The sequence below is a fragment of the Beta vulgaris genome, chromosome 6, assembly GCF_026745355.1.
Source record: "Beta vulgaris subsp. vulgaris cultivar EL10 chromosome 6, EL10.2, whole genome shotgun sequence".
NCBI lineage: Eukaryota > Viridiplantae > Streptophyta > Magnoliopsida > Caryophyllales > Amaranthaceae > Beta > Beta vulgaris.
The window spans coordinates 20,734,052-20,806,140 of NC_079207.1; the positions used below are offsets into that span (position 1 = coordinate 20,734,052).

At 37.5% G+C, this 72,089-nt stretch overlaps 6 protein-coding genes and 1 long non-coding RNA gene across 9 annotated transcripts; 4 read left to right on the forward strand and 3 right to left on the reverse strand.

Moving 5' to 3' along the window:
* The first annotated feature begins 828 nt into the window (after nt 1-828).
* On the forward strand, nt 829-2,025 carry LOC125498829 (uncharacterized). The gene has a single exon (XM_048647122.1). The coding sequence runs from the start codon at nt 829-831 to the stop codon at nt 2,023-2,025; it is 1,197 nt and encodes a 398-aa protein (XP_048503079.1).
* A 21,611-nt stretch (nt 2,026-23,636) lies between these two features.
* Nucleotides 23,637-24,050, forward strand: LOC130591784 (uncharacterized). Its single transcript, XM_057395697.1, has one exon. It carries the CDS (start codon nt 23,637-23,639, stop codon nt 24,048-24,050), a length of 414 nt encoding a protein of 137 aa, XP_057251680.1.
* Nucleotides 24,051-27,331: 3,281 nt separating this feature from the next.
* LOC125498828 (secreted RxLR effector protein 161-like) lies at nt 27,332-27,811 on the forward strand. The gene has a single exon (XM_048647121.1). It carries the CDS (start codon nt 27,332-27,334, stop codon nt 27,809-27,811), a length of 480 nt encoding a protein of 159 aa, XP_048503078.1.
* A 1,164-nt stretch (nt 27,812-28,975) lies between these two features.
* Nucleotides 28,976-39,251, reverse strand: LOC104896127 (hypothetical protein). Of its 3 annotated transcripts, XM_019250256.3 has the most exons (6): nt 39,004-39,251; nt 38,379-38,699; nt 36,769-38,054; nt 29,871-29,984; nt 29,504-29,653; nt 28,976-29,340 (listed from the first exon to the last, which is right to left on the reverse strand). In XM_019250256.3, the coding sequence occupies exons 2-6, from the start codon at nt 38,395-38,397 to the stop codon at nt 29,203-29,205; spliced, it is 1,707 nt and encodes a 568-aa protein (XP_019105801.2). In that variant the 5' UTR covers nt 38,398-38,699; nt 39,004-39,251; the 3' UTR covers nt 28,976-29,202. The 3 variants fall into 3 exon arrangements, with proteins under 3 accessions (XP_019105801.2, XP_010681132.2, XP_010681131.2); XM_010682830.4 differs by lacking the exon at nt 38,379-38,699 and having other exon boundaries at nt 36,769-38,050; nt 39,004-39,250; XM_010682829.4 differs by lacking the exon at nt 38,379-38,699 and having other exon boundaries at nt 39,004-39,250.
* A 5,706-nt stretch (nt 39,252-44,957) lies between these two features.
* LOC104888618 (phenylacetaldehyde reductase) lies at nt 44,958-45,851 on the reverse strand. The gene is made up of 3 exons (XM_057395698.1): nt 45,804-45,851; nt 45,442-45,549; nt 44,958-45,137 (listed from the first exon to the last, which is right to left on the reverse strand). The coding sequence occupies exons 1-3, from the start codon at nt 45,849-45,851 to the stop codon at nt 44,958-44,960; spliced, it is 336 nt and encodes a 111-aa protein (XP_057251681.1).
* A 1,882-nt stretch (nt 45,852-47,733) lies between these two features.
* Nucleotides 47,734-48,828, reverse strand: LOC125498410 (uncharacterized). Its single transcript, XR_007275394.2, has 3 exons — nt 48,312-48,828; nt 48,167-48,230; nt 47,734-47,841 (listed from the first exon to the last, which is right to left on the reverse strand). It is a non-coding gene; the product is annotated as an uncharacterized LOC125498410 (long non-coding RNA).
* Nucleotides 48,829-51,092: 2,264 nt separating this feature from the next.
* Nucleotides 51,093-51,440, forward strand: LOC104896250 (uncharacterized). The gene has a single exon (XM_010682967.2). The coding sequence runs from the start codon at nt 51,093-51,095 to the stop codon at nt 51,438-51,440; it is 348 nt and encodes a 115-aa protein (XP_010681269.2).
* The last annotated feature ends 20,649 nt before the right edge of the window (nt 51,441-72,089 follow it).

Consider the following 72,089-nt stretch of genomic DNA (forward strand, 5'->3'; position numbering starts at 1 on the left):
CATATTATCCGGATTCGATTGCCAATGTGGTCATGGTCCCCAAGCCGAACGGCACCTGAAGGATGTGCGTTGACTATACCGATTCGAACAAGGCTTGTCCAAAGGACAGTTTCCCTTTGCCTAAAATTGATCGGTTGGTTGATTCAACAGCGGGGCATGCGCTACTTAGCTTTATGGACGCCTATTCAGTTTTTCACCAGATTCCTATGTGGCCTGAGGACCAGGACAAAACCTCGTTCATTACTGAGAAAGGACTTTATGGCTGGCTGAGGATGCCTTTCGGCCTCCGAAATGCCCCAGCCACCTTTCAGAGGCTCATAAACTCAGTCTTTCAGCCACAGTTAGGACGGAATTTGGAGGCCTATATTGACTATATGATCATCAAAAGCCAAAGGGAGTAGATCATCTGGAAGTGGAAGATTTGCGGGAAACATTCATGACTCTCAGAAAATACAAGTTAAAGCTTAATTTGTAGAAATGTGTATCTGGAGTTGTTGCCGCGAAGTTCTTTGGGTTCTTGGTGGATCAACGAGGAATTGAGGCCAATCCTGACAAGATACAAGCAATTTTGAGCATGACTTCTCCGCCCAAGATTAAAGAAGTGCAGCGTTTGACGATATTTCCTTGCTCCTAGTATCCTCGTCTATACTGATCAGCCTTTGAAGCAAGTTTTGCATAAGATGGATGCCTCTAGACGAATGCTAAAGTGGGTTGTGGGCTGCTAAAGCAATTAAAGGGCAAGCCTTAGCATATTTCATTGTAGAGCTTACTCGACCTACAATTGAGTACGTCCAAGACCCAGCGGAAGGAAAGCGGCATTGGATCCTTATGGTGAATGGGTCGTCCACTGCCAATGTTTGTGGAGCTATGATCATTTTTCAATCACCAGAGGGAGACAAGTTTGAATATGCCATGAAATTTCAGTTCCAGGCTTCGAACAATGAAGCAGAGTATGAAGCTCTGCTAGCCGGCATCAAAATGTGCAAAGCGGCCGGAGCCCTAGAAATTGAAGCAAAGACAGACTCTCTGCTGGTAGTCAGTCAAGTCAATGGAGACTTTGAATGCAAAGAAGCATCTATGAGTAAATACACGAATTTGATTAAGGAAGAAATAAAAACATTGAAACGATTTGTTCTCGACCATGTTCCAAGGTCGGAGAATCATCAAGCCGACGCTCTCTCAAAATTAGCAAGTTCGGCCGAAGGAGATAAGCCGAGGATTGTGTTTTGGGAGATCAAGCCGGTCAAGAATATTGATCGGAAGGAGGTTCTTTTCCTCAGCCGAGAAAACGTTTGGATGAACCCCATCATAGAATACAAGAAAACAGGACGACTGCCCACTGATCCTTTGGAAGCTAAGTATGTAAAGGCAAGGGACAAGTGGTTTGAGCTGTGGGATGGAACTCTCTACAAAAAGGCTTTTAACCGGCCACTCCTCAAGTGTATTTCTCGAGAAGACGACCTAGAAGTCCTAAAAGAGCTACATGAAGGAGCATGTGCTTCCCACATTGGAGGAAGGGAATTAGGAGAAAAGGCCTTAAGGACCGGTTACTATTGGCCTACATTAAAGGAGGACGTTTTGTTGTATGTAAGGAAGTGTGATAGTTGCCAAAGGCATGGTAACATTTATCAGAAGTCGTCCAACTATCTGACTCCAGTTCTCTTTCCCCTTCTCTTTGCCAAATGGGGAATGGATATTCTTGGGCCCTTCCCTGTAGCAGCCGGCCAGGAAAAATTTGTGATAATAGCAGTAGACTACTTTACAAAATGGGTGGAGGCTGAAGCAATGAGAGGACTCACCACTAATGATGTGAAAGGATTCGTCTGGAAGAACCTCATCACAAGGTTTGGGATGCCTCAGTCTATCGTCTTTGACAATGGAGCACAGTTTGAGACACCCAAGCTCCGTGAATGGTTGGCCGATCAGGGTATTAAAGCTCACTTGCTGCAGTTGATCATCCTCAGGCAAATGGACAAGTTGAAGCCTTCAACAAGATCTTATCAGCAGGAATTAAAAAGAATCTAGACAATGCAAAAGGTTCGTGGGTAGAAGAGTTACAGTTGGTTCTCTGGTCGATCAGAACAACGGCCAAGAATTCAACTGGAGAAACTCCGTTTATGCTCATCTATGGCTCAGAGGCCGTTCTCCCCATTGAGATTGAAGAACCAACCCTGCGAGTCATGCTGTATTCAGAGGATGCCAATTGGGCTGCTCTCAGGACGACCTTAGATCAGGTTCCTGAAGTAAGGGGCAATGCTCTATTGAGGATGCAACTCTATAAATTAAGAATGGCTCGAGAATTCAACAAGAGGGTGACAAGATGGCCACTGAAGAAGGGAGACCTCGTCCTAAGAAAAATGGAAGCAGTCGGCCGAGCCAAAGAAATAGGTAAGCTCACCCCCAATTGGGAAGAACCCTATAAGATTGTCCAAGAAGTTCATAATGGTACCTTCTGTCTAGAACATATGGACGGTCGTTCTGTTCCCAGGACGTAGAACTCTGATACTTTGAAGAAATACTTTGTTCAAAGATAGCACAAAGAAGTGTAATCTTTTGCTAGTATACATTAATAAAAAAGTAGAAATGTATACATGTATCTTGGCTCCCAGCCAAGAAAAATTCATATAATACAAATCTACTTGCCTCCTATGATTGTCTCTTTGTTTGATATGTTTGCCTTATATAGTTGTCTAAAGGTACATATCATCAGCCAAGCCAATATTCCAAGCAGAACGGCAAATAAAGCATCTTCTATTAGGAGACCGGCCAACATGTTTAGCGCATGACGAAGGCCTAAAATTAGTTAACTTAAAGAGTTAACATCTCCTAAACGAAGGCTGCTGGAATTAGGACGCTTTAATAAAAATGTCCTACTTTACGTCCAAAGGCCATACCCTGAGATAACAACCTTAGTAAAGGAACAAGTTATTTCAAATTATAAACAAGGATGGACGAGTTAAGTTATCTAGCATATTATGGTCATTCTCCTTCTTGAACCAAAGAAGGGTCACTGAGACCTCTTCGTCCAAGAAGGGGGGCTTATATGGAATAAACATACTGCAGATAACCAAGTCCTTGTACAAAAAAGTTGGTATAACAAGTTCTAACGAACGATACCCACGTTTCAGGCCGAACAGTTTTTTAACTTGGCATATCTGATAAATGAATTAAGCCTTCGGCCAATGAGCGCTGATCACATAGCCGAACCGTTTTCGTACTTAGCATTGTTGTTCAGAATAATTGGTTTAAATGATAGACGTCATAAGTACGTGATTCTGAGACAAAGATGTAAAAAAGAAACTCTTTTATAGATAATTAAAAGAGGATATTACAACTTAGTCTAAAAATACAATAAATAAAAATTCCTACAAGGCTAAGTACAAAAGGCCTACGGCCAAGACTAAGAGAAGGGAAAGCTAAGCCTCTGGAGGATCAGTGTTATCCTCGTCCTGAGCTTCAGGGTCGACTTCTTCTTCTCCTTCTTCGTCGTCCGAAGAGTCTTGAAAGGTTGGAAGTTCCTCCCCGGCCACAGTGGCCTTGTGAAGACTTTCTTGGAAGTTTAGCGTACGGACGAATCTTGGGATATCATCCTCCTCGGTCAGCATCTCGAAGGCCTTCACAGCCCTGGATTTGGAAGTGTCGATCACCTCGTTCAGAGCCTCCTTGGCCGCCTCAAAATATGACTTAGCCTCTTCTGCCAAGGCGTGGTTTTTACCTCGAAGATAACAATTTTCTCTTCAAAGCTCCGCCGCCGCCAACAGGGCTGAGTTTCTTTCATCTTTAAGAGAGCGCTCCAAAGCGGCCCTCTCGTCTAGGAGCTCCGTCAGCTGGAGTAGGTAAGTTTGATTCTGAGCCTCCATTTCGGCCGACCTCTTTTCCCAGGCCTCCCTAGACTAACGGTGCAGCACTTCTGGCTTAGCCATGGAAACTGAGCCAGGTCTGCTGCCTTGGTAACCTCCCGGACGAGCTGCTTGTTTTCCTTCCTAAGCAGTCTTGCCCAGTCCTTGGTAATCATGCTGCGAGCAAAGAGCTGAAATAGGAAGGACGAAGATAAGTTAGGACGGTTATAAAATTGAGAAGATGCAAGTACAAAAATCAGGCGGTAAAAGAATATGAGTATACCTCAGTAGCAAGTTGAGACATGTAGCCTACATGTCCTGACGAAGCTCCCCTCAAACCTTTTATGTAAGGTTTAGGGAAACATTTGAAAAGCTCCTGCCTGAGCTTCTCACGATCAGCCGAAGTCATCCTCACAAAGGCAGCTGAGGACTCGTCATCCGAAAGTGTGGGAGACGCATCAGGAGCTGCTTCAGCTGCCCTTTATCCTTTATCTGAAAGAGGAGACTCGTCAATATTTCGGAAGGGTATGACTACGGCTTGTTTGTTGGACGGACTCATCGCCCGCCCGCCAACGCGCAAAGTCCTAATAATGTTGGAATAATAAGACTCACCAGAAGATCGGGAAGCTGATCATATGCCGCTGGCATTTGGGACACCAGCTTGCCCACTGGCCCAGAGAAGGTCGTCCCATCTAAAGCCGCGTCCGGCTGAGCAGAAGTTTTCTTCGTCTCCTCGGTCTCATCCAAGGTGGCAACTGCGTCCGGATGCTCGGAAGTGAGGAGGAGAGAAGGATCAATAGGGCTGGCATAAGTAACCAAGGCCCTCTCCTCAGAGGAAGGAAGGACTTCCTCTGGCTTAGGAGGAATCTCGACCTTCGGCAGGGTCGGCCAAGAAGACTTCTTCTTTTTGGCTGTAAAGCCTTTGGATTTTTTTTGGGGGGGGGGGGGTTCCCCGGTTGTGGACGGCCTCTTCTTTGAAGCCGCCTTCTCCGCCAACGCCTTGGACGTTGGGGCATTTTTCTGAAAAAGAGAACAAGTAAAAGTGTTAGCGGCCAGGAAAAGAAGGAAATGGCCAAGAATATTTTAACTCTAGGTGACGAAACTCTGTTAAAAGAGGAGCCCGTCCTACAAAAGCTGAAAGTAAGATGAAGAGTATTCTCTACAGAAGGAAGCCGGCCAATAAAAGTTGGATGACTTCTCTTCTAGAAGAATACAGGTCTTGGCCGACTTCCTCTCTGGAGCAGAGTCCGTCTTAGCAACAACACCCGTCCAAGAGGACAGAATGTTCGCTCTTAGACGAACCTTGTGGGTTTAAGGAAGGCGGTCAAGTTACCCTAGGACGATCTACTTCTTAAAGAAAGAATCCGTCCAGCAAAAAAAAAATATAATAATATGCTAGGTATACCAGTGTATCCGTCCTCTTCTCAGAGCCGGTCTTGCTAAACTCCTTCCAAAGGGAGTCCGTGAATTTGGTCGAACTCATATCTCCTGTCCACGACTTTTTGAGCTTTGCTCTGGCCCAGTCTGTATAAGAAGAAAAAGCATGATTATGATGGTTATCATTGGACGAGAAGCTTTACTTGGGAAAAATTACAAATTATACCTCTATCCTCGCCCGCGGGAAGCCGGTAGCAACCAGGAAGTTATCACAGTAAAACATCTCTTTGAAGGGGATCCAATTAGATGGACACTTAAAGGAGGAGTTATTGATGGAATACTCCGATACTCTGAAGTACTCCATCATTTCTTCAGCTGAAGTACTCTCCAGTTCTAAATAGGACCCCATTCGTCCTGTATTGGTAGTAGATCGGCTGAAATACCAGAGCCGTCTGGCAACGACTTCATTAGGCGCCTGGACGAACAGAAATTCGGCCTTCCAGGCGTGCATCTTGGACATTTTGTCCCAAGACGTCAGGTAGCCCTGACGATTGCACACACGGAACCAGGCTCCGTCCACAATGCGGGGAACCTTGGATACATAAAGATTTTGGGAGAAGGCGGCCAGCGAAGGATCAGCTCCTTTTAGCTCACAAAAGGCTAAAAAGGTAAGGATGTTTTGCCAAGAATTTGGGGCAAGTTGGTTGTGGCCTATGTTATAGTAATGTAGAAGGCGGCTGATGAAGGTATGCAAGGAAAAGCGCAACCCGGCATCCAGGGCCAGCCGGTAAACAGCGAAATGGACAGGAGGAGCACTAAGTATAGTGTCCTCTCGGCCAGGAAGGACAAAACGGTAACCCGGCATGGGCATAGCCGTAGATAAGTGTTTGAGGTCAGAGCCTACCTGTCCTAGCCAACTGTTATCTGCCAGAATGAATCTAGGGTCGGATAAAGGGCCTAGCCGGCGCCTTATTTCTGAAGAAGTGGTGGACGGCTCATCAGAGTCACTAGCCGGACTAGAGGAGGCTTCCACCTCACTGACCTCGTCTGTGGCTGTCTCTTGCCTGGACGGGCTGGGTTCTGGAGACCCCCTAATAATAGCTTCCTCCTAGACGCTTCCAGGAGAAGGAATTTGGTGTGCTGGCCGGGCGCTTTGGACTTCACGCTCCCCGTCAGCGGGAATTCGTCCAGTCGATGCCTCCATCTCTGAGCTGGAGGCCGGAAGGTTTACCCCTCGTATGATGCGAGCCGCTTGCTTGACGCGCGCCAGATTACCCTACACAGGTAAAGACTGGGTCGTCTGACTTTGCCGTCCATGTCCAAAATAAAAGAATGCATGGCTGACCGAGGTAGGCCCACTCTTGAGTATGTCGAAGAAGAAAGGCTCTCTGTTCTAGGGTCAGTACCAACCCTTGAGCGGCCGGGGATATTCGTTGAAGAAGACGAGTCCATTTTTCTTAAAAAATGCGTGAAAATACAAGGGAAGTAAAACAAAGAAAAGAATACCTGTTGAAAATGCTTGGACGAACGTTAAGGATGAGCTAGATGAAACTTCAGCCGGATTGAAAAGCACTTAGCAAGAACTTGGACGGAGGAATTTTCTCTCTCTAAAAGCTCACTAAAAATATGTAGAGTCTCTCTCTCTAGAAAATCTCTCAAGAATGTTAAAATGATTCCAGAAACGACAAAGGGACATATTTATAGAGGGGTGAAAGTGACCCCCTCATCCGGTAAAAATAACCGTTGCCTGCCAAAATGCCTTTGAGGGTTGACCTGATAAGACCGGCTAAATTGCGCCTCTTTTTCGAAAAAGAAGGGCAGTTCTGGTCGGTTAAAAGAGGAAACCAACCGTCTTGGCGCCCAAATGTTAATTTCCTCTTTTAAGGGGCATATGTTGTAGCCTCAAAATCAACGACTATAAAGGTGACACGTGGCCTCATCGTAGCCTTACAAGTGGCACGTACCTGTACTAGCAAAGTACATGGGTTAAGAGTTTTGATGGGCTAAAGTACACTTTTCTGAGGAAAAAGGTGTACTAACAACCCTTTCTTGTGGCCCAAACTTGTACTTAGGCCCAGTGAAGGTAAAGCCTATTTCTGTAAAAGAGTGAGGTGCACTAACCAATCAGCACCTGCCATGTCTCACAACATTATTGCTTAGCCAATCAAGTGCTCCCAAATTAGGCTGACATCAAGGTACATCAGTCATTTAAAATAGTATAAATAGTCCTTGAAATCACGGGAAAGGTACATTTTTCAGAGCATAGTACTGTTATTCTACCATAAATTCTCTTTCTCTCACTCTAAAAGTTACTTCATATCCCTGATACCTGACTTAAGCTTCGGAGGGGGAAATACCACCCAAACCTCCAGGGTGGGTCCCTTTTTTGCAGGTTTCAAGGCAGAGCTCAGGTCCGGGATTCGTGTTTAGGCATTGTTGTACAAGTCTCCAAATTGAGAACCTACTATTGGGGATTGTAGTATTGATTTACTAGTTTTGCACTATGTAACAGAACTGAATTGAATTAAACTGAACTGAATTGAATTGACCTGAATTGAACTGAACTGAAAATAAGCTGGGGAGAACAAGCCCTATGTCTTTAATATAATTAATTTACAAACATATTTTCAAATAATATATCTAATAATCATGACATATTTCTACATAAAAATAAAAAGATGAGATGTGTTATCCCCACTGACAGATGCGACTATTACGATCGTTAAAATAAATTAATAAAATGATAAATTATCCTAATCGACACATACGACAATTATAAAAGCCAAAAAATAAAAAGATGAGACTATCCCCTTATTTTTCTTGGTATGTTCATGGATGGTTAATTTATGTACTTATTTGAAATTGTAATTGCAATTGAAACATTAGGTAGAAAGAAACTTTGTAATTGTTTGTAATTGCTTTAGTTATATCAGTTTAACCTTCAACTAAAAATTTCTCCTTTGAAGCATACTTATTGAGAAATGTTTTATATATGCAACATTACATCTTACTATAAGTTAGGAAATCTTAACTTTCCTTACTACACATAATTGTAGATTAAAAAGAAATTAAATATTTTAAAATAAGCGTTTTTAGATAAGTAAAGGTTAGAAAAATAATTTTACAAACACTATATACCTCCCCCTTGGCTTATATAATAGAGATAGATACTTTGTTTATTTCAAAGATTTTGTTGGAGTCTGATTAAGAAAAATTTATGGGGAAGAAAATATAACATGATCTCATTTCTTACATATATGTGGGAATTAAAAGATCCTGAATATATGTAGTGAATTGTTTTAGGAATTATTACACTCTATGAAGGCACGATTGATTATGACATTTTAAGGAAATTATTACATGAATAAAGTGTTTGTTTTGCTTGTCTATTGCTATTAAGGAAAGTAACTCTTAGAAATTAACGTGTATATTTCATTCTTTGTAAGTATCTGTATTATATATGGTAATATACGGGGACATCAAAAATTGTAATAAAAAATAGGAAAATAACTAACAGCCTGATTTAAATGAGATAAAAAAAGTAATATGAACCCGGTGCACACTAACTTAATGTGCACCTGATCCATCTCACATAAGTTGTAATGATTACAAGTACATTTCTCAGTTTTTGTCGTGTTCAGTCTTCCACTCTTTCTCTTCTTTCCTCTGATAACTTCTCTCTCCTTCTCTCTCCTCTAATAATATCTCTCTCCTCTGATAACTTTTTCTAACTTCATTCTCTTATAAGTTCTGCATTTATTCTCTCATAAATTAACTTTTTCATTTTCTCTCTCATAACTTCTTCATCTTCTCTTTGTTCAAGTTCGTACTATGTCTTTTACTTCCTCCGTTTCTAAATAAGTGCAACATTTCTTGTTTGTCAATGCATTATTTTAACCATTAATATCTTCAATTATCAATAAGTAAAAATTATAAAAAGTTGATATTAAAAAAATTCACATTCAGACGAATCTAACAAGATCCCACATGACTATGTTTTTCCTAAAATGTAAATCACCAAAACTAATTAAAGTTTAAACTGGGAATAGTAAATACTATGTAAATGTTGCACTTATTTAGAAACAGATGAAGTATTTTTTTCGTTCATTTCTGTTTAATCATAAAATAATATAGTGTATTTTGAAATAATATAGTGTGTTTTGACATGATAGTGTTTTGCTGAGTTTTTTGGCGTGCATTTTGCATGATATAGTGTATTTTGAAATGATTGTGTGTTTTGATATGATAGTATTTTGCTATTTTTTTGGCATGATAGTGTTTCATCATATAGTGTTTATGGACATGATATAGGATGCTTTGACATAATATAGTACATTTTAAAATGATGTAGTGTTTTGCTATGTTTTTTTTTTTTTTACATGATAGTGTTGCATGATATAGTGGACATATTATGTGGACATAGAGATACACAAATAATTATGAGACACTATATTAATGGTATACAACTTTTATTATTCATGTAAATAGAATATTGGATGGATACCCCCAGGTTAGTTATAATTATCAAATATATGTAACAAACAACAAATTCTCCTCATTAATTATTTTTTCTTATTACAGTGGGATCTTGTATAATTATTGATTATTTAAGCAACTGCATCATATAATGTAATATTGTTAATAGGATGACTTGTCACCAAATTGCATTTATTAGTTTATGGCCCGTTCGTTATCGTTTTTGTTTTTAGTTTTTAGTTTTTTTTTTTTTTTGAAAAATAAAAACAAAAACATGAAACCAGAAAAAATGGTTTTTACTTTTTAGTTGTCAGTTTTCAAAATCATCATGTTCCCAAAAAATTTGACTATTTTTTTTATTCATTATAGGACATATATCATATGACTTTGAAAATTAAAAAACCAAAAAGCAGAAAACCACAGTAATACCAAACAGGCTCTTAGGGCCTGTTCTCTTCGGCATAAAACAGCTGAACTGAACTGAACTGAACTTATTAGAGCTGAACTGAACTGAACTGAACTTATTGGAGCTGAACTGAACATAACTGAACTGAACTGAACTGAACTGAATTGAATTGAACTGAATTAAATTGAATTGAATTGAATTAAATTAAATTGAATTAAACTGAATGTAATAAATATATAAATAATATTTTAAACAATAATAATATGAATATTAAATAATAATTATAATGATAAGTAATAATAATGAATAATAATAATAGTATTTTGGATATTTTTAAATGATAGTTATAAATAAATAATATTAAATCATAAATTAATAATAATAATAATAATAATAATAATAATAATTAATGATAATAATGATAATTAATAATTATCATTTTATATTATTTGTATTAATATATTAATACTTGATGATGATATATAATAACAATAATATTTAAGAAGTAAAGTAATATTACTATTTTAATAATTAGATTTAATAATATAAAAATATAATGATTGGGTTTGACCGCGAAAATTACATCATAAACGTCTTGACGCGATTTGATTGGTTTATGGGCTAAAAAAGTGGGTTTATTTGTGCTTTGACCTAAACCATGTTCTTCCTAATAATAATAGTAAGAAACAAAATAAATTATAATAAATTAAACAAAAAGTGAGTAAAGTTATGATAAACAAAATAATATATAGAAACAACAATAATAATAATAATAATAATAATACTTAATAGTAATGATATATATTTAAATAATAATAATAATAATAATCATAATAATAATGATAATAATAATAATAATAATAATAATAATAATAATAATAATAAGAGTAATTAGTAAAATAAATTATACCAACATAATAATAGTATTTAACAAAATGGTTAAAAAAGAATGGAGCTAAACTGAACTGAACTGATCTGAACTGAACTGAACTGAACTGAACTGAACTGATTGGAGCTGAACTGAACTGAACTGAACTGAACTTAACTTAACTTATTGGAGCTGAACTGAACTGGACTGAAAATAAGTTGGGGAGAACAGGCCCTTAGTTTAATTGCTTTCTTTAAAACAATATCATGTTAAAGAAAAAATAATAAAATCTATTATATAAGACAATATATGGGGACCCCAAAAAATAAGAAATAAAAAGTAAAAAAAAAAAAAAAGAGTAACTACCAAAAAAAACAAAAAAAAAAAACAAATTAAAATCCTTAATCTATCTCTAACTCCAAAAAACATGTTACATCACAATATCTTCTTCCTCAGTCATTATATTTTCTTCTTGATAATTTACAAACAAAAAGCACAACATTGACAACTACATTTTTCCTTTTTAGATTTTGTAAACATTTTTTGACAAAAATTATTACTAAAAAAAATTAAATAATACTCCCTTCGTTTTTTTTAGATGTAACATATTGACTTTGGGCACTATTCATCCAATACACTTTGACCACTAATTGTTATTTATACATAAGAAAAAATATAGTCATGTGAGATCTTGTTTGATTCGTCACGGTATACACTTTCTAAATATATATTTTTTATAATTTTCACTTTTATACAATTGGAGATATTATCGGTCAAAGTTGTGCCTCGACAAATGTAAAAAGTCCAATTTTACATCTAAAAAAACGGAGGGAGTATATGATTTTGTACACATAACGTACATATAACCAAATAAATTGAACTTCCTGCAAAGTGCAAACCGCCTCTTTTACCTACACAGTTGTTGCAAAGAAAAACAAAATATCATGTTTATCTCCTTGCAGACCATATAATAAAACAATACTTTCTCCAATTAATGCAAAAATCGATCAATATTCCACGTTTCACTCCCTGCAAAGTGCGAACCATCAACTCTATAATTCTTTGACAAGCTCCAATTAATGAAAACCCAATTATCAAAAAAAAAACTCACTTTTCAAAATTAAACACCAAAAGTGGTGGAAAAAAATAAGAGTCTAAAAATATCGAAAGTATAGAGTGCAGTATAAAAATAATCATCTCCCATTGTTAACTTTGAAACTCATCAAAGAATACCAAAAACACACAAAAGGAGTAATATTTCGCAAATTAAATGATAATATGCAATTATGAACTATAATACACCTAAATGTTACTAAAATGCAACTTAAATACACCTACAACTTATATAAAAATACGACACATCAATCGACTTAAGGTAGTGATAATATCACGACTTCTTAATTCTTAGATAAGTTATTACGACTTGCTTTACTAGTTCCAACAATCTAAATTAATATTTTGTTTGGTTCTAGTACTATTTTTTTTGCCATGACTCGTGAAAATGTTCATGTTGTTCAACCTAATAATACTCTTATTATTATGCCCCAAAAAATTATCCCTGATTTGTCCAAATCTGAACCTTTGAATGGAAAAAACTTCAAACGTTGGTCTGAAAAATATTCTTCTATTTCCAACAATATGATATTAATTATGTGTTACATGAGGAGATTATTCTTGATGATTCTATTACCATTTATGATGCTAAGAAAGCTAAGGATAATTGTACTAATAAAGGAATTATGTTGCATTACATGGACAATTCTTTGTTTGATATTTACTGTTAGGGGTGAAAATTTTCGGATAAAAATCGAAATCCAATCCAATCCAAACCAAATTAGTAAATCAGATTGGACTCAAATTATGTTCACATTGGATTCGGATTAAATTTTTGAAAAAATGAATTTTCGGATCGGATCGGACTAATGGTGATTAGATCAGAAAATCCAAAATAACTGAATAGTAGATAGTCCTTAAATTGTATAATAAAAATTGGCCTTAATAGATTCTTTTTTAGAAAAAACTCAATGGTCGGGAGACCTTACCCTTCCCCGAAAACTCTAATGACCTAACTTTCTAATCACTATTGAAAACTTTAATTCGATACTCGTGCTTACCGAGGTTTATTTTGATGCTCGTACCTAATTTTTTTTCCAGCAAAAATAATAGTTAAAAAAAAATGGATATTTCGAATTGGATCCAATCTATTGTCTAAATATACAGATTGGATTAGTTTGGAATCAAACTCTAATTGGATTGGATTTGATTTGGAAAATTGAAATCCAAATTTTGTTCAGATCGGATTAGACTAGGCCTAAGTCCAAACCATACACCGAACTTTCATGCCTATTTAGTGTAAATGCAATAGTGCTAAAGAAATATGGACTTGTCTTGATGCTAAGTATGGTTCTGATGATGCTGGTACTAAAAAATATGTTGTTGGTAAGTGGCTTAAGCTTGAGGTCGTTGATGACAAGCCTATTATGGACCAAATTCACGAATATGAGAATTTGGTTTCTTGCATCATTGATGAAGGCATATCAGTACGTGAACACTTTCAAGCTACTTTCAAGCGAATGCACTCATCAAGAAGATACCTTCTTCTTGGGGAAAGCACAACAAGAATTTAAGGTGCAAGAAAAAGGATATGATGCTGCAAGAATTGGTTGCTCATATCAAGATTGAGGATGCTAACAGGAGCCATGAACGTGTTAAGACTAATGCTTCTAATTCTATTGTTATTGCTGAACATAAGAATGCAGGTTCATACAAGAGTGGTGACCAGAACAACAAACACAATAGGTTTGATGTAGAATGCTTCTATTGCCACAGGAAAGGACACGTTCTGCCCATTGTCATGCTAGGATTGCAAGTGAGAAGAGTGGAAATGAGGGTAACAAAGGCAATCAGAAAAGTTACAACAAGAACTACAAGTCTCACAGAAACAATTCTGGTCAAGGAAAGCCTCAAGTCGATCTCTATGAGACTTGTGAGGATGTCGTTGTTCTCTCTGAAGTCAACTTGGCTGAAAATCAAGTTGAGTGGATCGTTGATATTGGAGGTATGCGTCATATTAGCGCCAACAAGGATCTTTTCAAGGAGCTCAAAAATTTTGTTCATGGTAGTGAGGACATATACATGGAAAACTCCAGTGAAGTTTGGGTCCACGACAAAGCAAATGTCTCTCTGAAACTCAATTCTGGAAAGACATTAGCTCTTGAAAATATGTTGTATGTCCTTGATGTGCGTAAAAACATTATTTCTGGGGCTTTGTCTAATAATGTTGGTGTTAAACTTTATTTTGATTCTACTAAATTAGTGTTGTTAAAAAAGTTTGGCCACTTTGTTGGCAAAGGCTTTTTTAATGGTGGTCTGTTTATTTTGAACGTTAAGATGAATGAATCATCCTCTTCTGCTTATATTATTGAATCTGTTGGCTCTTGGAATTCTAGACTTGGACATGTTAATATTAAGTCCATCAAGTGCATGTATAGCATGAACTTGATTCCAAAGTTGGCCATGTCGAAATGCAAAAATGTGAAGTGTGTGTTGAGGCTAAGTATCATCAGAAACCTTTTAAGGAAGTAATCAAGAGGCAAACTCAATTGTGAGAGTTGATCCATACTGATATTGCAGACTACAAGAATGTTGTGAGAAATCTAGCCATAAGTATTATATAACCTTTGTTAATGATTGTTCAAGTTTCACTAGAGTTTATTTAGCTCAAAAGCAAATATGATGCCGAGGACTTTTTTCAATTTATAATCCCAAGGTTGAAAACCAACTAGATAGGAAAATCAAGATATTTAGGTTTGAATTTGGTGGTGAATGTGATTCTGGCTTTCTTGTTGATCTTTTTGTCAAAAAATGGTATTACTCATGAGTTTTCTGCCCATTATACTCCTCAACAGAATGGGATAACTGAGAGGAAAAATAGAACTTGGAAAGATGTGATGAATGTGATGTTGATTTCCTCGGATTTATTTGACTTTATGTGGTGAAAAGTCATTTTATCTGCTTGTATGTTTTACATCAAGTACCTCACAAGAAAGTATAATAAACCCCTTATAAGTTGTGGAAAGGTTATTCTCCTTACCTGAATTTTGTGAAAGTGTGGGGGATCTTAGCTAAGGATCTTGTACATGAATTCAAGAGGGATAAGATTGGACCTAAAATTTTCTAGTTATGCCCCTAACAATGCAGCTTATAAGTTTATGGCTAAGGATGCCAAATCTAGTTTTTATGGTCATATTTTTGTGTCGAGAGAAGCTAAGTTTTTTAGGACATATTTCCTTAAAGTCTTATACACTTGTTGATGTTTCTTTGGAGTCTTTACCTTCTTCATCTTATTCGCCTAATGATGTGGTTGATGTTCTTGGAAATTCTGTTGAACCCTCTAATGAACTTAAGAGAAGCAAGAGACCTATAGTTGAGACTAGTTTTGGACCTGGTTTTATTACTATTTCTTTTTTAGAGTACGGGGATGATTTGATAAATATTTTATAGCTGCCTTTATTATTCAAGATGATCCTAAGATCTATGGTGATGCCCACGAGATCTGTTTATCCTGTGTTATGGAAGAAAGCCATTGATATTGAGATTACGTCCATTATGTCTAATCATACTTGGGAGGTTGTGGATTTACCTCATGGATGTAAATCCATAGGTTGTAAGTGGGTTTTCAGGAAGAACCTCAAGTTTGATGGGTCCATTGGTAAGTTTAAGGCTAGATTCAGTTCTAAGGGTTTTTCTACTTAGAAGTAAGATTTTGATTACTTTAATACCTATTCTCGAGTAACTAAGACTGCTTCTATTAGGGTGTTGTTAGTTTGATGGAGTTTGCACAATAAAAGCAATGTTTAAGGTTATAATGTTTGCTTCCTTCTATAATATAAATCAAAGATGTTTCTTATGTTAATATAATCAAATTACCTTAGTTTAGTTTGCTAGATTTGTTGAGATATTGTCGTATGGTTGAATGTTATGCTTATCTAGGACTTTAGACTATAATGGTATGAATGTGCACATGGGCGGATCTAGAGGGGGTACAAGGGGTACAGCTGTACCCCCATTATTTATGGAAAATAGTGAAAACAAATCAATAAGTTGAGGTTTGTCTTGTTGGTAGCAAAAGGGAAAAGAAAGATCCATGAATTTATGAGGAGGTCTCGAGTTCAAAACCCCACAAAGTTCTTTTTATGCTTTTAATTACTTACCCTTTGACTCATGTTTAATTTATCTTCAACACTTTAACTATATACTTCTCTCTATGGGTCTATGGCTATTAGTGTGAAACTAAAAATTTATAAGTAAGCTTACTTTGCAACTAAAAATTCATAAGCCCACAAAAATAAAAGCTCCGAAATAATAATTTTGTCTCTATTCTTTTTCCTTCAAAATTTCCGCATTTATATACTTAAACTACTGTTTTTAAATTGAACAACTTATTTTAAAGATCTGGTTATTTAAATTGAAACATTGAACACTTAAATAGTTAGCAATTATATCTAAGTTCTTACTTAAACTTAAGGAGAAAAAAATTTTCTCATTTATATACTTAAACAACTGTTTTTAAATTGAACAACTTATTTCTAAAGATCTGGTTATTTAAATTGAAACATTGAACACTTAAATAGTTAGCAATTATATCTAAGTTCTTACTTAAACTTAGGGAGAAAAAAATGTTAATAAAGCTTTATTTTGAAAAAAAAAAAATTAACGAGTCTAACTACTTACGTATTCGTACCCCCATGAGTAAATTCCTAGATACGCCACTGAATGTGCATCTCATATTCTCTTGAAAATCAGGTTACTAAATTCAAGATATATAACTTGATGAGCCCAGGATATAAGTTAGTCAACAGTTCAGTGCTGCTTTCTACTTCCTTTACAAACAAGAAAAAAAAAACAATGTACTGCTACTTGTACTCAAATTATTGGATATGGACTTTTAGTATTAGAGTCAACTGCATCCTTAGTATTTGACTATCCAAGTTTATTGCTCAAATTACTTCCATTGACCTTTAGTCTATGAGCTTTAGTTTGTGACTTCTTAGATTGAGACAAGTTGAGTTGTTTCTAGTTTAGTGAAAGTCTATTAACTAGCTTGTGCTATTTATAGATGAATTGTGTGAAGTACAGTCTAGTGACTTATAATAGAGTATTACTAGTCGTATATGCATGCGATGCGTGCGTCGACAATCTTGTGTACGAATAGGCATATATTTTTTACTCTAAAATTATCTTGGTAGTGATTCAAACTATTGAGGTTTTTTGTAGCTTATTATCTTTTTGAACTAAAGGTGACCGATTTTTAACTGTTAGAAAATTTTGGTCGAGATTTAATAATAATTCTTTGTCAGCAGCTTTAGTATAGTTCTTTAACGATTGTAAATATTAACAAATCATATTATTGGAACTTTGTAAATACAAAGTATTATGTTGTCAACATATATCACTAACTTTTTTCAAATTGAAGATTCTAATTAATTTCGTGAATTGATTGTGTAAATCAAGTCAAGTTATTAATGGTGATTGCATATTCCATTTTTGACTTATTCCATATGGCAAGTTGCATTTATTCTCATTTTCAAATCTATTATAAAAAAAGTTATTTTAATTTATTAAAGGGTATTCTAGTCATTTCAAATGGGGACACCACACCTCCTCCCTTGGCCTATATAATAGAGATATTGTAGATTTTGGGTTCGTCGAGGAACCTTTTTTACTTGAGATTCAGACTTATTGATTGTTGTTGCTGATAAAGTAAGATTTCTTACTATGCTTGTACATATGAGTTGATAAATTGTTTATATTGTTTGGAAATTTATTTTGAGATTGAGATAGTTTTATAATGTTATATATTGAAACTCATATTTTGATTCTCGATATTTACGGTGAAAGAGTTGAGATTGTTTATGAGATGTATATTTAAAAGGAGGAAGCTCTTCACTGTGACCAAGTTTAATTAAATTGTGGGGTTGCCGGTAAGTGGTATTTCTCGAGTATGGAAGTATGTTGAGTTAACAGTGTCACAACATTTAGTTTAGTAGTTGGGAGTATATCGATCAATACTATTGTCATCCGTCTTCCTTCTTGGTACGTTATCAAGTTAGGGATATGCATACTAGGGACTTTGGTGTTTACCTTATCTAGTGAGCCTAGCTAGCTCATTGAATTTTCGGTTTTTTCACCATATACCCCTGACAAATTTTTTTTTGTACCGTATACCCTTTCAACTTTCCAAATTCATCATATACCCCTCACATTTCGAAAAATACATCAACTTACCCTTTTGACTAACGGTGTTAGACTTCCGTTAGTCATTAACCTATAATCTCCCCTTAAATCCTAATTAACTAACCTAAATTAAACCCTAACCCTAACCCTAACCTTAACCTCTACTGCCACATCACCCCACCCCTTACCCCCGCTGCCACATCACCCCCTCACCTTACCCCCACTGCCACATCACCCCCCACCTTACCCATTGCCACATCACCCCCTCACCACCACCCCTCCCCACTCCCCTGCAACCCCGCCCCCCTCCACCTCCCCGCATCCCCCATCCCCTTTCCCCATTGTCGCGCATCCCCCCTCCCCTTTCCCCGTTGTCGCGCATCCCCCCTCCCCTTTCCCCGTTGTCGCGCATCCCCCCTCCCCTTTCCCCGTTGTCGCGCATCCCCCCTCCCCTTTCCCCGTCGTCGCGCATCCCCCCTCCCCTTTCCCCGTCGTCGCTCATCCCCCCCTCCCCCCTTCGCGCAGCATCGCAAAACCCGCAGCATCCTAATCCGACTGGGTTGGGGTGCGAATGCTGGCTGAAATCGGGATAAGGGGAGGGGGATATGCGCTGCGGGTGGCGGAAGGGGGAGGGGGAGATGCGCTATGGGTGGCGGAAGGGGGGAAGGGGAGGGGTGGGTGGGCTGTGGGCTGAGGCTGTGTGACAATCCGGTCAGGTGGTCAGTGGGTCAGGTGGTGGGTGCGAAAATCCGGTCAGGTTGTCAGTGGGTCAGGTGGTGGCTGGTGCTGATTAGGGTTAGGGTTAGGGTGGATTAGGGGGTGGGTGGGCTGTGGGCTGGGGCTGGGTAGTGGGCTGGGGATGGGAATGGGGAAGTGGGATGGGGGTGGGTAGGGGCTAATGGGCTTTTAGGGTTAGGATTTTTTATTAGTTATGTTTAGGTTAGTTAATTAGGATTTAAGGGGAAATTAGGGGTTAATGACTAACGGAAGTCTAACACCGTTAGTCAAAAGGGTAAGTTGATGTATTTTTCGAAATGTGAGGGGTATATGATGAATTTGGAAAGTTGAAAGGGTATACGGTGCAAAAAAAAATTTGTCTGGGGTATATGGTGAAAAAACCGTTGAATTTTTATTACTTCCTACTCACAGATTACGAAAGGTTATGTTTGAAAGTTTTATAGAATGGTTCAAAAAGAAAGAAAGATTGGATCTGACGTTGTTAGAAAGTTAATATATTATCTTCTATTCAACTTATAAATGAATTTGTAAGATATTCCTATATATCTAACCAATACATTGAATAGTTTTGTTTTGTTATAGTATGGAATCTTGCTCAGCCATTGGCTGATACTACAATGTTTGATGTGCAGGTACCTGAAGTTAGTTAACTTTGGGTTCACGAGTACGTTGGATCTCTATTAGTTTAATAAGACTTCTGCTATTATTTATTTGACTTTGAAATTTACATTCTAGTTTGTAATAATTAATTACTTTCTATCAAGTTGGTCTATAATAATTATTTAAAACTTATTGTTTAGTGTTTTATCTAGAAACATTAGCCTTGCGGTTATTATTATTAATTATTGCAATGTAGCACCTTTGAATTTTCGAGTTTATTTATTATAAGATGTTTTTATAAGTATTGGAATTTCAAGGTTGTTATAGAAGGTCAATAGTACAAAGGCAAAGTGATGCATACACATCTAAGAAGAGCTTAAAAATAAGCTTTTTATCTTTTGGTTCTGTTTAATATTGAGATTGGTTAAGAGTTTAAGAAGGTTAATCACCTCAATCTACCCTAAATGTGATGATTAAGCAAGCATAACAAATTCAAAAGCCCGTCAAGAACATAAACAAGCTCAATAGTAAAGCTAAGAATGTTTTGAGTTAGCTTTTCGTTTTTTTGTTAATCGTGATTAAGTTAATTAATCCTGATTAATTAGGCTATTTGTGATTAATTAACACTAACCCAGTTTAAGTGTTACTTAATCATGATTAAATGCTTAAGTAGTACTAATCATGGATTAACATACCTAACCATGCTTAATTACTAGTTAAATGGGCTTTATTTGCTTAATCATTTACATCCATTTTTTTTTTACCTATGGAGTACAAAAACAAGCAACTATCAACCCCGATTTTGCATCAAGAACCCTGATTGAAAGGGGTGACAAGACACAACCAATCAGAAGCTTGCTTAAGGGTTAAGAAAGCTTCCTATTAGAAGCCCTACACAACCGCAACTTATGGTGTGAATGTCACCTGGTTTTGTGATTCCTTGGACAACAAGTTAGCTACAATATTTTAATGATTTCTTGCATGTATTTGGATCAACTTGAAATGAAGAACAAGATTTCATTGGTTAGGATGACAAAGCTTGGCCAATAGGATGCAAACAGCTACAGGAAAACAAGTTGCTATACTTAGGTGGTTTTGTATTAAAATATTAGTTATTTTATGTATAAGTAATGTACTAATGATGTAAGCAATAACGTATTTGGCCTTAGAAACTACTATAAATAGGGAAAGCAGAGAGTAAGTCTTGGTCTTGTATTTCAAGAGTTGTAAACTCAAAGAAAGCAAAGAGTTTTTTTATGTTATAGTTATAAAATGAGTGTTCATCTCTATATAAAAGTGTTTTGGCTTGATCTATAATTGAAAGCTAATCTTGTGAGTAGAGTGTTGTTGATTGTGTTTAGCATAAACCTCCTCTTGTTTGGTGGTATTTGGGAGAGGATAAGCGGTAGTCGTTCGAACCTCGTTTGAACCGTTTTTTGTTTGTTTTCTTTGATTGTCATTGCTTGTTATTGTTGTCCTAAAGGCCTAGATCGATATACATCGCAAGGGTACCATATAAAAGTCTCTAAATTATTTTTAATTTTCAAAATTTCACTTTAGTACAAATAAGATAGAAGAAAAAGTTTCTAATATACTAAAATTACCCGAATTTCAAGTCATTCTACTCCTAAAAATAACAGGTTCTCGTGAGTTCAACCATACGAGACTTTGCTTTCTCTTAGCATACTTATTTCCGATTTTGTATTTCATAATTCCTAGTAACTGAGGTTACTTAGTAATTGAGCAACATCCCAGTTGCAATATTGCCATCAACCTTGGTTAATGCGTTCGAAATTGGATGTTATTGTAATATATTATGTAAATAGTGAACGGATAAAATGGCACCGTCCATGATTAGACACTTTACTGCAGTTATGTAGTGAAATGATGTATCATCGGGTGAATTATTCACCCGATACTATATATACTGCACTTCGCGGGAGAAAATGAAATACACAACAATAAGAGCATACTCTCCAATCTTGCTTAAAATCTCTCTATAATACAACACGTTATCAACACCAGTTCGCTCTACTATCAAAAGGTAGTTCTTCTCAATTGCTACTAATTTTTTTTTTCAAAAATAAAAAAATAAAAAAATGGATCACCAGTGTAATGGGATCAATACTATTTTAAACAATGTATCTCTTTGTAATATATATTTTATCATAGAACGTAATAGTGTACCTTGTACCACAAATCTGGCACGAGGAGTGTAGTACACCCCAACACCATAATACTCACGTTAATAGCCATGTCGATGAACGCCGACAAACCACCGTCCCTAACCTCAATGATAACCCTCCTCCGAAACCACCAACTTAAATCCGGCAAACTCCTAATAATAAAAGGAGTAGGGACGATGAGGGTCCTTCAGTCAGCAACAAGCGACGGCAAAGTAATTAACTGGCGGTATCGGCTCGGCCGCCGCCAAGCAAGTCGCGCCACCTTCATGGAGGGAAAAGACCTTGCATTTAAAGCCGCCTATATGGACAGGCTATTATGTCGCACTTGCCCATAAATGGACGGACTCCGCCGCCTGGATGGACGGCTTACACTACAAAGAGGATGAATTTTTTGCCGCAAAATAGCTATAATAGTGGAGCTACCTTCTACCTTTTTCTTGTTTGTTATTTATGTCTTGTATTTTTTTTTTAACTATGCAAAAAGGTGGGGGGGGAGAAAGCATTGAAAGAAAATGATGAAAGAAGTAGCTAGTTTTTCTTTGCACCGAAATGAAACAGCTTATAAGTAGCATCTACCTTCAGATTTTCTACAAGTTGCAAAACTACTAGTTCCAATGCAAATGTGATGACACATCAACCTGATGACTTGTGCCATGTTAATGTTTGTCAGCAACTTTCCCATGCTAACTTGAAACTTTGTCATCTAGCAACCAAGTGGGCTTTAAAGTTTATGTTTACTATTCTGAAGTTTGATGCAAGCTATATATAATAGTTCCAATGCATTATAAAGGTTGGAGCATCTTGTCAGTATGTTGTCATTGCTTAATATTTCGTATAATATGAATTGAAGCTCTATTGAATGTGAGCTAAGTTTTGAAGTACTGAACATACTTTAAAATTATAGCTTAGATAAAGCATTAAACAAAATATTATCTATGGTTACCGACCATAGAGGAACCTGAATTAATTTTGAGTGATGAGACCATTTAGGACCATAAGTCGCCTTCCACCTCATAAACCACATACTCAGTTCACAAAAAGTTTTGATGCTCACTGCTCAGTTTATATTTATGGACCATGTTTTTGTACTAATGTATAAATCAAAACAATGTCAAGTGGAGTCTTGTTAGATTTGTTTCCATGTGTATTATCTGTTAGAAATATGTATCGTAGGCGCTAACAAATCGAACAATAAAGTATAATATACGGAGTAATTTATGTATGATTGTTCCTTTTCTGTAAATTATTACATATACTCTATTTCTCTTTTGGTTTTTGTCAAAATTTACGTATAACTCACTAGTATATATTTTACCTGTTAAATGTGAATAGTGGTTTTACACCACGATAAAAGGGATTATAACCCTTCTCATTTTCTCGTCCGCCTCCCTCACTCACTTCTACCTCATAAAATTTTCTCTCTCATAAAACTTCACAAATTTCATCTCCACTATTTTCGGCCACCATGTACAATGCCGGAAACCGCCGTCTTCAAAACGACACACCAGATCTTCTAGAATCTTTCAGACAGTTGAAGGTCATGTTTTACTGGGGAATGATACTTATAACAGTTTTAGTAAGAATTATTGTAATTCTGTTTCTGCATATTGTAAAACGCAATTATAATGCTTAATTATGCAAATTTTCTGTTACTATGCTATTAGCACATGTGGTTTATTTTTGGACATGATAGTAACATTCTGGTTAAACAAAAAAAAATGCAGCCTTTTTATATATATTTATTGTTCACCTTTCATGTTATTATCATGTTTCGAGCCCTTAACCTCTTGAACGGTTAAGGATTCTCGGACCATTATGGCTTACATCCCAGTGTGATTTTCTTTAGGAACTCTATATATTTATGCATTAATTTTCTACTAATACTTTTAAAACATCACATAAACTCAGAAATGGCTAGACTTGCAAACCGAGACTTTGAGATCCTTGAAGCCTCGGGCCAAAGGTGTCTAGAATGGAGGGTGGATGCAAAAGCTTACCTAAAGTCACTTAGCCTCGACCACACCATTATCGAAGGTGGTGCCCCTACCCCTTTGGAGCAAGCGAAAGCATTGGTGTATCTCAAACACCATATACATGAAGAACTCAAATCTGAATACATCCTTGTGGAAGATCCTAAAGAGTTATGGGATAACCTAAAGGATAGATTTGAGCATTTGCAAAGAATTATCGCTCCAAGGGCCCAACATGAATGGTCAGTACTCAGGTTTCAGGACTTTGCATCAGTACGCGAGTACAATTCTGCAGTACTTTGCATCACCTCACAGCTAAAGTTGTGCAAGAACCTGTGTCTGAACGAGCCATGATTGAGAAAACCCTCTCTACTATGCATGCCAATAATGTTGTTCAGCAAGAACAATATCGTGAAAGGCATTGCCAAAAGTTCTGCGACCTTACTGCCATCCTTTTGGTTGCAGAACATAACAATCAAATCCTGCTCTCAATTCATAATCAAAGGCCAGCAGGTACCAGCGCAGCAGCAGTTGACACAAATGCCACTAGAGGTGGTAAGCGCTGGAATAAGCGGGGAGGTAACTCAAACTGGAATGGCCAGTTCAAAAATAGGGGTAATGGGGAAAGAAATGACAATGGAAGTGGTAGATGAAGAGGAAGAGGACGAGGACGCCAAAACTGGCGCCCATATAGAGGACGCGGAGGAAGAAACTCCCAACAAAGAGCACAAGAAAAATGTTTCCAATGTGGCATTCAAGGGCATTGGGCAAATGAATGCCGCAACCAAACATCTTGTGGATCTATATGTGGCCTCTACTAAGGGTAAAGGGAGACGTGGCGAAACAAATTTAGTCACTGAAACTACTCTGCTCTCAGACCTCGATGTAGCTGATTACCTCATGGAAGATATTTCTATTGTCTAGCCCTCTTATCCCCCCTAGATCAACCTATGATGTTTTTTTATCACTTTACTTCATGTACACTTGTCTTACTTGATGTCTCTTGTATCTTGCATTCCTTTTATCATTTCATGTAATGTACCTCTTTCTATGAATAAATTTTTGCATTAAATTTTGACAAATTTATGTTTTAATGAAGATAATGACAAACAAAGGCGCCCAACAATGCCTGATTGATAGTGCCACTACACATACCATCCTGAGTAACAAGTCATACTTCACTCAGCTCAAGCCAAGAAAAGGCGACCTCAACACCATTGCAGGCACTGCAAATATGGTTGAGGGCTCAGGAAAGGCATGCATAGTGTTACCAAAAGGAACACACGTCACTATAAACAACGCATTGTATTCAGGTAAAACTCAAAGAAATCTATTGAGTTTCAAAGATCTGCGCACAAATGGTTACCATGTGGAAACCATTAACGAAAACGGAAAGGAGTACATGTATCTCACTAAATGTGACGATGGCAAGAAAATAATCCTTGAAAGGATGCCATCATACTCCGGACTGTATTTTACTTATATCAGTCCAGTCGAAACAAATTTGGTGTCCCACCATAAGGTAGACAACCAAGCAATATTTACTCTGTGGCATGATCGCTTGGGTCACCCAGGAACAAGCATGATGACGAAAATCGTCCGAAGCTCAAATGGGCATCCGTTGAAAAACATACGGCCCCACACTCAAATGAGCATAATTGTAAGGCTTGTTCCCTTGGCAAATTAATCATAAGACCTTCTAAAAATAAACTTGAAGGTGAAAATCTTGCATTCCTAGAAAGAATCCAAGGAGATATTTGCGGGCCAATACACCCATCATGTGGACCATTCAGATACTTTCTGGTGTTGATAGACGCATCAACACGTTGGTCTCACGTTAGTCTCCTATCAACAAGGAATGTTGCTTTTGCAAAACTGCTAGCGCAAATTACGCGTTTAAGGGCTCAATTCCCAGACTATCCCATAAAGAAAATCCGACTTGATAATGCCGGAGAATTCACATCCCGCACTTTTAATGACTATTGTATGTCAATTGGGATAGACGTGGAACATCCAGTAGCCCATGTTCACACACAAAACGGCCTAGCGAAGCATTCATAAAGCGACTACAATTAGTTGCGAGGCCATTACTCATGAAATCAAAACTCCCATCTTCTACATGGGGACATGCTATACTACATGTGCGGCTTTACTGAGACTAAGGCCGAGCCCAAGCATGATCTATCCCCACTACAGTTAGTGGTTGGAAAGGAACCAAGCCTTGCTCACCTACGAATTTTTGGGTGTGCAGTCTACGTTCCCATAGCACCACCACAACGTACTAAGATGGGCCCACAAAGAAGGTTGGGAATCTATGTTGGATTTGAATCACCGTCCATCATAAGATATCTAGAACCGTCAACTGGTGATCTTTTCACCGCTCGGTTGCGGATTGTCACTTTGATGAGACAATTTTCCCAACCTTAGGGGGAGATAAAGCAGGCCCATGTTGGAATGAAATATCATGGAATGCCAAAAATTTATCATATATTGATCAAAGATCAAATATGTGTGAGCAGGAAGTTCAAAAAATTATACACTTGCAAAACATTGCCAATCAATTGCCAGATGCATTCACTCATTCAAAAGGAGTGATAAAATCACATATACCTGCTGTGAATGCCCCTGCACGAGTTGAAATCCCAAGTGAAAAAACGGAAAATCCACTCGCAAATGAATCTATAACACGCAAAAGGCGTGGAAGACCACTCGGAGCCAAAGACTTGAAACCGAGGAAGTCTAGAAGAATAGAAACCAATAATGAGAAAACTGATGATTCTTCTAAAGTGGAACAATTTTCAAATGACGAAAACGTCATCAAACCCCAAAATGAACTCAAAGAATCAGATGCTACATCTGAGGGGGAGCATGAAAATGCTAGCGTCGACAATCACGAAATTTCAATAAATTTTGTCCATTCTAGAAAGAAGGAATAGGGTAAAAACCCCGATTGATGAAATATTTGCATATTCAATAGCCACAGAAATCACCACTGATATCGAGGACACCGAACCAAGATCGGTGGATGAATGTCGACGAAGGAGTGATTGGCCTAAATGGAAAGAGGTTATTCAGGTAGAATAAAACCCGTTGGATATAAATGAGTCTTCATGCGAAAGCGAAACGAGAAATATGAAATCGTATGATACAAGACCAAGCTTGTAGCCTAAGGTTTCTCCCAGAGACTTGGAATTGACTACGAGGAAACATACTCTCCAGTGGTAGATGTCACGACACTAAGATTCCTTATAAGTCTATCTGCATGCAAAGGACTACAAATGCGCCTTATGGATGTCGTGACAACTATCTCTATGGGTCACTTGACACTGATATCCATATGAGAGTCCCAGAAGGACTTGAACTACCTGAATCCTTGAGGTCAAAACCTCGGAAGCTACATTCCATAAAATTGAAAAAATCACTTTACGGTTTAAAACAATCTGGAAGGATGTGGTACAACCGTCTTAGTGAATACCTCATAAATCGAGGCTACAAGAACGACCAAATTTGTCCATGTGTCTTCACCAAACAAACCAAAAACGGGTTTGTTATAATTGCAATATATGTTGATTACTTAAATATCATCGGGACACCCGATGAGATTGAAGAAATCGCTAAATGCATGATGAAGGAAGATGAAAGATCTTGGAAAAACCAAATTTTGTCTTGGATTACAAATTGAACACCTAAAGGATGGAATCCTTGTTCACCAATCCAATTATGCCGAGAAAGTGCTAAAAAGGTTCTATATGGACAAATCACATCCGTTGAGTTCACCTATGGTTGTTCGTCGCTTAAAAATTGATGAAGATCCTTTCCGCCCTATGGAAGAAGGTGAGGATATACTCGGTCCCGAAGTACCATACTTAAGTGCCATTGGAGCCTTAATGTACTTAGCCATCAATACTAGACCAGACATTGCATTCTCGATCAATTTATTAGCTAGATACAGCTCCGAACCTACAAACAGGCACTGGAGTGGAGTGAAACACTTACTCCGCTATATACGCGGGACAACGGATATAGGATTATTCTATCCACGAGACGGAAATCCTACCCTTGTAGGATATGCTGACGCAGGTTACCTGTCAGATCCAGTCAAGGCCAAATCGTAAACAGGATATATTTTCAGCTATGGAAATACAGCAATCTCTTGGAAGTCAACAAAACAGACTCTAACAGCTACTTCATCAAATCAAGCTGAATTAATCGCAGTTTATGAAACTGGTAGAGAATGTGTATAGTTGAGATGTTTGACTCATCACATACTCAGGGAAAGTGGTATCCAAGAGACACAAGAAGGTCCAACTATAATCCATGAAGATAATACCGCTTGCATTACACAAATTAAAGAAGGCTATATCAAAGGTGACAGAACAAAGCATATCGATCCTAAATTCTTTTCCACCCACGATTTGGAGAAGGAAGGAACAATTAATGTCACACAAGTTCAATAATGCGACAATTTAGCCGACCTACTCACAAAGGCATTACCAGCAAAGCAATTCCAAGAGCTTGTACACCTAACTGGTCTGCGTCGCCTTCGAGATATACGTTAAATTGAGGGGGAGCGCATTTGTCCACTCTTCCCTAATTTATCCCATAGGTTTTTTCTTGGCAAGGTTTAACGAGGCAGAAAAGCATATAGGCATATTAAAGCCCAACTGTACTCTTTTTCCTTTATATTTGTTTTTATCCTATTAGGATTTTTCAAATGTAAAGTTTTTAATGAGGCAGTTGCCACCCCGTAATTTTTAAGATCCATTCAAGGGGAAGTGTTGTAATATTTTATGTAAACAGTGAACGGATAAAACAGCACCGTCCATGATTAGACACTTCACTGCAGTTATGCAATGAAATGATGTATCACCGGGTAAATTATTCACCCGGCACTATATATACCGCACTTCGCTGGAAAAAATAAAATACAAAACAATAAGAGCATACTCTCCAATCTTGCTTAAAATATCTCTATAATACAACAGATGCTTCAATACTAAAGTTTTAACTGATCCTTTTCTTCTTTTTTTTTCACATTCATATTCATTTATTTTCATGTCGGTAGTACGATAATATCTGTAGTGTTATTGGGTAAACCAAGTAAGTTCGCCAATTATTTTGGGCCAATAAGATGCTGAATTAGCATTTGTCATCCATAATTTGTAGCATCTAATTTGTCCAAGTCCTACAATTCAAGCCAATGCAAAAAGCTCGTCACCCAAATGAAGCATATCACAAAAAATTCCATGTTTCTTAGAGCAAGAAACGAATAATAGATCTGAAAAAAAAAAAGGCTTTCATTCCTTTTACTGAAGCACAAATATCAATCTACACGGGAAAAATTTACATGGCAATGCATAGGGGAAATTAATAGAAGAATGAATGATGCCAAGAAATTAGTACAAGACTACATTAATAAATCACAAATCAAAGAGCACATGTTACTGGAAAATAATTTTACTTCAATTCTACCTTTAACCTACAACTTGCCTAAGCTAATTGTCATCTACTTCAACAAAAATTTATCCTTCATGTTAGAAATCAGCTTGAACTTCTCCTCCGCTTCAACTTGCTGCCGCAAGTCAGTTGTTGACATCCTATCTGGATGGAACTTTAGACAAGCACGTTTGTATGCAGCTTGGACCTAAAAATACAAATGCGTTTTCCTCGTAAGAACAGCAGGGCACGAATTCCACAATAACAGAAGTTTTAAAGAGACTATGGAATCAGGATTCCAGATCCCAGACACTGCACCTTATAAACCATTGTGAAAGGTGCTATTAGATACAAGGCTGAAGAAACATTACCTCATTTGGAGAAGGGTACAGACCCCCACCAACATGGATACCTAGATATCGAAGAAGTGAGGCCATGTCTCTGCATTCAGCCTCAATTCTACGTACTTCTTGCCTTATCTCAACACGATGCCTCTCTTTCAGGTTTAAGTTCTCTTCATCCTGCGGTGATATTTTAAGAATAGTTTGTTAATTAAAATAAAAAAAGTCCATTATTTGGTATTTAGAAAACAAAAGACACATTTACCAACAAATGCAATGAACCACGCATCCGTTCATACACAAAGACCCTCAGTGCATGTCAATGCCAAAAGTACACACAACTTTCCAGCAATCACATTCATCATCCAATTTAAAATCCAGAGAAAACTAAACATACCTTTCTCTGTGTTTGCCGTATTTCCTCTACACGCTGCTTTTGTCTTCTTTCATTCATCATTACGCGCATACTTTCTGCTCTTTTTCTATTCCTTAGCCTCCGCGCTTCCTCAGCCTAAAGCAACAAGCACACATGTCAGCGACCATTTCTCTGCAAGACCAATCATAGCCTCACGTATACACTAAGCTAAAAACACAAACTGGCTTTCACTTAGCAGACTTTGCACAGTTTCACAGCATATTGATGATATAAATCTGCTGAAACATCAGAATCTGGAAGTCACAGCATGTCTATTCTCAATTAGCTGGGTTTAGAGAAAGGCTTAGAAATAAAAACTGTAATAAAAAGCCAAAAAACTTGATGGAATTATCGACTTTGTGCAGGATTTGTACTTAAGAAACAGGATGGCAAAAGGAGAGTTGCAATCTCTCATGCAGAAATTAAAGAACGTAAAAACAGTTATGAATCGGACAGTTAGCTAGATACTATTGAGTATATGTCACTATGTGCTCTCTGAGTGTCTGAAGGATATATATGTTGGGTATTTTAGGGAAGGAGAGCCACAAGTCTTTGTATACAAGATATACCGATATGCTTCCTCCATTTTTCCTAAAATGCAAGCAGGAGAATTCAAGCAATATAGTTGGTGAGTTTCTCTATTGTCCTGTGATTATAAAAAAGCAAGAGAGAAAATGGGGAAACCCGCAATAGTCTATAGCTACTACATGAATTAGCGAACAATAGCATCACCACATAGAAACATACTAATAACATACAACACTGGATTTCGTGCAGGTAACCCAGTAATAGTATCAGGGGTAACTAAAGCCCAACTTAATCACCACATCATCATAGTCGGGGACAAAATTTCGTAACAATTACCTAAATCCATCCAGCACATAATGTTTTCAAATTCAGAAAATCCATCACCGAATAATTTTGAGACTTGAGAAGTTACAACAGAATCCCCAAACAAATTGGGATTTTGTGAGATAGAAAAATTGACCCAGATTATCAAGGTTTTCTGTGCTCCAGGATGGAGGCATGTAAGATCTAGGGATGGAAAGAAGCCATCATTAAATATCTCCCACAAACTTTTGATCCAGGACTTGAAAATCAGACACTTAAGTTCTACCCATAATTACTATCCAGTGTGCACAGTTAACCCACTCGAGAGCCAGATCATTAAATCTTCAAAGATCAATTACGATACCTTCTCTGAGAAAAAAAAAATGTAGATTTAAAGGCTCGAAACAGAAGCCGGGGAAAAACAAAAGATTAAATCCCCTCTAGAATTGTTGAAGTGATAAGAAGAGAGAAAGGGACGGAGAGTGAGTGCTCATCCATAAGAGAGACAGAGAGTGGTGGAAACTCAGATGATACATGAACAACGAACTAAATGCAACTAACTGGGAAGGGAAATATGATGTTTCTAGATGGGGGGGGAGGGAGAAAAGGATTGCATGTTACTCATGTTGTGATTGCAGATGCTCTCTTATACTGTATTGATAGAGCTGATATCATCTCGGTTCACATAACCTTTTATGGTTTCCAAAAGTTCTCTAGTTCCTCTCATATGGAAGCTAATGTGGACAAGAGCTGCATACCTATAAGTGGTGTGGACATGTGTTTGCAAAGGGAAATCAAGAAAGCTGCAACTGGTGATTGAAGAACCGGTTTAGATGTATAGGAGTTCTACTCTCATATCTAAGAAGCTCTCCACCAGTCAATGCCAGCCTCTTGGGGAAAAAATATTTGCAAGAAGCACAACCTGAACAGCTTGACAGCTATAATATGCAGGTAGACTTCAGTTGAATAAAGTAATCTTATTCAGTGTTTAAAGATTATGGTGGCAATTCTTTATTATACTTAAGAATGTAATGAAAAAAAACTGAGTCAAACTGCATTCAGGAGGGGCCAGTCAATCCTTTTGAGCAAGCTTTAGTATCTTGAGAGGATACCTCGCTTCCAAGTGGGCTCAATGTTAAAAACCTAGTGATATGGAACACAGGAGCTGTAACTGAGTTACTCTAGGCCCTTGCCAACAAGCAAGACAAGCTGCGGGTTACATGGTTCCATAACTACAATTTCAAGGGTATGTTAGTTTAAACAGCTGGCCCTCCTCCAGCTATGGTTTGGATAATGAAAAAATGCTACGCAGTAGAGAGTTAGTGGACACAGTGATGGCAAGTCATTGAGAAACAAAGAGACTTTTCGCTACCCCTTACACAGTTCATGCAATAGTGAGCCTATAAATCTGTGCAGCCTTTGTTTTCCAAGTGTCTTTTTCCTCTAAAATCTAAGTTCAGATCCTGCTATACCTTCAGTGCTCCAAGCCTGGAGGATTATTTTATTATAATGTTCAGTAAGCTATTGGAAGTCAGCTGTAAAAGTATAACATTACACTGTTAATTACTGGAACAATTAATCCTGTATTGTTGCAACGAAATATTGAGATTTTGAGACGTCGTTGGTAAACTGCTACTCAGCTTGTAAGGGATGGCGTATTCAAAGTTGGACGCGGGTGCTCAAAAGATCTCAGAGATTTGACGTTAACCCTGTACTGACGAGGATATCTGCTATCATTTCTTTTATATTTGTTTGTAGCTTGGTGAAGATTGTCTTACTTCCTTGGATGAAAGTTGATCCTGGTTGTGGTTTCATAGCTATTAGAGTCAGAGTCTTTCTCTGATAGACTGTACTTGAAATTTCTGGTAAGCATAAGAAAAAGAGTGGCTCCTCCATACCCAATACCCATTAAGAGACTATCTATTCTCTCAACATCATGGCGTTAAAACAAGGCCGCATCGTATCGCCCGTGTAATAAAGGTTTTCAAATCTACCGAACTGATACTACCCGGGCATCGTAAAGGTGAAAAAACCACATTTTAGGCGGGTTCAACGGATATCTCATGGTCTGAGCCGATATTCGGCGGTACGAAAATTGCATCATCCTCTTTCCCGCATCACCATGACGATTACCGTGATCGTGACAAAAACCGCATTTTCGAACTAAACTCAACATGTAAAGAAGATTTTAGCACGCCACTCTAGGCAGGACTAGAGATTGACAAAGCTTTTCTATCCACCTTATTAACCCAAGAATCCTATTCATGTCATAAACGCCTCTTCAGTCGTAGCCTTGTAGGTAGCAAAACAAATGAAGGAGGTTTTAAACCAGGAAAAAAACAACCAAACCTCAATCCACTAAAGCCTTTTTTTTAAGAAGACAAAAAACAGGAGAAGAACAAAAAGAAAAGAAAGCTGCGCTAACTCACTGGGAGCTATTTGGTTCAGCAGCTGCAGGTACTGGCAGCACTAGGGAACAAACACAAGAAATGACACATACCTTCCAGTTCTTTGATTATAAGATTAAATCCACAAACCCCAAAATACTCATTCATTTTAATCTTCCCCCTCTTCACTGCAAATCTAAGTTTGGCTTGCTAAGAAGGCAAATATAAACAATAATATTAGGGTGAATCAATGCATTGACCAATAAATTACGGTTTTTTCGCCAAATACCCCTGACAAAAAAATTTATTCACCAAATACCCTAGCTTTTTTCAAAATTCACCAGATACCCCTAACTTTTGAAAAAATTCACCAGATACCCCAAATTTTTTAAAAAATGACAAATAATGCCCTTAATGACTAATGGCGGTTAACTCCGTTAGTCATTAGTATTAATTAACCCTAAAAAACCCTAAAAAACTCTAAAAAACCCTAAAAAAAACCTAACTAACCTAACCCCCTCTCTCTCCCCTAACCCACCATCCCCCAACAACCCAGCCCCACCACCCAGCCCCCCTCCCCTTCCCCGCCAAGTCGCGCCGCCCCCCTCCCCTCCCTTCGCCTCGTTCGCGCCTCCCCTCCCCCTCCTTCCTTCCTTCGCGCTCCTCTTTCCGGCAGCCCCCTCCCCCTCCCTCACTCTCGTCGCAGTAGAAACAACAGAAAGAACAACAGCAGCACAGGGCCGGCGAGAGGGAGGGAGGGGGAGGGGAGGGAGAGTTAATTAGGTTAATTAGGGCTAATTAGGGTTTGGGGGTTGGGTTAGGGAGAGTTAATTAGGTTAATTATGGCTAATTAGGTTGACTTAGGGCTAATTAGGTTGACTTAGGGCTAATTAGGTTGACTTAGGGCTAATTAGGTTGACTTAGGACTAATTAAGTTTACTTAGGGCTAATTAGGTTGACTTAGGCTAATTAAGTTTACTTATGGCAAACTTGTAAATAAAAGCTAATGGAGCACTAACGTCCGTTAATAGTAAGGGTATCTGGTGAATTTTTTTAAAAGTTAGGGGTATCTGGTGAATTTTGGAAAAAGCTGGGGAATTTGGTGAATAAATTTTTTTGTCAGGGCTATTTGGTGAAAAAACCGAATAAATTAAATTCCCACAACACATTGGCACACACATAACAGATCATCAAGAGACCTATGTTCACTGCTCACTTCTTTGGTCCTCCTCCGTTGGACTTTGTTTTCTTCTCTGTTCAATCTACTCTCCTACTCTCCTCTCTATCTCCTTTTGATATTAAAGGATAGGACCTTTTTCTCAAAAAACTCCAGATCTCGATAACGTCAAAAATCCCCCTCCCCCCTTTCCATTGATGTAGAGAGGGCCTCATTCCCGTTCCATTAGTTCTATGCTTTGTGCCGGTGTTCTTTATTTTCTTTATATTTTGGTTTAGTCCAACTTGTTCTAACTCTGCTCCATCAGGGTTCAATAAGTGAGTGGCCACTTCCCCTTCCCTTCATTATATGCTCTAACCCTGCTCCCTTTTTTTCTTTATATTTTGGTTAGCTCAACATTTATAAAGGGTAGGGATTTAGGAAATCAGAAGGATGCCAGTGGACTTGGTTGTGCTTCACCTGAAGGAATTTTTAGAAGGGGGATGCCAATGACAGTAGGTCGCTAATGGTGAGATCGCTGCTGTCGGTTGTATAGGAGGAAATGGTGCTGTTGAAGTAGGGGGTGCTTCAAAGGAGAGTTTCAGAAAATCTAGATAAAGAGGTGGACAGCATAGGAGAAGCTTGGCTGAGCCATTTGTTGGCTTCAAGAGGAAGCCAATTTCCAAAGCTATCAGTGACGGTAATTTGGTAAAAGACCACAAGGATGACACCAATGATGGATTAGCAGTGATATGCACATGCAAATAAAGAGGAAAAGCTGGATATCTCAATTAAGTTTGGTAATAAAACGTGAGTCAGCTCCTTTAAAGCCCACCGATTCTTTATGGAAGAATGTGAAGCCCATTTCACAACCCAAGCTTTAGAACCCAGTTCTTAAACAAGAAAACAGCAGAGAGACTCAGCCCACTTAATGAAAAGGAGACATGGTCTTGCTATCCTAAACCTAATCCCAATTCTTCCACCCAATTTTTCAACACCCATTTCTCCACCCTTATATTCACAAGCCTAGCATGTTCCCAGCCAAATTTGTCCCACCCACACCTCCAACCCACGAGACAACAACGGCAGCACCCATGCCTAACATTCTTTCTTCAAAACCCAACCCACTTTCTCACTCTATTTCTTAACACCCACTCAACCCAATACATTTTCCCCTCACCATATCAAATCTCTAAAACCACATACCTCATTTTTGTTTCCTTTACCAACTCCCAACTCTAAATAGAAACTCCAAATTGCATCATTCAACCACTCTCTTCCACAAGGTTTCCAACTTAATCTTTTTTGGAGATACTGGTAAACTGGCCATGCATCACCGCTTCCGAGTTCCGACGCCAAGAATTGATCGTGTTTTAAATCCATGACAGTGGCGATTGGCGAAGATGATCAAGAAAAGTATCCACCTTGAGTAGAAGGTGCAAGTTTGGACGGCAATAATGATACGCATTGAGTATAAGGAAGGCGTAACATTGTAAATACAAATATAATTCTTGTTTGGAGACAAAGCAAGTGACTTGGCTCTAAATATAGGAGTTTAGTGAAAGTATAAGGTATGAAGAAATTATTAAAGAGTTCATTTTAGTGGTTAGCTTGTGAATGTATCAAGTCACTTGAAAACTTGATAATTATCTTTAAGCTTTTCTGTAATTCCCAATTCTATCAATCAAAATAATCTTCATCTTCTTTAACTTTCATTGTAAAAATTCTCCATTATACTCCCGGAAATTAGGGATTAGCATCATGATAATAATAATATGGAACACTTGTATTATATTGAGCTATCTAACAAGCTTGAAAAGCCATGTTTGGTTTTTCTTTCTACCTAATTTTATTTTGATTGTCATGCTCTAAGTCTTTGACTTCAAATTGTTTGAACTTGTCTAAACTTATTCTGCCTGAAACAAGTCAAAATAAGTTAAAGTAAGTTGATGTGAGCAATACCTTAAAGCTATTGACTTTTAGTGGTATTCTAGTCATGAGCTATGCTTCCTTATGTCATTATATGCATCTATAATTATTATGTTGTTGAGTACAAGATATGTCCTAGAATAGTTAAAAGATTTTATGCACTAAAAAGTCCCTTGCCTACAGGATGCACACAGCTTCGCCTTATGCATTCGCCTAGGGCCCTAGGCTCCTAAGGACTCTATGTGCCTCGATGCAACATGTCTTTTATAGCTAAGTTGGTATCACAAAATTAGTCATTTCTGCATTAGATTTTTCCATCTTATAACTGCGCTAACTAATTTGTACATAAAAGCTTGTTCATTTTTTGACAACACTACCTCTTTTATGTGACCTTTGGTACATGTAAGGATATAAAATTCAATACCCAATACCCAATACCCACAATAAGGACACTTTGCAAAGACCTGGTAATTATAAGGAAGTAACAGTAATAGAACAGAAAGTATGTCGAATTTATAAATACTGACTGTATAATTAACTAGATGCACATAGTTTAGATTATTTGAGATGCGCAAACCTGAACCAACAACTGTTGATGCCTAGCTGCAAGTTCTTCTTCCATGGCATGCTTGTACTCCTCAGTCTCCTTGATCTTCTGTCTATCCGTAATTATACTATTCTGCTCATGAGAAGAACCTGCTTCATCTCCATGGCCAGAAATTGAATTGTGATCTGATGGCACAGAAGGTATTACCGCCCCTTGTTGTCTATAGATCAACGCATCATGATCACCTTCAACATCTTGCAAAGTTTCGTTGGTTACATCAGCAGAAGCATCTTTGTTAAACACTTCATTTGTCCTCTCAGCATCACAATCCTGTCGAGGTGACTTAAGTTGTTCAGCAAGCTTTCCAGCTGAATCACTAAAATCATCCACTGGCACTGAATTTTTAGCTGTGCATTGTTCAGCAATGTGGTGCACAGGACATTCAGGGGCCAACGTCCCACCTCTTTCTTTATCATCAAAACCACAACTGGTACTCACATCATGGGTCCTCGTAAATTGTTCATCCGTCTCCATAGGATCATGATCATGATCCTGCTCTGAATCATTAGTTTCCTGAGAGAACTTCTGGGGGGAACCAAAACCATTGTCTCTGTCATGATGGAGAGACCATTTTCTCAAATTAGTTTGCTGACCACAGCGCTCCGCGTCTTCGGCCATACCTTCTTTAGTATTATCATTACCAGGGTGATTGGGTGATGAAGTGCCAGCATTATTTTCAAAATTAGGAGGAATACAGCTAGCATCATGTCTTTTCCTGAAAGAGGCCTTCTCCCACTGTTCACGAAGCTTTCCCAAAGATCCTTCCACCAACTCGCAGTCAGAGCAGTCACTTTCAGATGAACAACCTTCAGCATTGGGACTTAAGCCAAACCGATTTCTAGAGATACTTTTTCCAGAGTAAGTTCGCTTGGACTTGGAGAGTTTTACTGGTGTGATTCCTTCATTGACATCTTCATCATCATAAGCACTCGTCGAAGGATTGGCTGCTTCTGTTGGGAAGTATCTATCGCTTGTGGATGAATCATGATTTGTGTGACAAACTCCATCTTGGCTTTCACCACCACTATTATCATCATCATCAATGCTAATTACATCCTTGGGTTTTTTCCTGAACTTTTTCTTGAAAGACTCGGGCACATCGAGGATGATAACGTCACCGAAATCATCAGAGTCAACTTCAATTAGAACAATATTGTCCCTGTTCCTACTTGTGCATCCTCTCAATGTTCTCTTACTGAAACTTTGCTTAGGCAAAAAATTATCACTAAATGCTTGAGCAGCACCCATTTGTCTTCCTAAGCAAAACAAGCAAAACATCATTAAACCACTGACAGCAATCTAATAATCTATCCTCAAGATAAAAATAAATGACAAGTGACTATCCGCTGCAGAATGCAAACGCAAATTACTTGGTCAGATGCATAATTTGACAATCACAGACAAACGATCATATGTACATTGCACGGTAAAGACATAATAGAAACAACATCCACAATGAATACCCAACAACCAGCAAGCACACAATTAACTCAGGCATCTTGAATAAACAGTTATTCACACGAGACAGCTTTGCAAGCTGATAGAATTGGTACCACTGTGATACCATTTTGGCCTCCTACCTCCACCTCTGTTAAGCATTTCTCCATCACGCTTCTGCCCATTGCAGAGAATTCGCCATTGCTGCCTCGAATATGAGTCTGGGCCATGTGTCTAATGCCACCATTACCAACTTTTCCTATTCATAAATAAAATCAAGTATCCCAACATTCACTTAAATGAACCAAATAAGGCAAAACCCTTCCCCTCTTCTTCCTCTCCTCAGTCCTCACACGGCCCCAAAACACCGCGCATGCACACAAATCACATTTTTAGTCATAACAAACCTAACCCCTTCGCATGTTATCAAATCATCACACTTAATCTCCAAACAACGTAAACCCCTGCCCAGGTACAAGCAAAACCCAGTCATTGGTTAACAAGAAAACACAACCACAAAGCTAATAAAATATAAGAAAACCCAGAAACACTCAAATCGTCAAACAAAATTTATTCCATACATAATTCGGCTTCAAACCCTAAAATACTCACGTACAACTTACAACTAATTCAAACCAACAACAACAGCAGCAAACATAGACGAATTAAAAGAAAAACTGAAATTTCACGCGTATATTCGAATCAAATATTAGCAAACGGAGTTATTATTTAATAAATCAATTGTAGAAACGAAATTGAAGAAATTACCAGTGAAGAAACACGAGATTTTTCGCCAAATATACGGAATCAATCAACAAAGCACGGAGAATGAAAAAAGAGAAAGAACTCAAAGATTAATAGTATGAAATATAAAGATAGGATGGAAAATTATGGATCATCATAGGTATAGGAGAGAGAAAGAGAGGGGGAGGGTGTCTCGTGTATGTGACGTCGATGGGAAGAAGTGAAGAGGAGCGGAGATTAATAAATTATACTAAAAGACGTTGAAGAGAGGTGAATAGTCGGAATATTTCCTTTCTTTTAATGGAAACTAGTGGTTTGGCCGCGCGCTACGCGCGCGCATGGCTAGTAGTAACCAAATTGATGTCAATGCAGGTCAAATGGTCAATAATTTCTTGTTATTATAAGAATTGTCAATTTTTGTCACGAGAAGCACATTATTTTTTCTTGTGGTAACTTCATTTTTTATCTAATACTCCCTCAAAATATGTAATGGTAACGGTTAAATGAAGTTTATGTATACAGTAGAGAGCAAATATATAATACTAAAATATACTTAGTAAATGAAAGGTATATTTAATAGAATTATACTATCTTTCTACATCATGATCGAGCAATAATTTTGGTTCATAATCATGCAAGTCATTTTAAATTGACTTCGCCTGCGTTCCCCCACGAGAGAAGCTTGTTCAAATGCCGAAAGCACTGGCCTAACGTCGGGGTCTGGGAAACCGCTCCTCCTTCAATGTCCTTTACAGTCCATTTACGGGGCGCATCGGCATACGCTCTACGAGCTAGAACCCGCTGTCCACTTTTGTCGGACAAAAGTGTCTCGCTCTTAGTGCTTTGGGTCGGATTTTATGATATTACATATATCTCAAAAAATAAAATAAAATTTCAACACTAAGAGCTTCTAAAATAACCAAACACGAGACCAATGATACAGGAGCAAGATCTGTGGTATTTCAGGTTAGTGAATCTAGTACGGTGTTACTACAAAGTTATTCGACGTCATGATGAGGTAATAATTTACGTTACATAAAAATTTCCAACAACAATTTTCATGATTGTTTGCATTGGACATGATGCTAGAATTTTAATAGACTTTTATGAGCATTTAAAATCAATCTTTAAGAAACATAATTTTTGTAAAATCATATATACTTGTGTTAGACAACATAAGAAACTAACGACAAGATACCATTTTTCAACCCAAAAAAAGCATAGTACAAAATAATCGATTACATTATTTGAGACAATTATACTTACTAATCGCAAAATAAAGTAACAAAGCCGACAAACACACTGCCCTTATTGCCGGTTAAGAGCAAGTAGTGGGCTCTTGAATGATATTGACAGCCTCAAGAGACCTTGAGTGGATGCTTCACCTTAATAGGAGAAAACACTAAATAGTGCACTCTTCACACTATGTCCTCCACCAAGTGGTACTCTTGGCCTGAATTCTGCAGATATCAATAAGGACGAACAACTTGAAACCGATGCTCTGGGACAAAATTAAGAGCATGTTAGTGATTAAATCTATTAACAGAAATATCGACAAAACAGAAATATCGACAAGAAAAAGGAAGCCGACATCCTGGAAAGCATTTATTTGGTCAAAGACTCAAAGCCTAGAATTGATGACCAAAGCCTTGTTAACTTTTATGATAATTAACAAAGATCAGTTTTCATCAGCAAAATCACTTTAACAGTAAGATTCAGTTCTAATCAGTAAATTATAATAAGAGACAGACAAAGAGGATCTTGTGTAATCACGTGGAAGGGAAAAGGCCAAGTTATTTTTATCTCAAGCTAAGGCCTATGGGAAGTTTAGTTTTGACACAATGTCCGCAATCATTTGAGCTTGACAAATATAGATACATTACAAAGCATGCAAGATAGAGGTCTGACTTAAATGAGCAGGTACAACTCACATTCGACACCTCAGGAAGGTACAGACCAACTATGAAGTATATCAGCGGAGGTGTGTCAATGTACATGCTCTAATCCAAAAGTTAAAAGAAATTGAAAGTAAGAACTAAAAGCATTCAAACATGTGAAGATGCTTGCTCTCACATGTTAGATTAAAAAGCTTCTGCATAGCATTTTCGAAATTATTTTATATATGTATACGGGAACTTCAGCTAGGGCCTGATCAAGCAACCAAATTATTCTGAAGTCCACTAACACAACTTCAGCAATGCTTGCTCCAGAACAAATAGGAACCCATTGTGATCTACATAAGTTAACAATCGAATTGTAGAGAAGAAGGCAGAAATACACTCACCTACGACTTTCCAATTCTTTTTGTCATCATCAACTTCAGCAAAGTGGAAGCTTGGTAGCAGATGCACGCGAGTAAGACGAGCAGCAAATAACTTTTTCAAATGAAGCTAAAGATCTTTCTGTATGCTTCCAAATTTTCAGTACCTCTTCCTGTCTACTTAGATGTAGACTATCCATCAAAAAAAGTACTTAGATATAGCCCATCTCAGCTCAACTTGTATTTTTAGTTTGACGCTTTGACTTATCGCCACTCAGCGTTTGTTAGACACCTAAACAAACCAGAACTTGAGAATATTGCAAATAAAGTTTCTTCCTCAAATCTCTCTGGAATACCTCCTCCCAACTCTTTACAAGTCAACCAATCCTAAGACTCAGGTCACTCATATCCCCTGTCAATCCTACACTAAATTACAATAAACTTAACATCTACAAGAAATGTTAAGTACATCTCAAATTCCAGAGCATCAAATATATTACCACCCTGGCATATATGGGTTGGTCAACTTCTGCTTAATGCTGCTTCTTAACCCAAATAAATATGCTATAGATAACTATATAAGTATAAATTTGATAATATCTTGCAAGCTAAGATAGGTTTGTTTATAAATACCATGACATAGATCATGTTTTATGCATATGAACGCTGTTTTCTACTAATTATTTATGGACATTTGCTTTTCTCTATTGGTGGCTTTCTCCTTTAGACCTTGACGGCAGGTGGTTTTTCTTTATCTCGATTTTCTTTATTTATTTTCAGCGTAGTGACTATCTAGCTCAAAAGCAGTAATTTTACGGGGAAATTCAACATACTGCAATTCATTACAGGTTCCACACGTAAAAATGTGGATTTGTGTACAGAATTGAGGTAGACTACAGAAGAAACCATCCATGCAGGTTCAAAAAAAGACTTTAAGAGCATATAAGCAAAAATTGAAGGAAACTACCTGTGATGTAAAGCAAGATATCCACCTCGGAGGTCAGATTGCACGGTAAATCATTAGCACTGTAACAGAACACATCATTAAGGCCTTAATATCTTGAAGAGAGAATACATCACATGTAAAAGCAAAACAAAGTTCTTTTTTTTACTGGACCTTTTTCTAAATTATTGGCCTGCATTCGACCTATCTAATAATGATCCTATTCGTCAAAAACATGTCCAATATAATTCCTTTCATCTTGACCATCCCTTACGCCTCCCATTAATCATGCAAAACTATTAGGTGATTATTTTTCCCTGGTCTCCACCAATTATTACCATATGACAATTAAGTTATGTAATACCTCAATCCTTAACTTTTTCTAATTCTAGACCTCCAACTTCTTCATTCTCTTTCCTTCTACCATATCCTCCCTCCATACCTATCTTTTTCTCTAATTAGTTTTAGACATTTTACGAAAGCCAAACTATTCTTATTTTGTCATGTTTCCCCTTCCTTCCTAGCTCACTTTTCCTAGTTTTATCCTAACTTCTCTAATTTAGATATGAGTTTCTATCACGTCTTAATTTAGATACGAGCAAACATTACTAAAGTAGATAATCAAGAGATACATTCAAGGAGAGATGGGTAACTTACCCGAATTTGAAATTTTTTCGTCTGCAATCATATATTTCTAAGGAGCTGCACTAATGAGGAATGTAGAGAAAGTGGGAGGGGTGGTTTTGTGGTATTCGTAATTCCAAAATATTGTAACGGTAATTTAAGGTTTTGCATAACCATGTAAAATATGGATATCACATCCTAAATCAAGAGATATCCATTAGGGCATTGAAAGAGTTTCATGTGAACATGGCATGTAAAATTAGGATGTAAAAATTAGGCTTGTGTTTGGAAATCAATTAGGATGTTTGCAGGGGAAATAGCTTCACATTGGATTCAAAGTGAAGCTCACGACAAATGTTTTCAGGGATCTTAACTAAAAATTAGGCTTGTGTCTGAAAACCAATTAAATCTAGAGTATGGAAATCAATTAGGATATAGCCTGCAAAATTAGGCTTCACAAATTAGGCTATAATCAGCATATTCAGTTCACATGAAAGCCTAAATATATATGGAATTTCAGGTTCACGTAGAGGAGGGTGTGGGGGGCAGGGTTGTATGTGCACGGGGTGGGCAGGGTTGTGTTTGCACTATGCAGTGTGGTGCATTGTTGTGGTGTGAGCAGGGGTGTGGGCACTCATCTCACTCCCTTAGTGATCTAAAGGGACTGCCTCACTGCCCACTCATGTGCCATGTTTATGTCCTTGATTTTCTAGCCGCAAGCACATATATACAATAAAGCATCCATAATGTGATTGTGTATTTGCTTAAGTTTATATATTGTTCTAGTAGACTTGCTAATGCTCTAATAAGTGATAGCTGGTTAGATTCAGTTTGTGTGTTACTCTAATAAGCACTTTCAGCCAGGTTAGTTTTTTTTTTTTCTAAAATTGAGATTTTTTTTGTGTTACAGCCGTATTCTGGAAGCACTAATATGTTTAGTTATGGATTTTTTATAATAGAAAGAGGGAAGTACAATATATAATCCTTGCATTAATTTGTCAAGTGGTATGTTTTTAAATCTATCATTCATATGCAACCTTTGTAGTTTAGGAACATAGGAGGTAATTATCATTGTTCGGATGGCATGCTATGTTCTACCATAAATTATTTCCTATTATTCTTCAAGGTTAAAGATAACCAGTCTTGAAGGCATAGATATACCAAACATACTACGATTACTATCCATCCTTTTCATATCCAATAAAAGCTTTCTAAGCGAAGCTTGAATTTCATAGTTTACAATAATAGCAGAAAGCAAAGAACAGAACGAATGCAAACTAAAAATAATATATTTAAAAATTAAGTACATCTAAAACCGACCTCTTGGTGAGCACATCTGCGAAGTCTGTCAGTTTGTCGAGCAAGTCGAATCTACTTCATGACATACCTAAATAGAACATCACCATCAGCACAAGAAACCACATATGTATATAAGGTGTCATGATTCCCAAAATTAGTCAAAAAATGCTTCACCATCAGCCTTCCATCGCTACTACTACTAAACAAATCATTCATATATATTGCACCAAACTTTTCCAATAACAATCCAAGAAAACACACAAGTGAATGATCAATCAAGTATACGAACTACATAAACTAAAAAAGGAAGTTAGAATGCCACGAGTTAGGGAACTAAAACTCAAGGTAACTAAGCTTATCTTGAGGACAATTATGCCACGCACTTATCCAGTTTCAGCAATGAAAAACGAATTCAAGCACACAAAGACATGAACAAAACAATCATGCCTAGTAAACTCCGAATCCTTGGACTTTAAGTTCTAGGTATTGCTAGACACCTCTCATCCTTGAAACTTAGCATCCATCCGAAACGCAAGCAATCAATCAAATACTCCTTTATGCTATTCCTTAGGAAACAACAATAATCATAAAATTCATATTGAAGAATTCAAAAATCCAACACAAGTGCAACTAATGCAGGAAGTATATAATCATAACCTAGAATTGGCACGTGACCCACTATAGCTAAGGATGTAGTCTAGTATCAATTCACCCATTTCATTCCCTCCCTCAGCCCATCTCTTGACCAAGCCCAGCTACCCAGTGGCTGACTTTGGTGTCAAATGATCCTCATTGGAACAATTCTTGGAGCACACAACTCGAAAGTATTTAATGGAAGGAGACGAAGGAGTCTCAAATGCGAGGCATACCACTGAATAAGCTGGCTATTGTAGCTGCACTTGTGTTGAGTGTTGGCTGCAACAATGGTCCAATAACCATTCCAGGATTTATTGTCACCAAGTCAATACCCTTCTCTTTTGCAAGCTTCCAGGCAGCTTCCTCAGCCACAGTTTTGGAGAGAACATACCACATCTGTACAGATTCGTAAATACAATGTAAAATTGGGATAAGACAGAAAATTTGAGATACCAGAGCACACAGTATGATGCTGACTCTGATTAAAGACAATTATCTATGTATCATCATAAATATCATTATTTCTGTAATCTCATTTCCTGTGTTCCTGAAAGCAGTGAAGCTTACGTAAAGGTCAATCTTGAGTTTTGATTATAAGTTGAACCAAGTCACTCACCTTAAATTTCCTACAAAATTCGGGATTAGAAAACCAACTTTCATCAACCACCACTTCAGGTTATAGAGGCCTGCCATTGCATACGACTGCAGCCGTTGAAGATGTCAGAACCACTCTCTTTATAGATGGAACTTTTGCACAGGAGTTGAGAACATTAAGTGTTCCTTTCAATGCAGGAACAAGCAATTCTGCCTGACAAGAGGAATAAGGGAAATAAATTCAGATATTAGATGACATCTGCAAAAAATGAATGACAAACATCATGCCATTACGAGACATATACGACATACACTACCTGTGCCACTTCCTAGCTCTTCTACATTATTTTAGGGAAGGATTAGAAAACATTTTTTAAGAAATGGATGAAGAAGAATCTGATTTCTCACTCAAATTTGTGTGAAAGTGACAATTTAAAAGCTTGTATGAAGACTTACTTGTAAACATACCTTCGATTTTTGGGAAATTCGAGTTCCGATCTCGTCGACAGAGTTCATTCTCCCGTAAAACGTTTCTCTAAATATTCCTGAAATTGGGAGAAGGCAATTTGACCAACTACCGCGTTGATCTAAAAAGAATAGTGAGAGAAAAAACAGCTTCCGTAAACACTCAAATTTCAGAAAATATGACACACAAAAATGAAGAGAAAGAAAATTAAAAAAAGAAATGAAGACAGAAAGAAAGGAGAGAAACAAAAACCTTAGTACGTCGATCTTGTTGCATCTTGTTGTAGAAGAAGGAGCCTAACTCACAAATTGCAAAAAAAAAATGAATTAGAAACTGGAATTCGTCCAAATCGTGGTCAACTATTTCAATTCCTGAATCCTGAATATTAAGGCTCGAAATTGCTGCAAATGGAGTCCAGAATGTGCACCATGAACTTGAAATTCGGAAGGGAAAACCCTAGAAATTGGCTGTTTTTCTGGACACTTACTTTTCCCTGTTTTTGGTTGGTTTTTGATTTTTGAAAGAACAAAAATTGGAAGACTACTGAGTCATGTTGGTAAAAGTGGATTAGATGAAAATGTCGTTGGACTCCATAACCTTTCAAGCTAAACTTCTAAATTCTGATTTCTCACTCAAATTAGTGTGAAAAATACAAGTGTTCAATCTTAAAGCTTGTTATGAAGAATTACTCGTAAACATACCTTCGATTTTTCGGAAATTCGGAGTTCGATTTATGAAATCCATGAGAATTATGTGAGGTTTCTTTCAAAGCCCAATTACATCCTAGTAGAGAATTTGCTTCCTTCATGCCTGCCAAAACAAAACCCCAGGCATCTGCGATTGTCGATGAAATTGAAGTCTTCTTGAGAGATTAAGGTAAAATTCTCTACCAGATGAAACCCTAGAAATTGAATAAAGAAATTCAAAGACGAAGAGAAAGAGGAGAGAGAAATTGATGTTGGCGGTTGTGTGGAGGAAAAACCAAGACAGAGAAAGAAGGGTTAGAGAGGACACAAGAGGAGAGAGAATAATCGGGTGGTTGAAAGTGAAGGAACAATAGATGGCTCAGATTGGTTGGTGCTTATGAACAGTGAATTGCGGATGTTTGTGACTCAAAACACTGTAGAAATGAACAGTACTCAAGGAATTAATGATGTTTTATTCACATAGATACAATTTTTATGACAATTAGAGTTACTCTCTAACTCTAATCTATGGTTATCATTATATATATTCTAGCCCATGTAGGACTTGAACCTACATCCATGTACAATGGTACATTGCTCTACCATTTGAGCTAATAAGCTTTGAAACGCATTCATTTTTAAAAATTAGTATTATAGAAAAAGAATACAATAAAAAAAGTTAAACTAAAATCGGTGAATGTTTACTACTCCATACTAAAATTTTATCTCCATTAAAACCAAAAATGGAAAAGAAAAATATACTATCAATTAACTATGCATTCTAACGAACTAAATAGCTAATCTCTCTGAAAGGAACTCCTCACAACCCATTTTAGCAGGGACAAACCATACAATAACAACAACAATAACGACAAATGAACAAAAACAATAACTAAATGGTGGTATTATTCTCTCACGTGAACATGAATCTACTTCTAATACTATTACTTATCACTGGAAGAACAAATTATCACTCAAGATCAAGCACAATACTTATTAAGAAGGATACAGGAAAAACTACCTACCAAATTCCAATACTTTGAATGTCCTTCCCTATGTCAAGCCTCCTGAAACTCTCTCGCGCATAATCCCATAAGAATGAGCGCCAAACTATATAAATAAATGTAAAACCAGAAGATATTCATAGATAATTAAAAATAAGAAAAGCACTAATCATTGATAACATTTTTTCAGAGACACAAAGAAAGGAGAGAGAAAGAAGAACTTGTTCTTCCATAGCTAGACTTTGGCCATTTCATGAAGCTTGAAATGATACAAAAAAGGACTTTGGCACACAAGAAAACCCCAGCAATGCCAGAACTGATGATAGACCTGATCCATTATGGTCATAAACCTACCACTATACAAATTCAAATTACAAAAGAATTACGGTTAATAATTTGACAAATTTGATAAACCTAAAGTCTCAAATAAAAAGAATATAAAACAACCTAGATTAGGATCTTTTTGTGAAATTCAAGAATTGAAGCTACAGCCTTAGCACAACTGGTTCTCAATAAGTAAAAATGTAAAATAATGCTGATAAGTCAAGACCGCTATCAAAGCAAGAAATTTAGCCTCATTATCAAGCATGTAAATTTAAACTTTGATTGAGCAAAACATGACTTTTAAACAAACAAACCAACATTTCAAGTGTGCAAAAATGAAGAGCACATTACCTCATTAATGATGAAATTATGATATTTGTTCTTCATAACCTTTTTCCAACTTCTTCAAGAATTACTGAAAATTTAAAAATTAGAAAAGATCCTATTTTAAATTCAAAACAAAAATATAAGGGTGATTCAAAGGAGATGAACTAACCTAATTCTTGAAAAATGGCTGCAAAAACACTTTCTTCCCTCTCATAGATTCATCTAATTGCAAACAAAGAAGGCGCTCCATCTTTTAATCTTTTATTTAGTTTTTAAGATTCTCTTTCTCCATTCACACCATCTACTCTTGACTTCACCTTTTTCTCTCCACATGCCCACCAGCCTATCTCTTCATCATCACTCTCTCCTAGAGGAGCTATCAATTCAATTCCTTCTTTAATTCATTATTCCTGCCTTTCTAATGTTTCTCACCACGCCTAATCTCTATACACCGCTGTCACACAAATTGGATTTGGGTTCACCAATACCATATCTTCTTCATTTCAGATGGTGATGGTAGTGACAGTCTATGAAGCACGGGTACTTCCCCGGAGTGCCGTTTCCAGTACCGGGGACGGGGACGGTACGGGTACGGGACGGAAACGCCGGAAAAACGTCCCCGTGACGACTCTTGAGTGGTGGGGACGTCGGGTTCAGTAGGGGACGGCTAGGGTGGTTGATGGGGACGTTTTGGGGACGGATCTCGAACCTTTAAGACGTACCCTCTGCCATGACCGGATTTTTTTTGAAGCTTTTGGCCGAAAAGTCGTTTTTCAATAATCAATAGCCATGTGTTTGACAGTTTGAGTTCAAAAGAGGAGAGAGATGAGAGAGGAGAGAGTTCAAAAGAGGAGAGAGATGAGAAAGGAGAGAGAGGAGAAAAATAAATCACGTGATATCAGTATAAAAAAAAAGACTTTTTGGCTGCCAAGTGCCAACTATATTTTACCTTCTCTTTTTTCTTTTTTTTTTTTTTTACCGGTTCTTCTTTTCTTTTGGAATAAATAATAAATTGCTCTCCTTTGGAAGTTGGCACGTGGTATAATGAATTGCCCCTATCTTTTTTGACCGGTTCTTCTTTTCATATTTTTTTTTGTTTATACCAGCTTTTATTATCAACTACAAGGAAAAGATAAATTTTAAAAAGAATAGAGTAATATTTTTCTAGATATACTTTGACAATTCGACTCATTAAAAATAAACTATTTTTTTCTAGATTTATTTTTTATTTTATTTTTTGCCGAATCCATGCCGTACCCGTTTTTTGAAAATTTGATTTTGCCGTTTTCCGTCCCCGTACCCGTATCCGTCCCCGTCCCCGTGCTACCTAGGTGACAGTGGCAATAAGAACTCGCTTCAAACCATTAGTAGCAACTATAACAATGGAGAATATGACAAGACACAAACTTAGGTCTGTTTGTTTTAAATTCTTAGGAGTCTTAAGTAATCAGTTAGAGCACAGACAAGAAGCCTTGAAACAACGAAATTGACAACATCAAAGCAACATCAAGGCTAAATTTGTATTCCACAAATAAATTAGAGACGATCAAAGACTTTGCTAACATATAAATGTCAAACAAGGGAAAATTACCAGAAACCAATTAGGGGCAGTTTGATTCAGGCCTTTTGGGGGGGGGGGAGAGATTGGAGAATTAAAAAAAATGAAACAGAAAGAAAGTCCCTTAATTCCACCCAATTGTTTGCTGACAACAGTGAAAGAGATAGGATTTTTGAGTTCCATTTCCCCTGGTTGTTGCCAATTAACAAAGCCTTCTACGAAATCTTCTATGATTCACGCTCATTGTCACGCCTTATTTTTCCTAGTCATTGCTTCAACTATAACTCTAATGTCGAAACACTCATTTTCCCAGGAAAAAAACTCCAACGATCATCTATTCAAAATACCCTCTCTCTCTCTTCTCCTATTGATCAATCAATCACCCCAAAAACTCTCCAATTCAATGCAAAAAAAAAACAAAATTGGTCCTCAATTAGAACTATACATGAACGAACCTGTAAAACAAGAAATTGAAACCCGATTGTATGAGAAAACACGGCGAAAATTGAGTAGAACCCTAGAAATGGAGCTGTAATTTAGGGGGAGAAAAAGTGGAAAGAATAACGAAATAATGAATGATGAAATGAGGAAAAACATAACCTAAAGCAAGTAGATCTGGTTTTGGAGAGAGAAAAAATGGGTAAGAAAATGAAAAAATAGAAGAAGAATGAGAGAGAGAAAGAGAATGTAAAAGGAGGAAAAAAAGAGGGGAAAGGAGTTACCTGTGAACAGGGAAACAACACCGTTGAAGCTTCTCCTTCTTAACCACCACCGGCGGGCAGGCTTTCGGCGTCGAATGATTCAGCTTCAGCTGAAAAAATAGAGTTTTGCCATTGATTGTGAGTGACAGATCCAAAAAAAAGAGAAGAGATAAGAATAATACCTAATTATACTCACTGAAAACATCCTTGAAATCCTCATCCATATCCATAATTTTTGCCATTGATGAATGTCTAAAAATTCCCACAATATCAAACCCTAAAAGGTTGACTAAAGAGTGAGAGAAACAAAGAGAAAGAGGAGAGAGAATCGGTTGGAATAGAAACACATAGTCAGAGAGAAAAGAGATGGCTGAAGTAAGGAGAGGAATAATCGAGTGGCTGAGATTGGAGGAAGATTGGAGGGCTAAGATGTTAAGTTGCTTATGAATAGTGAATTTCATGCTTTTACTTGTCTAATTTCTGTTTTCTTTTTCGGATCACATATCGGCTTATGAGGGACACATGCTGTTCTACACTGATAAAGGTGTTTCCTTCAATGCTGGTTGGTCTCGGACAAACATGATTCAAGAGCATACTACCAGCAACTGTTTTCGACTTCCGCCAACTCACTTCTATGTTTATTACCCACTTTGTCAGTAACAAGCGCAGGGAAAAAACTACCGGCGAATTGATGTCCATCAAGCAAGGAGACTCTGAAATCTTGAGGGACTATATGGGACGCTTCAATGCGGAAGCCGTTACCATCCCCAGTTTGCAGCAGGAAGTAGCGGTGCTGGCCTTGATGACAGGTCTTAGAGAAGGAACTGCCTTCAGAAGCTACTTGGGCCGCAAAAAGCTGACTAGCCTAACAGAAGTCTTAGGAAAGGCAAATGACTTCATCCGAGGAGAGGAGTTTGATAAGGCGATAGCTGCTAAAAGGCCGGCTATAGATGGAAAAGATAAAGAGAAAGATCACAAGGAAGATAAATACCGGAAAGACAAAAAAAACGAAAAGCTCCGGCAGGGGAGAGGAAAGTGATTCTGTGAAGAAGGGTCAGGAAGGGCAAACCGACCGGTATCACAATTACACCCCTCTAACAATATCCCGGGCAGAGATATTCGAGCTGCACAAAAAGGACGACAAGTGGCAAAGACCCAGAAAGATGGACTACAAAGGTCGGGATAAGTCCAAGTGGTGTAAGTTCCACATATGGTCACATGACAGATGATTGTAAGGACCTAAAAGATGGGATAGAGGATCTCATACGAAGAGGCTACTTCACCCAATACCAGGCAGGAGTTGACCTAAAGTCTCCATCCAGAGAGGATGAAAACGGCAATAGGAAGTCTGTGAAAGACCGGATCACCGAAATCCGTGTTATCTTTTGAGGGCCGACACGGGGTGGAAGCATACATGGTGCTAAAGCTAGCCTAAAAGAAGTGAGGCACCAAGTAAACTATCACAACACCGGGAAATGGTCGGCACCCCCGTTCATGCCGTCTGTAGCTTTTACGTCAGAGGACGCTAAGGGAATCATCTACCCTCATGATGACCCCTTGGTAGTATCTCTGCAAACATCAACAACAATGGTCCATCGCGTACTAGTGGATGGCGGAAGTTCTGCGAACATCCTGAACAAAGAGACATTCAAGAAGATGGGCCTTGAAGCAGCATGTCTGAAGCCGGTGTCATACCCGGTAATCGGTTTTACAGGGGCATCTGTCGTCCTAGAAGGAACCGTCAAATTAGCAATGAAGCTGGGAGAAGGATCCCATTCCAAGGACATGATGGTGGAATTCCTCATTGTCGACGTCTCGACAGCATACAACGACATCATCGGACGACCCCTAATCCACGATGCGCAAGCGGTAGTCTCCACTTACCATTTGACGATGATCTATACGTCAAACGAAGGTAAGCCGGAGAGGCTAGGAGGAAGCCAAGAGTCGGCCAGGGCCTGTTACTTGACGGCTCTCAGAAACTCAGACCATAAGCGACCGGCAGAGTCGCCACCTTCCGCAAGGAAAAGGCGCAGGACAGAAAACAAAGCTCAGAGAGATTTGTCAATGGAAAACTTGGAGGGAAGGCCGGCATATCAGCCGCGGCCTATCCCGGAAGGCGAGACAGAGGAAGTAAGCTTGGAGCTGGAAAGGCCGGAAAGAACAGTGAAGATTGGAGCAGACTTGGCAGCAGAGGTCAAGATCAACCTGATAAGCCTCTTGAGAGGCCATGCCGACAACTTTGCCTTCTCCGTAGATGAGATGATGGGGATTGACCCAGCATTTATGGTCCACAGGCTGAATGTCAACGAGGACGTCAGACCGGTGAAACAAAAGAAGAGGAACTTCTCTTCAGAAAAGAACGCGGCCATCAAGGAAGAGGTTGATAAACTGCTAGCAGTAGATTTCATCGAACCCTGCGATTATCCGGAATGGTTGGCCAACGTGGTAATGGTCAAAAATCGGACTTCAATGAATTCAGCTTCTCAGCTCATGAACCCCTTAAAAATGGTTAAAAAAAACATTTCAGGCTTTTGAATCGCTCAATTTTGAGGTCCGGGCAAGAAGTTAGTCCCATATTAAAATTTTGAGCCAAGATGAGAAGGACACAGACGCGAAAAATTGGGCTGCAAGGAATTCAGCTTCTGAGCTCACGAACCCCTTTGAAATGGTAAAAAAAACATGCCAGGCTTTGGAATCGCTTAATTCTGATGTCCAAGATAGGAGTTAGCTCGAAATTACGATGTTGGGCCAAGATGAGCATGAAACAGACGCGAAAAATCGGACTTCAACGAATTCAACTTTTGAGCTCACGAACCCCTTAGAAATGGTAAAAAACCAATTTATGCTTTGCTCAATTCTGATGTGCGAATTAGGAGTTAGGCCCAAATTACGATTTTAGGCACAAATGAGTAGTAAACAGACACAAAAAATCTGACTACAAGGAATTCAGCTTCTGAGCTCACGAACCCCTTAGAAATGGGAAAAACATGTCACGTTTAGAATCGCTCAATTATGATGTCCGAGCTTGGAGTTAGGCCCAAATTATGATTTTGGGACCACCGCCAAAACCCACTAGAAACCCCACACCACCGCCAAAACCCACCTGAAACCCCACACCACACCAAATCCCACGAAAAACGACCACCAAAACTCACCCGAAACAACCACCCTACCATCAAAATCCATTCAAAATCACCACCCCACCACCAAAACCTGAAAGTCACTGTGATTAGGTGAAACGTGCTTTAACGGCTTTGATTTGTCCTTCGCCTCATCAATAGAAAAGACGATTTGATTTTCAGTTTCGTCCGAGTCGTCTCTCTATCATGTCTAAAGCTAGCGATGATGATCTGTGATTTTGATCGAAAAAAGGTTGGTTGAAAATTGAAATTGAGTTTTTCCACCATTTTCGACGAGTTTCGTGCTCAAGTTCGCAAAGATGAAAGATCTGATGTTGTATTTGGAGAAGAGAGGAGCAATTTTGAGGATGCTGGACAAAAACTGAAGATATATTATCTGGTTGAAAAATTAATTTATTTGATGGTGAACAATTGAACATTGTAGTTTGGGTTTTAGTGGTTTGTGGGTGGATTTGGGTTGGGGTTTGTGGGTGGTGACTGGTGAGGTGTTTTCAGGTGGGTTTTGGTGGTGGGGGGTGGTTTTGGATGGGTTTTGGTGGTGGAGTGGTTGTATCAGGTGGGTTTAATTAGTGGTTTCGCGTGGGTTTTGGTGGTGGTGTGGGGTCTCGGGTGGGTTTTGGGGGTTTGGTGATGGTAAGGTCGAATGAGCGGAAGTTTAAAAAGTTATATGACAAAATTTTCAAATATTTTCAACTCATTAATATAAATTTTTACCCGTTTTTTATCATTAATACAAATTTTTAATTATTTTTTTAATAATACAAACTTTTGACCAAAAATCCTCTAATATGTCATGACCAGTTAGTCACATGTTGGTGCAGGTAAACTAGTGAGATGGCTTTTTTTCGTTATTTCCCCTTCTTCTTTGTTTGCTCTAGTTCTTCTTCCTCCATTTTTTTTCCTTTCATTCTTCTCTCTCTTTTTCGCCATTAAAGTTTCTCTCTTTTCTTGTCCGATCTGTCGACCATCACCTCCTCTCCTCTTCCTCTCCTCCACAACCGCCATAAACTAAAACCGAATTTTAAAACTTCCACAACCCAGATCTGTTTGAGTTTGGTGCTCGTGGTGGTGGTTCTCGAGTGGTTTCGATTTCGCAAAAGTCAATTTCTATGTACTTATTTTTCCCCTTTTTTCTCCAACGATCACTTGTGGATTACTTGGTGTTATCTGATTTGTTATATGAGAAGATACATGCATGTCAAAATAATTGTGTGTTGTATCGAAACAAGTAAAAGGATTTGCGTGAGTGTCCTAGGTATGAAAAGTCTCGATACAAGATAAAGGAGAATAATGATGAGGGTATGAGAAGGAAAGAAACTCCGACGAGGGTTCTTTGATATCTCCAATCATTCCGAGATTTAGGCGTTTATTTTCGGATGAAAATAATTCTAAATTATTAAGGTGGCATGACGAGAGGAAGAAAGATGGAATGATTAGACATCCAGCCAATTCTCCGCAATGGAGAACTATCGACCGAAAGTTTTCGGATTTTGGTAAAGAACCTCGAAATCTTAAGCTTGGACTTTGTACAGATGGGATGAACCCATTTGGCACACTAGGTACCCAACATAGCAATTGGTCGATTCTACTAACAATTTATAATCTTCCCTCCCTGGTTATGTATGAAGTGTAAATTTATTATGCTATCGCTTCTTATTTCGGGTCCTAAGCAACCCGGAAACGACATAGATGTGTATCTTGACCCACTCCTTCAAGATCTGAAATTGTTGTGGATGAAGGTGTTTCGATGTTCGATGCATATGTAAAAACTAACTTCACATTGCATGCCATGATATTTTGCACGATTAATGATTTTTCGGCTAATGGGAATTTGTCAGGGTATACATTTAAAGAAGCAAAGGCATGCCCTATTTGTGATGATGATATGATTGATGAGTGGTTACATCATTGTGGGAAGAATGTGTACCTGCATTATCGTACATGGCTTCCAGCCGATCATCCATTTCGTAAGAAGAAAAAGTTGTCCAACGGAAAAGTGGAGATGAGAGAATCCCCTATACCCTTACGTGGAAAAGAGGTTTCTAAGAGGATAAAGGATATTGAAACAATTTTTGGCAATCCCTTCAAAATTTTCTCAAAGAACTTATATAAGAAAAGGTCTAAGTTTTGGGACATTCCGTATTGGGAATGTTTGGAAGTTAGACATCGTCTTGATCTAATGTACATTGAGAAAAATGTTTGTGATGCCATTGTCGGAACATTGTTGAATAGCCCGGGAAGACAAAGGATGGAGTTAAAGCTAGGAAAGACATGGCTGAAATGGGCAGACCAAAACTAGCACCTCAGGAGCGGGGACAACACTATTATCTTCCACCAGCTTGCTACACTTTTTCTAAGAAGGAGAAAACCAGTTGTTGTGAGTCCTTACATAGGTTAAAGGTTCCTGCTAGATACTCATCAAATTTTCGCAACCTTTTCTCACTGAAGGACTTGAAACTCGTTGGTTCGAAATCTCATGATTGTAATATCTTGATACAACATTTATTACATGTTGCAATACGAGGAATTTTGCCTTCCCAAGTAAGATATACGATCACAAAGTTGGTTTCTTCTTTAGAACTATCTCTAGCAAGGTGATTGATTCTAATACCCTAGATAACTTGCAAGCTGATGTAATAGAGACGATGCGCTGCATTGAAATGTACTTCCCACCATCGTTCTTTGACATCATGCCTCATTTGATAATTCATCTTGTCCGAGAAATTAAACTTTGGGGGGGCGTTTGTATGAGGTATATGTGGCCTTTCGAAAGACATATGGGTACTCTAAAGGGTGAAGTGATGAATCCAGCTAGACAAGAAGCAAGTACTGTCCAAAGAACAGTTGCTGAGGAAGTATCGAATATGTAAGTAGTATTTAGCACGTGCACAAGCAATTGGTTTGCCAAAACTAGACATGAAGGAAGGCTTGATGGTTGTGGTACCATTCGGAGAAAAAGATTGTGTCTTAATAAAGAGTTGAAAAGAAAAGCAGAATTGATTGTGTTAGAAAATCTTAAACAAGTTCATCCTTAGATGAGCACATGACTGTGCTTAGTGTTCTGTATCCATCGAAAAATGAACGTGAGTTGATGATTGAGCATAATCGGACGTTCGTTGATTGGTTTAAAGAACGAGTTATGAACCAATTATCTGACACTCCTAATGATGTATCGAATACGTTGACATGGTTGGCATATGGGTCAAAGAGCAAGTTTTTCCTATGAAGGGTATGACATTAATGTTTATACATTTTACACTAAGCGGTAAGATGACAAATCCACGATGCAAAACAGTGGTGTTACGACGGGGGTTTTCTCATCAGATTATAATAGTAAAGAGATAGAAGATTGTTGAGACAATGAAGTCTTACTATGGTGTTCATTAAGAGATATTAGAACTTGACTATGTTGATTCAAATTCCCTTTCCAATGCAAGTGGGTTGATATTCGTCGTGGTGTGAAGAAGATGAAATGACTTTTTTACATTAGTCAATTTCAGATGGTTAGGACATCATGAAGATAACTTAATATTGGCATCACAAGCAAAACAAGTATTCTACATGGTTGACCCTGCCGATTCAAAATGGTTTGTTGTCATGGAAGGAAAAAGGAGAATACTTGGAATTGATGATGTACACGATGAAGAAGATACGATACAATTCAATGAAGTCATTGCTTCGTCAGTAGTCATTCCAAGTACATTAGGGGAAGATCTGACACAAATTACATTCGTCGAGACCACAATGAGGGATTTTACGTTGGCAAAGAAAAAACTGATTAATAGGTAAATTATGTAATATTGACTCAACTACTAATGTTTATAATCTTTAATTATATATTTTGTGCTTTGTTAAAATATTTTTTTACTACTTTATTCATTAATCTAACATGTATTTGGTTTCAGGTGTAGTGATGGAGGATGAGATAATGCGTGATGCATTTGAGCCCGAGATTACTGATGGAGCTGCTAGGAAGAAAAAAGTGAGCCGTCCAAAAGGTCCTACAAAAGGGAAACGTTCCGAACCCGGGGTCCAAAGAGTACTTCAATAGGATGAGTTGATATGTCCGATTGGGGAATATGCTGGTGCGTAAAGACACATTGCGGTGAAATCAGCAGAAGCAAAGTGTTTATATTGTACGACAGTTGGAACGATGTTCCAGAAGGCATAAAAAATACTTTTATGGGAAGATGTTAAATTAATTAACCTTATTCTTTTAATATAATTGAGATCATGTTTATTATAGTAATCGTGTATTATTGGTTTATTTTTGTATATTGAAGTGAGAGTTTGGAATAGAAAAGGATGCGAAGAAGAGACAATATGTCCTGACTACTTGTGATAAGCGGTGGAGAGATTTCAAGTCAAGATTGGTGACTAGATGGATCACAAAAACGAGGAGGGGCCTAACAACGATATGCCACCATACGTGCTCTATCCTTTTATCACGAAAGAGATCTAGGACCAGTTTGTGAAAAAATGTAGCTCTAAGGAGTCAAAGGTATGTAATATGTACATTACAATCATATGAAATTATATATAATGATTTGGTTCTCTAATATTGACTAGTTACTAAATCTTATATTAGGCTAAAAGTGAAAAAGCAAGAATCTCTCAGGCTGCTAACATCCTCATTTTTTGGGTCAAAAGTCATATGCGAAGATGATTCCCCTTTGGAGATGCAAAGGGTATATTCCTTCATCCTCTACATCATCATTTGTTGACTCCTCTACATCATTAGTGATTTCGTCCTTGCCGGATCGGACATTGCCCTGGCTTCTAGCGAGATCGAAAAAAGATAAGGATGAAATTTTTTTCTTCCCTAATGAAGAATCACAAAAGATAAAAGAGTCCATTGTAAGAATTCTTCAAAATTTATAATATTTTATTGTCTAATTACTCGTATTCTACTAATCATACGATTTTTTTTAATTGGACGCCGGATGATTGGAAAAAGAAACAAAATGAAGGATAGTTTGTTCCAGGTCAGATGATGTGCTCTGCAAAGGAAAGACCGACTTGTGCGTGTGTTAACGGCTGGGCATATCATTAGGATTACATCTATTTCGGGAGATCCTAAACGGAGCAGTTCTGCTGGCAAGGGTAGGGGCATGGATGATGGGGAGATGGAGGTGTTAGAGGCAAGAGTGAGCCAAAGAGTGAGAGAACAGACGATGAAAATAATGAACTAGAAGATAGATGCATTAGTTCAAGAAAGGTTCATGGCTTTTGCGGTGCCAATTAGGTTTTCAAGTACCAAATCAAACAAGGGAAGATCGTCACACTCCCGTCACTCCTAGTAGTTGTCATGGGGGGGCAATGATCCATTTGTGAACTTGCAGGTATATATTAATTTTATATATTTTCTAAGATTATGATATATATTATGCTTCTAAAACACTTAACTAATGACATTGTGCTCTCATTGGATGTTAAGAATTAAGTTCCATGTCGTTTGGTTTGCAGATGTCTCAGGACCTATCATTGTAGCTGAGAGTACCGTTCATCCACGAAAGGAGTCATCGTCACATCCTACGACTGCCGTGAAAGTGAGTGTTGATGATTTCTTTGCGGATTATGCAGATGCCCCAGTTCCACTACCTACTCCATTCATCATGAAACTCAGTCCAGTTGAGGGTTCAGTCATATAATGGTCGAAAAAGTTGGTATTTTTAGTCTTTGATAATCAGGTAACTTATGTTTAGTATTTTGATTTATATAATAAGAAATCTAAATGTATATATACTTAGAAATCTTGATTTATATATACCAAATAATTTTTATTTTATATATAACATGAATTAAAAAGAAGTCGAATTGAATTAGGAACATATACCTAAAGAAGGTGCGATGAAGAAGAAGAAAAAAACATAGTTGTTAATGATCCTTGCACCGATGAGTCTGCACATAGACACGTAGATCCATTCATTGACTTGTCCGTGGAGGATATGCTTGATATTGTCAAGGATATGCGTGCATCAAATATTTTACAAAAAAACCCGCAAATGAGCCTTTTAATATGAAAGTTAGTCGGGGTACCGTCTTCGACTATGTTAGTGATCAGATGATCATTCCCTCCCGACAAGATGTTTTTTTCAATTTCTGACGGGAGAATGGCTTGATGTATCCGTTTTGCAAGTATTTATGATGTGAGATTTCTCAAACTCTAAACTATTTAAAATTGATATTTATTATTACGGTTTTTTCACAAAATACCCCTCACAAAAAAATTTATTCACCAAATACCCCAACTTTTTTCAAAATTCACCAGATACCCCTAACTTTTAAAAAAATTCACCAGATACCCCAAATTTTTTAAAAAATGACAAATAATACCCTTAATGACTAACGACGATTAATTCCGTTAGTCATTAGTGTTAATTAACCCTAAAAAATATTAATTAACCTAAAAAACCCTAAAAACCCTAGCTAACCTAACCCCCCTCTCTCCCGCTAACCCACCACCCCTACTAACAACCCCAGCCCCACCACCCAGCCCCCCTCCCTGCTAGTCGCGCCTCCCCCTCCCCTTCCCCGCCAGTCGCGCCACCCCCTCCCATCCCTTCGCCTCGCTCGTGCCACCCCCTCCCATCCCTTCGCCTCGCTCGCGCCTCCCCTTCCCCGTCCACAGACCACAGTCGCGCCGCCCCCCTTCCCCTTCGCCTTGCTCGCTCGCGCCGCCACTCTGAATTTTTTCGAATTTCCGACCTTTCTCTCTCCTCCAATGAACTTGAAACAACACTCCGACGAGAGTGAGGGAAGGGGGGAGGGGAGGCGTGACGAGAGTGAGGGCGGGGGAGGGGAGGCGCGACGAGAGTGAGGGAGGGGGAGGGGAGGCGCGAGCGAGACGAAGGGAGTGGGCTGCCGGAAAGGGGGTATGCGGGGTTGCCAGCGAGGGGGAGGGGAGGGGTGGGGCTGGGGTTGGGTGGTGGGGCTAGTGGGTCTAGGGTTTGGGGGGTAGGGTTGGAGGTTGGGGGTTGGGGTTGGGTTAGGGAGAGTTTAAGGTTTAATTAGGTTAATTAGGTTAATTAGGGCTAATTAAGTTAACTTATGGCAAAGTTGTAAATACAGGCTAACGGAGCACTAATGTCCGTTAATAGTAAGGGTATCTCGTGAATTTTTTTAAAAGTTAGGGGTATCTGGTGAATTTTGAAAAAAGTTGGGGTATTTGGTAAATAAATTTTTTTGTCAGGGGTATTTGGTGAAAAAACCGTTAGTATTATTATTATTGTTCATCTAACTATAAGTATTTGAAGTGTAGGTACTTGACAGATGAGATTGAGGAGAATGGAGATGCAAATATTGGTTTCATGTGTCCTAGTATGATTTCGGAGACCATGATACACAATGAACCAGATGTCGTGATCAACTACGTGGCAAATTCAATGACAGCGAATCGACCAATGCGTTACATCATATGTCGTACATTGAAAAGTATGTTAGGTAAACTAATTTGTACTTTGTTTTATCTTTATATATGAAATTGTAGTTATATATATGAACATCACATGTTGTAGCATGCTTTAGGAAACATTGGATTCTTCTCGTCCTTTCTCTATCCAAAAAAATGGTATATATATTTGATTCGCTTCGGAGAAAGATCCTTAGCTATCAAGATACAACTGCATACATAAGTTAATAATTGTTATATATACATGTTACTAAGTTTACATGTATTTTATGATATTTTAAATAATTTATAAATGTTTGTAGTAATTCTTTTATTGTTACAAATTTTTTTGTACTTACTGCATATACAAAATTCATGCGCCTTGAAAGATCCAAAAAAGGAACAAAATTGTCTTGGATAACTATGTGGGTTTAAAGATTTTATGGTTTTGTATTTGATACACACACTAGTAGAATAAATGCTATTTGCTGCGGTCAAAAAGTGGCATATTGCTGCGGTTTAAGGAGCGCAGCAATTAAGAGGGCAGCAATATGTATTAGTTATATTGCTGCGGTTTTAAACCGCAACAATATATACAAATATTGCTACGGTTTCTAGGCCAAAACCGCAGCAATATATGTTTTTTTAATTGAAAAAAATACAACATATTGCTGCGGTTTTGACCAGAAAACCGCAGCAATATTTACCGGTACAAGTAAATTTTTTTTTTTTTTTTTTGCATTTTGCAACTAAATTTGAGAATCAAAAAATCCTACAATAAAAGCACTAAAACAACATGTTTTGAGTACAATTTTCCTAATATTAAACTGTTGAGCAATATAAATGATTAAATGAGTGACTTTTCAAGTGACAAGTTAATGGATATAACATCTCAAAATGGAGGATGAAAATAAGTTTGTTTATGAGATCTTGTGACAAATTAAATTTTAGTTACAATGACTAATTACAAAAAAATGCATTAAAAAAATAAGAAACTGAAAAAAAAAAAAACATAAAACAACAAATCTACAGATTTAAAATAACGAAAAAATAGAAGGAAAAACAAAGACACAACCGAAAAAACAAAACACTGTTGAAACTTAAAATACAAAATTACGAGACCATAAAAAATCGATAAAAAACTAGTGTTGAAATTATGCATATGAACAGTTGAGTAATCTGGCGGACGAACACCAACAAGTGTTGAAACGAGTGTTGACGAACCAACGGTCAGATCTGGCGGACGAACCAATAGTCAGATCTGGCGGACGAACCATCGAATCTGACGAACGAACCATCGAATCTTGGTCGTGGCTGAAGCTATGGCGGAGGAGCGACGATCGTGGTTGAAGCTCTGGCGGAGGAACGACGGTCGTGGTTGAAGCTTTGGCGGACGAACGAACGAACGAAACTTAAAATTCTGGGGGATGAACGACCAGTCGTGGTCTAGAGGAGGAGAGAGTTCTGGCGTGCAAAGACCGGTCGTGGTCGAGAGGAGGAAAGAGAGAGAGAGGAGGAGAGAGAGGGGGGGGGGGGGGGGGGGGGAAGAGAGGAGGAGACCGTGAGAGGCGTGAGTGAGAGATTGTGAAAGGAAGAGGCGTGAGTGAGTGAAAAACCCTAGGGGTAACTCTTTTATAATTAATTTGAAAAGTATATTACTGCGGTTTTTTGTAGGAACCGCAGCAATATATTAAAATATTATTTTTTAATATTTTTTTAGTATATTGTTGCGGTTTTGGTCAGAAACCGCAGCAATATGTTTAGTCAAATAATTAAAAATTTTCAAAAAAAATTCGTTCAAACAATATTGCTGTGGTTTTCGGCTGGAACCGCAGCAATATGATTATTTTATAATTTTTCTTTTCTTTTTGCGTTATATATTGCTGCGTATGGGTAAAACCGCAGCAATATTACCGCAGCAAATATCATTTATTCTACTAGTGACATTTTATAATTCTATTTAATATTTTTTTCTCCGATTCCAATATATGTATTAAATTTGGTGTAGTGTGCTCAACAAACGGGAAGAGATGAATGCGACTATTTCGTAATGAGATACATGCTTCTAATCATCCGTTTTCTCTATGAATCAAATAATTTGAATGAGGTATATGTATGTTGTAAATTCATTACTTTACTTATATAATTTTAAAGTTTATTAACTAAGTTAACATATTTATAGGATTTTCCTTCAAGTTTTGAGTCATACTCCATAGATGATATCAACGAAATCAAAGAAATTTTTGCGCAACACTTTGTACGGCTCATCGAAGAAGGAAGAACTAACTAACTTGTTAGTGTTTGTAGTAGTTGAACATTATTGGTTGAATTGGTTGATTGCAACAGTGGTTAATTGTTTAAGATGTATTGAAATAGGTTTTGTTTATACATATAACTTTTTCCCAACGATTTCTTGGGTTGTCCAAATTACGAAGGAGACTCTGCCGAATTTTTCACTCACAATTGTTAGTATAAATGTTTGTTTAGTTTTGAATCATGAGGTTTAGTAATATGGAAAAAACCAACAAAAAAAGCTGGAAAAAAAAGAAAAACTAACATCTGCGTCGCACATAGTGCAACATGCGATGCAGATCCTAGCTATTTACATTGCATCTGGCATAAGGTACAACGCATATAGCTCTCCAACCAACAAAGCAGCCTGGCCAGAGCCATTTGCATCGCACAGTGCACAATATGCGACGCAGATGGCTCTGCTGGCCAGGTTGCTTTGTTGGGCTTGGGAGAGCTATCTGCGTCGCACCTTGTGCTCTGTGCGACGCAAATGGCTCTTTCCCGGTAGGGCTAAATGAGGGTCATTTACATCGCACTGTATGCTACGTGCGACAAAAATGGCTAAAAGATGTGCGTTGTATCCACGTACGACGCAGATCAATTATTAGTCATTTGCGTCGAGACCTGTGCCGTCGGACCTATGTCTGACACAAATAGGGTTTCCAGGTCCCACGCAAATCAACCTTTCTCTACTAGTGTAATCAATCCAAGGGATCTTTTATTAATTGTCTTTTCAACTTCTAATTGCTTTGATAAGCAATTGATCCCTCAGACGTTCCAAACAAACATATTATCCATTCTTATCAGGAGAATCCCCCTCGTGCACTAGTAGAAAAACGACGATTTGCGTCCCTTGATTTGCGTCGCACAAACACGGAAGTGATGCACAAAACCTATTTGCGTCGCACGTACTAAGGGTGCGACGCATATTGCTCGTAATCTGCATCACACACACTGTATGTGCGACGCATATTGCCTTTTTGCGTCGCACCCAGCTCCTAGTACGACGCACATTACTTGGCCCCCGTATTCCTTGGCGCCCAACTCTTATTCCCTAAATAGCTTGGCCCACGTACAAAACCCCCCACTTAACCCCTTAACCCTAAATTTTTCGTTGCCTGATCGCCTTTCAAGCCGCCTTCTTCCTTAGCTTCCTCAAAACTCTCATCTTCTTTCTCTCTAAAAAAAAACCCTTTACTGGTTGATAAAGCGAAGAACAAAAAAAACCCTTTACTGGTTGATAAAGCGAATGAAATTTCTCACTTCTGCAAAAAATTCGACGAAACAAAAGTTGATAAAGAGAAGAACAAACACAAATCGTGATTCCTTCGAAGAAACGAATAAACGAAGATTCATACGGGTAACAAACGAACAAATGAAAATCGTGCTGAAATATTCTTTACTGGTAAATTTTTTTATCAATTTCTTCTTGTTTTTTTTTTTCTTAATTTTTTTGAGTTGACTTCTGATTTTTTTTCTGACTTTTAATTTTCGCTTTTTTTTTTGTTTACCTAATTGAAAATTCTGAGTTTATGAATGTTTTCTATTGAATGTTCAGTTTTTTTGTTTTCATTTTTTAGATCTGTTTCTTTTATTTAATTTTTTTCATTTTCAGATTTGGGATTCATTCTCTCTCCCTCCCTCCCTCTTTCTTCATCTTCCTCTTAGATAAAAGGCGAAGGGCGACTAATTAACGGCTGAACCACGATCTCACTCTCGTTTTTTAATTATTATCAAGTTCTTTGTCTGCTAGATCTGGATTTTTGTTTAGGTTCATTTTTTTAAATTTCGTCTTTTGTATCTGAATATATAATTTTGATAAATATTCAACTGTACAGATGTTTTCGTTTCTTAATTTCATTATTTCACTTGTTTAATTATTATCATCTTTTTCTTAATATTTGTTAGATCTCTTTTTTTATTATTATCAAGTTCTTTGTCTGCTATATCTGGTTTTTTGTTTAGGTTCATTTTTTTAAAAAATTTCGTCTTTTGTATCTGAAGATATAAATTTTTTGATAAATATTCATCTGTCCAGTTTTTTTCGTTTCTTAATATTTGTTAGATCTCGTTTTTTAATTATTATCATTTGTTTCTTAATCGTCGCAAGGTAGATGTGAGGTTCACTTGTTAGATCTCTTTTTTGATATTTGCCTCCTTTTTTTTGAATTATTGGCAAAAATTTTACTCCAAACTAGTACTAAAGCATTCATGCTTTGGTACTGGTTTTTTTTATTTTTCCTATAATGTCATTTGCGTCGCACCTAGTGCAATGTGCGACGGAGATGCTTAATTTGCGTCGCACCTTGTGCTATGTGCGACGCAAATTTCCCTTGCATTGAGGCTGTAATTTGTAGTTTGTGGGGTTGGGAAGAGCAATTTACGTCGCACCGTATACAAGGTGCGACGCAAATAGATAATATATCTGCGTCGTTCATCATACGATGCAGATCATGTCTGGGTCATCTGCGTCGAGGCCTGTGGCGTCGGACCCATGTCCGACGCAAATAGGCGCCTCACATCCGACGCAAATTGTGTATTCTGTACTAGTGGTGTCATCAGCACCAGTACCCTGGACACATGGAATAATACCCACCATAACTTAATCTTCCATCATTTCGAAAGTAGTAAATGAGTTTGTGACTGAGATAGGAGCAACAGACTATTCACTCCTTGTAGCTTTTTGTGTCAGTCTCTAGAATTCTTGTGTCTGAGGACTTTACTAGCATCATGATCAGATGATTAAGACATTACCCCATTATTGGACGTTTGAAGAATTGGAATCAAATCCATTGCACGAACAATCCTCTCCGGCGTACCACTTTGCCTTCCTTGTTGCATTTTCTCAGCCGACAACTGAATTGAGGAGAGCCATTCAAAGAAAAATCGATGAGTATTCAAGCTATGCTGAACTGCTCTCACTTCCTCCTCCTACGAATTGTGTTCCGATTGAAAATCCATTGATGAGACCCGAAGCAATTCATCCATTGATTTCGTTTTCCTTGCATTTGAGTCTGAACTCGGTCCAATTGGTTTTCGATTGCTAGCATTAGTTGTCTTCAGCACTTTGGAATTTTCTCGCCATTGCAGAGAGAATTTTAGAGTGAGAAACACTTTAGCATCCGTAAGTTTTTTGCTTGTTGTAAGTTTTGCCAATGACTAAATATTATTTTTCACTACATATTAGACCTATTCTTCTAAATTGAAATAATAAGGGCCATTATTATTTTTCAAACATTTTTTGCCAAATACAAGTCCAAGGGACCAAAGGGATAAAGATTAGAGTTGTTCTTCATTGAATCATAATTTAAACAGGGTGGATAAAGTCACCAACTACCCATCCTAGGACACACATCTAACCCAAAATTAATTCGTTGTGCAGTATGCTAGACTTTTGGTCATTTTTAGGGTTTGGGTGAAGAGGGAGGGGGGTTGGACGATTAACTAACTGAAAAGACTGACCTTAGGAATTGGAGTTCTTAAGCCCCTCACTGGTTGTTAGTATGAATGTTTCCATTGCTGACTTCAAGCCATCTCCTCCCTTCTCCATGCCATGCAAAGGTTAGATATTGGAGACTTACCGTCTGAGCTTGTGGAGGCGTAGGTCGAAAGAGTCTCCTTCTTCTTACTCCAAACAAGACGGTGTTATCTGTCGTGTCACCATTGTCATTACAAACCAAATAATTCTCTTCTGTTTTCTACCCAAGTACATGGCGCAGGCAACTTGTAGGACTCCTCCGCAATCGTCACAAGTCCAAAGTTGTGATGCAATTGGACTCCTTTCTAGACATGCCTTGAATTTTAGAGGAATATAGGGGATGGTTGAGGTCATCAATTTGAACTTCATTGACATTCTCACGTATTTGAAGCATGAGGTTGCTTAACCCATTGCTTAGTTGATCCATGGAGATCCTTAATATGTTTTCTTTATGGTCTATTTTACCACATTTTGGACAAAACTCGTAAACACCTTCACACCTCTAGTTTACCTAGTAAGAGACATGTTTTTCACATTCTAAATAGAAGTCCAGTACCAATGCCTTTTTGAGATTGAGCCATACCTTTTACCTTGAGAAATGGTTTTGACCCTTGTTCTTTGGACATGTGATAAAAGTATAAAGTGTACCCGGTCTTGGCTAAAGCCGTTCGTGCAACGTCCTCGTTGCAATACCCAAAAGGTAAATCTTGCACCTAGCTTGCACGGAAGCGCGACATGGGGACAAGGGGACACGGGGAAACGCAAATTTCAAAACTGGGAAAACATGGGGGAAAATAATTTTTTTCTAACAATTTCTTTAATGCTTTATAATATCAATGAAACAAAATTCAATATAACAAACAAGTTTAATTTATGACGTATAATATTCAAAAATGTTCAAAACTAACATTAACTAATGTAACTTACAATAAATCCAAAATAATAATAATTAAGTGAGATTATATTAGCTAAAACCACTAAGGGAAAAATACAGATTCAAGATCCGATTCGTCAAGAGAAAGGTCGACAAACTCTAGAAAGGCGTTTTCATCGTTCCCATCATCCATGATATCAAATTGATCACCACCTACATCTCACAATTTTTCTTCCAAGCTGTGTATTCATTTGTATTCCTTGATAGAAGACGCAGGTTAGTGTGAATCTTCACCAAATTTTCAGCTCGTTTTGGATTCAACCTATTTCTCCTAAGTGAGTGAATAAAAGAATATATGCTCCAATTACGTTCACAACATGAAGATGAAGTAGGTTGTCCAAGATATCTGAAGGCCAAAGCTTGAAGCAAAATAGTGGATGAACCAAAGTTAACCCACCATGACATAAAATCTATGGTACCCCTAGTATATAAGCTCTCTCCGCCCCTGTACATTCCAAGCTTGTATGAGAACATGTTATATTCATCCATAGCTCGGGCAAAATCAGCGTTGTCAGGAAATAGTCTTCTAAAATAACTTACTTGTTGAACCCTAGTTTTGATGATGACAAAGGAACAAAGATACAAACTAAGTATTGGACTAACAAGTTGTTTAAGTGAGTGAATTTCAAGGTATCAATGAAAGGAACAAAGAGAATACTAAGTCAAGGAAGAAATCAAGTTTGGATTTTGAAGACTAAGTAAAGATGTTTCAATATTTGGTAGTGGAGCAGCATTGGAGCAAGAAGACTAAAGCGAAACTTTTTGTTTCTAGTTCCATTGTAAAGGAACGAGTAAGAATGGTAAGGAACTATGGCAATTTAGAATGAGAATGATCGTTTGTTCCTTTGTAAGGAACATACGAACTGGCGCTGAACTAATAAGTTAAAGGAACCAACTACTAAAAGGAACTAGACTTAAGGTGAAGCATTACAACAGTTCACTTATGTCAATTGAGTAAATTATGCCTAGATTCTAGGTAGCCGTTTTTATTTAAGGAAAAATCTGATTTTAAGGAAAATCTTTTTAAGGAAAAGATTTTATTTTTCTAAAGATAATAATTCTCTTCGGTTTTTATGGAAATATTTTAAAGATAATATTTTTGGTAAAAGGATTTTATTTTGGTATTAATAATTAAAATGTTTTTAATTATCAGATTTTTGAATTAATGCTTAAAGTGGTTGCTAAAATTAAGGAGCAGTAACTTAATTGTCTCCCACGTTTAACAGTGATCATGGAGATCATGGGATGATTGGGGAACGTATTCCTCCGGGTAAGGAACATCATGGGATAATGGTTCTTCCACTAATATATGTTTTAATCCCACGTTCTAAGTTATTACCACTATGAATACTAATGTCTAATTAAGTTCCAATTGTGTCTGACCAAGTGATTTAGTGAGTTTAACTAAGTAAAGTGTCAGTGCCTTCATTCTTTCATAAAAGCCATTTGTTCTTTGTCTTCTTACTCTAATTCCACTAAGTTTATTTGATCAATTGTATTTTGGTTTATGGGGTAAGGGGACTTTGAGTGAAGTTATGTAAGAGAGAAGCTTTGGGTGAAGCGAGTTAAAGTGAGAAAACTTCAAGTGAAGTTGAGAGGAACAACTGTTGAGGGAGCAATTGTTCAGGAACTTAAGTTTAGAAACTCAAGGTGTGGCCCATGAGTAGAATTAGGTTGTAACAAAGTTGTTTGGCCTAATTAGTGAAAGAGTTGAGTTTAAAATCCCTAGTGGTCAAGGTTGTTTCTTCTTGTTGGGCCCAAGAAGTTTTTCCTTGTAAAAATCCCTTGTGTTCCTTTATCTTGTTTCTTTGTTCAAGTTTAAAATTTCGCAAAAAGTTAACGTTTATTTTTACACATACAATTCATCCCCCCTCTTGTATTGGTCCTAGTGAAATAACATTACTCTTCCTTCAGATATTTCTCTATCTCTATGCGGAGGTACTCTATTTGGATTTTCTTCAAGCCATGTCTCACTATAAAACCTTTAAAAGAATAATAAACTATAAACAATCATTATCCATGTAATACTAAAAAATGAGTAAATTGATCTAAATATATAAGAAAGAATTTACGTAGGATTTAATGAGTGAGCTAAGAAATTAAGAGGAGTGTTGCTTTTTGTCCAACAAACTACAATAATGCGATGAACTACTTCAAAAAACTCAAGAGTAATCATCATATGTCAATCCTTCATGAGTACAGATCACAATTTTAACCTTTTCAATCATAGAGTCTCACATCTCGTATACCAAATGTAGACTTGGCTTATCGGTATGACAAGCCCTTATCATCTCATAAATGGGTCTAGTGAAGGTAAGAATGTAGTCCACTTTATCCCACCAACTATCACTCATTACTTTTTCTTTTACAAAACTTGCCTTACCTTGATCTTCCTCTTTGTAACCCCCCATTCTTCACTTATCACCATGGCCTCAAGAGAACGCCTAAACGAGTATTAGCCACTGCAAGTAATTTCAAAGAAGAAAATCAATTGAACATTGCTAGTCTCATAGAATGATTCATAATGAAGTTTTTCACTTGCACTGCATCATCATAAACTTGAGTAATCCAATGACATTCATCATATGTTTCAATATTCGATTCTATATATATTTCTTACATCACAAATATTTTTCAAAGCAAGGTTTAATATATGGATAACACATGCGGTCCAGTAGATCCATGGGTACTTGATTTCAATAAGCTCACCAACACCCTTGCAATTGCTAACATTGTCTGTTAATACCTGAACAACATTCATGGGCCCAACTTCTTCAATAACTTTTTCCATAAGATATACAATGAAGTACTTGTCCTTGACTTCACCAAAGCAATTCACACTTTTAATGAAAATGGGACCACTCTCACTAGTAGCCATAAAATTAATCAAAGATCTTCTTTGTGGATCACTCCAACCATCAGACACTATTATAACCCCTTTCTCCCTCCACGTAGCTTTCATTGGTTTCAAAAGCATATCTAGATGTTCTAATTCTTTTTCGAGCAAGGTGGTTCTTAACTTGTTATAGTTTGGAGGAATATAACCACTCAAATTATTGTCTGCAACAAATTGAAAAGCCTTCAAGTAATGTTGATTTCTTGCCAAATTAAAAGGTAAACCACTAGTGTAAAACATTCGGGCAATCTCAGCATCTAGATGATTCCTAGCTTGTACATCATATAGCTTAGTAACTGGATTCTCCTTTCTTTTCTTAGCTTGTACATCACTTGGTTGACCACCACTAGTCTCACTATAAGGAGGAACTCCTGGTATAGGTAAGAGTACATAATTTGGGACATTAGCTTTCTTTTTGTCTCTCAGCCTCTTCATCTAAGTTTATCATCTGATGCACCATTTCTTTTGTGGTTTTAGTACATTTTCCAATTCCTTTCCCCTTAATTCCAAGCAAATGGGCCCTCACTCTTGTATACGTTCCTTGAAAAAACTTACCACAAATATCACAAACAATCCTTACATTACCCCTTTCACTGCCCCATCTTCAGTTTCAGTGTTGACAACATTAGTAACATATTTCAAAAGAGGTTTATCTATATCATCCTTCTTAGATTTGTCATTTGCAATACTAGATTGAGGATTAGACATATCACAAATAATTAAATAGATCGACAAAAGGTGCAAATACATGAATTATAAAAACATAAATCATAAATATTTTAAGGAAAAAGCTAAATGCAGCCCTAAGGGCTACATATAAGAAGATAAAAATGAAAAAACAAGCATGAACCGGTCATTTATTACATAGATGAATGCAAACTTTTGTCATAAATTTACAACTAAATTTTATTTTAATCAATGTATTTATGTCTTATATGCAGCCCTCAGGGCTGCAAATAGCATAACTCATATTTTAAATTACAAAAAATATAATTTATCAACTATTAAGTTAATGTAAAAGTTACATGATCATATAAACTAATTAATTAACTTGCAAAAAAGAATTATCTTTATTAACTCATGATTAATTAATTATTGTGATGATATTAATCAAATTGGAAACAAATTAATTAACTAAAAGTTACATGATTGGAAATTATCGATACAAAATTATAAAAAAAAGCTTGCAAAACTGAATCATCACATCACTATTCATTAGTGAATCACATATCACTACCGTGGTGTCAGCTTATTAATATCACTATTCAATAATATTCATCAATTCACAAACATCACAAAAAAGCAAACACAAATTTGATAAACATCACTATCACTACTGACACTGTGGCGTCAATTCTTGGATACAAGATTGCAACTATGTAGTTCACTACTGTGGAGTACTTGATATACTCAATGCAAAAAAATGATAAACAAATTGTAAAATCTGACACAATTTGATGATAAAAAGTAATTTACCTTGTAGAGTGTGTGGTGGTACTTTTAGAGAGAGAAGTAAGTGATGGGCGGTACAGTTAAATAGATATCTATATCTCAA

What these genes read in the sequence shown, in the direction of transcription:
- LOC125498829 (XM_048647122.1), top strand. Translation starts at nt 829, where the DNA reads ATGGTGAATGGGTCGTCCACTGCCAATGTTTGTGGAGCTATGATCATT.
- LOC104888618 (XM_057395698.1), bottom strand. Translation starts at nt 45,851, where the DNA reads ATGAACTCTGTCGACGAGATCGGAACTCGAATTTCCCAAAAATCGAAG. An exon ending in GAATTTCCCAAAAATCGAAG is followed by an intron (nt 45,550 to 45,803) that starts GTATGTTTACAA and finishes TCCTCTTGTCAG; the next exon opens with GCAGAATTGCTTGTTCCTGC. An exon ending in CATCTTCAACGGCTGCAGTC is followed by an intron (nt 45,138 to 45,441) that starts GTATGCAATGGC and finishes GAATCTGTACAG; the next exon opens with ATGTGGTATGTTCTCTCCAA.
- LOC125498828 (XM_048647121.1), top strand. Translation starts at nt 27,332, where the DNA reads ATGAAAGATCTTGGAAAAACCAAATTTTGTCTTGGATTACAAATTGAA.
- LOC104896127 (XM_019250256.3), bottom strand. An exon ending in TACGGCAAACACAGAGAAAG is followed by an intron (nt 29,654 to 29,870) that starts GTATGTTTAGTT and finishes ATATCACCGCAG; the next exon opens with GATGAAGAGAACTTAAACCT. An exon ending in TGTACCCTTCTCCAAATGAG is followed by an intron (nt 29,341 to 29,503) that starts GTAATGTTTCTT and finishes TTGTATTTTTAG; the next exon opens with GTCCAAGCTGCATACAAACG.
- LOC104896250 (XM_010682967.2), top strand. Translation starts at nt 51,093, where the DNA reads ATGTCCATCAAGCAAGGAGACTCTGAAATCTTGAGGGACTATATGGGA.
- LOC130591784 (XM_057395697.1), top strand. Translation starts at nt 23,637, where the DNA reads ATGGCTAGACTTGCAAACCGAGACTTTGAGATCCTTGAAGCCTCGGGC.